Source organism: Archocentrus centrarchus, chromosome 3 (assembly GCF_007364275.1).
Source record: "Archocentrus centrarchus isolate MPI-CPG fArcCen1 chromosome 3, fArcCen1, whole genome shotgun sequence".
Lineage (NCBI taxonomy): Eukaryota > Metazoa > Chordata > Actinopteri > Cichliformes > Cichlidae > Archocentrus > Archocentrus centrarchus.
In genome coordinates, this window is record NC_044348.1 from 13669577 (window position 1) to 13733345 (window position 63769).

The 63769-nt window shown below is 39.0% G+C and overlaps 3 protein-coding genes across 4 annotated transcripts; 2 read left to right on the forward strand and 1 right to left on the reverse strand.

Moving 5' to 3' along the window:
- Positions 1 to 4437: 4437 nt before the first annotated feature.
- slc39a13 (solute carrier family 39 member 13) lies at positions 4438 to 21910 on the forward strand. 2 transcript variants are annotated; one of them, XM_030726422.1, is made up of 10 exons: positions 4438 to 4641; positions 7130 to 7511; positions 10192 to 10299; positions 10490 to 10632; positions 13310 to 13429; positions 15394 to 15483; positions 18646 to 18696; positions 18820 to 18952; positions 19054 to 19153; positions 20192 to 21910. In XM_030726422.1, exons 1-10 carry the CDS (start codon positions 4600 to 4602, stop codon positions 20268 to 20270), a joined length of 1248 nt encoding a protein of 415 aa, XP_030582282.1. In that variant the 5' UTR covers positions 4438 to 4599; the 3' UTR covers positions 20271 to 21910. The 2 variants fall into 2 exon arrangements, with proteins under 2 accessions (XP_030582282.1, XP_030582283.1); XM_030726423.1 differs by having other exon boundaries at positions 7146 to 7511.
- Positions 21911 to 23807: 1897 nt separating this feature from the next.
- On the forward strand, positions 23808 to 34315 carry tmem276b (transmembrane protein 276b). Its single transcript, XM_030726461.1, has 4 exons — positions 23808 to 24467; positions 27762 to 27875; positions 32630 to 32767; positions 33008 to 34315. The coding sequence occupies exons 1-4, from the start codon at positions 24071 to 24073 to the stop codon at positions 33256 to 33258; spliced, it is 900 nt and encodes a 299-aa protein (XP_030582321.1). The 5' UTR covers positions 23808 to 24070; the 3' UTR covers positions 33259 to 34315.
- Positions 34316 to 37581: 3266 nt separating this feature from the next.
- On the reverse strand, positions 37582 to 57219 carry gas2b (growth arrest-specific 2b). Its single transcript, XM_030726227.1, has 8 exons — positions 57106 to 57219; positions 52248 to 52488; positions 48352 to 48461; positions 47567 to 47708; positions 44952 to 45015; positions 43632 to 44202; positions 43428 to 43535; positions 37582 to 38137 (listed from the first exon to the last, which is right to left on the reverse strand). The coding sequence occupies exons 2-8, from the start codon at positions 52468 to 52470 to the stop codon at positions 37925 to 37927; spliced, it is 1431 nt and encodes a 476-aa protein (XP_030582087.1). The 5' UTR covers positions 52471 to 52488; positions 57106 to 57219; the 3' UTR covers positions 37582 to 37924.
- Positions 57220 to 63769: the final 6550 nt, after the last annotated feature.

The following is a 63769-nucleotide window of genomic DNA, read 5'->3' on the forward strand; positions in this document are numbered from 1 at the left end:
GCACAGCTTGATCTGAGCCCGCAGCCGACAAAATGTCTTCACCGAGTTACAAGCCATCCAACATTTACATGCAAGGTTTTATTAGTCTACAAAAAACTGGCTTCCAGTTTATGATTTGTGTCAACAAGTGGGTTGTGAAGTAAATGCATTCTGTTTCACTTGCAATTTTCTCAAGAATTGTGGAAAAACACACCTAATATTTCAGTTCTGTGGGTGGACACTCCACAAAGAAGGCCTACATTTCCTGGCTTACAGTCCCCGGAGGTTTCAGTGGCCATCATGTGTTTCACAATGACATGGAACGGTCGCTTGACAAGCGTGCAAGGGGACATCCAGGCCTCTCACTTCTTATTCCTGATTCCTCATTTTCTCTGGACTCCACAAGCTTCGACTATTAGACTTGGCTGTGGGTATTATTAGACAAGGGTGAATCACAAGGCAAGCAGACATGCGCAAACACATCCAGATGCACGCACGTAACTATCCACAGTGGAAAGTTACATTTTTCTGTTTCATTTTTTTTGTTATATGCCAAAGCAAGCCTACTCTGCCCTCTCAGTCTGTTCAACAACTTTTAAATTGAACTTCATTTCTTCATTTTAATACACATGCAGAAACACACATTTACCCATATATAACCATATAAGGCTTTGGTCCTCTATCCTACCAAAAACCGAGTTCCTCTTTCTTAATGTATTGCTCAAGACAGACAAGGATGACTCAGTGCGGACATTAATCATGTTTTTTTGTTATCTTCATATCTTCTAAGTCCGCTTGTCAGAGCCACAGTTATTTTTAAAAATCTGAGAACTTAAACTCTGGTTAGACATCAAATGTTAAAAACAACCTCAGAACAAGAACATGCCATCGATTTGACTTCAGCAATGTGCCGCTGACAGGAGCCAAGACTGTTTGTGTAGCTGTTTTATTTTATAGGTGACTATAAGGGCACGTACACCCCAAAGTGTAGATTGCTGTTCATTCTACAGCTTGTTCAAATTCTACCCTTAAAAATTTCAGTCTTAGTTTTTTATTCGTGATCCAAACACAAAATGGGGGAAACACTGGCAGATAAGCTGGCCTACTTAAGCTCTGAAAATGTTTTTACCTGCGCAAAACAAGTTTAAAATGTGTCCACATAAAAAAGAGTAGAAAAAAGGTAGAAGGTAGAAAAAGGTAGAAAAAATTTAAAGTATGTGTTTATGCTCAATATGTGTTTTATGGATTGTATGTCTCATAAGACTGATTTGTCATAAATCACTCGAGAGTGGCTCCTTTCACATTATAAGAACTGAGTATTAAGCAAGTAAACATTAAGCTTCATTGCAAAAAAATGCCAAAGGTGCCACCTTCTTGATTAAACTGAAGTTGATAGCGTACAATATGAAGTATGAACCATACAAGTATGTCACATAAACATTTACAGATGCTTCTTGCAGCTTTTTAAACTTCTTTTCCTTTCACAATAAGCCAGAAGTTCAAATCCTGTAGATTTATAATGGCCATTTTCTTGACTGTCAAAGCAAATGTCACACCATAATTTTAAAAAGTAAACTCCTGTCACATGCTCCACCTGGTGGCAGTTTATCAAGAGAACTTCTTGTACAGCTGGTGGTTAGGTGCTCAACTAAATGTAAGGTAGGGACAAGGAAGGGGTCTACACATGGAAGGAACCATTGTAATGTTGCTGAGATTGTGAGAGTGTACATTTAAAATAAAAAAAATTATAATTTACTTTAAAAGCACAAAGAAACTAAAACTCTAAGAGAAGTAACACCGTTAGACTGGTTATAATGTTTCTAAGCTGAATTTAGCTGTTTTAGCTGCTGATTAAGGTGCTTTGAGTTTTAACTATATATATAGTTACAGAGATTAGCTCAGTGGCTCCCAGTCTCAGGTCTGCACTCTTTTTTTAGTACATTCACTTTTCTTTGATCTTTGCTTTTTTTGTGAGATTTTGTATGGTCTAATTTTACCTGTTTAGTCCTCAAGCAATTAACTAAATCAACCATTATTTTAACATCACAGGGGAACTCCTGTCTTTGACTATTTAAAACATCTGTAACATGACTAGTTACAGTTTTTAAAGGGCCATAAGCAAAGAAGGTTCATAAGACAAAAAGGTTTTTTAACAAAATATTTTATTTTATTATCTTCTCAAACTGGTTTTCATTTTTAATAATATCCAGAAAAGTAAAAAGTTACTTATATTTTTGTGTTCCACCACAAATAAAAGACTTAGTTCCCCGTTAATTATAGTGGACAAAGGTCAAAATATAGGCTTACTGAGAGTAGCTGATTACCCAAAGCACCTATATGTATCCACAAACAAACAAAACAGGGACCCTCACATTAAAATGTTACTCTGTTGCATTAATAGATGCAGGAAATGCCACAGAAAACCTTTAATGGTGGTAATATAGTTTTGATTGTTGTATTAGCTTTGAGCTTATAGTAAAACATATAATGGACATAAAAGTTAACAGAAGATAGGGTTTAATTTTTTTGTTAACTGAATTGATCTATCAAGATAATATGCATGATATGCTGAATTCAAAGAGGAAACAGTGGCAGTTTTTAGTGTTAATATAAAAACAAATGGTTCCCACAGCAGAGCTTCAGTTATTTTGCTTCCTGTAAGTAGATAGACACTTTATTGATCCCACAAGGGAAATTATTGTGTTACAGCAGCAAGAAAATCATACAATCTACAATAAATAAACAACAAAGTGAGAGCAGATGCACCACAGGCACTGAGTGCAAAATTCTACCTATACAACAGTGATAAAAAAAGAAATAAATAAAATATAAAAATGTAGGTAAAGAAGAGTAATAGTAAGACTGACTGACATTGTGCAAGAGATGTAAGTAAGCACAACAAAAGCATCAAAATTAGTTGTAGATTTCACTCTCTCCCCCTTCTTTATATTACCTAACACTGTCTACAGTCTACATGCATTGTGTAATTATGCAGACAGCCATATTGTATCTAACGGCAACAGTGTACTATAAAAGGGACCTACAAGTATGATGCAATTAAATTCAATGTTATTTACAGTACCAGTCAAAAGCATGGGTGAGTGTGTCCAAGCTTTTGACACACTTAAAAGTTTGTATATAGCGCCAAAATGCAGCAACAGACGCCTCAAGGTGCTTTAAGGTAAAGACCCTTCAATGATACAGTGAAAACCCCAACAATCAAAAGAACCCCCTATGAGCAAGCAGTTGGTGACAGTGGGAAGGAAAAACTCCCTTTTAATAAGAGGAAACCTCTGGCAGAACAAGCCTCAGGGAGGGGCAGCCATGTGCTGCAACCTGTTGGGGGTGAGGGGAGGGAGACAGGATAAAAGACATGGTGTGGAAGAGAGCCAGAGATTAATAATAACTAATGATTAAATGCAGAGTGGTGTATAAACACAGAGAGAATGAAAAGAGGTGACTGATGAAGAAACATCATTGAAACACCCCAGCAGCCTAGGCCTTTAGCAAGTAGCTCAGGAGGGTTTCAGGGTCACCTGATCAGCAATAACTATGACATGTATTAAAAAAGGACATTTTAAGCGTTATCTTAAAAGTAGAGAGCTTTTCTGTTTTCTGTTCTCGGGAGTTTTAGTTTTATTAGATGGAAGGTTGTTTTGAAGTGAGGTGAGGCCAAAATCCCTCTGATGCAAAGAATATTCCCCGTGAAGACAGTAAGATAGTTAAATAAGGTTAATCTATAAATCTCCTTAGAATGTGCCTGTAACGAGTACACTGACAAAAAAGGATGTGGCATCTCTCCCAGCCTGCTTGTGGCTGATGGTGTCCTGCTCCCTCTGTTGTCTTTTGAATGCTCTGCTCTTGTGAGGTACTCCGAACTCTGGAAAACATTTTACACCTGGGATGGACTATACTGACGATATCCAAACTCCAAATGTGAAGCATACTTTCTTCTTCATAGATTAAGATTAGATAACATGAATTATCTGTTCTGATATAGGCTAATTAAAATGATTAAAATAAAATGGCCATATAGTATAAACAGTTAATACTACATGCACAGTAAAATGGGATATTTACTTTGTAGGACAAACAAATTTTTACATTTAGTTTACTGACTAATCGTTCACTCACTTCAGCTTTACATGGAAATCAGTTTCAAATAATCAAATCAATAATGACTTAAAATCTTTTTGGGTTGGGGTGATGGAGGTTCTCGTGAGTAATTTGATTTTGTGTGCTTGTGGTATGTAGCCAACATCCAGCTATTTCACTAAAATAATAATAATAGAAAATGTCCCAAGCAAGAAAAGTGTGCTGATATCTGTCCTTCATGTGGAGAACCTAAGGGTCCTGAGTGAAAACGGGGGGAATAAAGTTACTTCCTGAAGTCTTTTGGTGGGGCGGGATCCATGCTGTGACTCTCCCCTCTTGTTTATGTTTTCCCCTCCATGATCCTGATACGTGGCTGTCTGGAGCAGCGGATGGTCTGAAGACGGTTAGAGCCGCGGTGACCCACAGTCTCTGGTGCGCTGCAGCTAGCGGCTCCCTGCCTGCAGGAGCAGCCGCAGCAGCTGGAGTCTGGAGGAACCCTGCCTGCATCTTATCAAGCCGGCCTGGATGGCAGGGATACACTGGTGCAAAGATTGCCGAAATCACAAGGTATCAGAGATAAAATGCCACATGCAGACTGCCGTTTGTTCTGGTTTCCTGCCCGGTGACGGCAGCAGTAAGTTTGTTAAACTGATGCTAGCTTTAGCAGGGTAGCCGTTAGCTTTAATTTAAAGTGACTGCGTGTCAAAGAGGCTAATCTCTGCCGATGTGCCCGTCCGCACGTCGACAGGCTAACCTTAGCCTGTTAAACAGACCCAGGAGTAACACAACTTTGACAGAAACGCTAAGTTGCTGCACTATTTGCGACTTTTTCACCGCGGCGTTTTAATTTTCTCTACATATATCACAGCGCAACGGCGCGGGTTAAATGCTACTTAAACAAAATAAAACAAAAATCCTGCTATATTGCTGCTGAATGTTTAACAGTGGCTTCAGTCTGTCGCACCTTTTTATCTGCAGTGTGAATAATCGATAATAAGTTGAAGGCACTTCAACTTTTCTCAGTTACTCAGAGGCATCGACAAAAATATCAATAGGCTCCTGCCAGGAGGAAGTCTGGCAGCTATTTCTGGAAGTTTCTTCCTCTGACACTGTTGCACTTTTGTCACACACGCACCAAAGACCTTTTATTGGCTCAAATGTGTACCAAGAGTTTAAAAAATATCGTTTAATCGATAAAGGTTGAGTAAGAGACACTTCCACAGGGGTTTTAAATAGACCACTGTGTGTAGTATTGTTGCTGTTAGGTTCATAAATATATATTTGGACACAGCCTGTGTTTACAAAAACATATTTAAGCTACAGATTATAATAAATATAGACAAAGTGCATGCTCTTGGCTTATATCAGAGGGTATTCATAATACAAATTTGAGGAAAGGTTTATGAATTACAGCTCTATAATTTATGGCCTCCTGTTTTTTCAATGGACAAAAGCTGTAGACAGATTAAGGGTCTTAAGTTGATTTTAAGTGTTACACTTGCATTTGTGAAGCACTTTGAGCCACACTAGCATCTACAGATAAAGTCTGAATGATTCATTTAGAAGCTACTGAAGTGCTTAAAGCAGCTTGTGTTAATATTTTTTTAAATATCTATGGCAAGCTTATTTTTTTAAGTCTTATATGAGCCAATAAAAATCGAGGACTGTGTTTAAAAATGGCAGTTATACCTTTATAGTTAATGTGATAGTTTTCTTGAAACCCTTGAATTAAAGCTGAAAATCTGCACTTTAGTTTGTCTTGATCTTTCTAATTTCCGATCTATTGTGGTGGGGTACAGAGCCATTATGAAAACTGTCTGTGTGTGCTGGTTTACAGTGCTGTGCAACAGTCTTAAGTCAAAATTCATTTCTTACTATCTTGCTAGGAAAATGGGAAGTGAGTGCAGTGATTTATTGAAACACATGCAAACATAAATGGAATATAGGAGTAGTTCTCCGGGCTTCTTGAGGGACATTCAAACTCTTCTCTGGGTATTGACAGCCTTTTGTTCTGTTTTATGTCAAAATGATCACACACTGCTTCAGTGTTGTTGTGGTCTGGGCTCTCAGGAGCCTGTTGTGTTTTCTTGCTATGCAGGTTTGCTTTTACTGCATTGGCAGGGTGTTTGGGATCATTGTCAACTGAAGCTGTTGCCAAAGAGATGCTTTCCAGATGCATCAAAATCTGAATTCCATCAATTTTGACAAGATCTCCAACACCACTGGCTGAAATGCAGCCCCGAACTACGACAGAGCCTCCACCATGTTTTACAGATGGCTGGAGAAACTCAGTGTTGCCCCTCTCTCCTGATGACAAGTTGAACCAAAACTTTTAAATTTGGATTCATCACTCCATAAGACCTGTTGGCACTGATTTTCTGTCCAGTTCTTGTGCATTTTTGGCATACCCCCAGCCTTTCCTCTTTGTTTCCCTTCCTTAAAAATGGCTTCTTGACAGCCTGAGATCATTTCTAGTGAACAGTAGATGGATCATCTGAAGATGTATCTCTCAGGACTTTGCTGGAATTTTTTTTTCCTGTTTCTTAAAGATATTATTTCTTGGGTATAAGGGAGCGGCCTAGAGTAGATTCAGCTAAAGAAATTGAAACAACTTATCTGTTTTTGCAATAGGCTGTTAATGACAGATTGCCCTAAAGATAGAAAGCCAATGAAAAACTTTAAGACATTCAGAAACCCTGGAGAACTGTTGCTCAAGATATAAAGACTGAAGTCTTTTGTACAGTACTGTGTATGACTTATATGACACTAAATTGTTCCAGGAAATAATGGAGGTTCTTTAGAAGCATGCTTCCATCACAGTTTTGTGTCAGTTTCCATTTATTTATTTTTCAGCATTTTTATATATAAAATTGCAACAGAACCACCAATTCCAGCTTTTCTGCTACAATTCTTTTTTTGTCTTGCCTTATGTGAAGTAAAAAATACAAGCAATTTTAAGGCATCACTTTGGGCTTTGTAAAGGTTTTAATTTAATTAAATGCTTATTTCAAATAGTTTGTTCATAAGATGCATAGAAAACCTGTTTTTCTCAAAGTTTTCTCCCCCTATAGCATTACTGGTTGCAGGTATTTTTCGGACCGTGGAACGGATGAAAGGTGGACGTTACTGGAGGCCCAGCTGGGCTGTAGCTGCTCTGTTTATCCCGGTCGCCCTGCTGATGCTGACCTCCAGGGGGGCATCAAGCGGCCAGAAGATGACACAAACAGCTATGGCTCATGCAATGGCCACAGCTGCAGGACCAGGCCCCAGCCTGATGGATGACCTCCCAGGCCTCCGGGCAGTAGCAGACTTCTTAGCCAGTGAGCGTGCTCATGTTTGGCTCCTGTCTCTGGTGGGCTCTGTTGCTGTAGGCCTCAGTGGGATTTTCCCCCTGCTTGTCATTCCCATTGAAGCTGGAGCAGCCCTCAAAACAGAAGGTAAGAGAGACACTGTGTAACCTCTTGTATTACAATATCCAATATAGACATTTATTGTGCAAGAGAAATCAATCACACATATCTGTGTAGTTGAAACAGTGGACTTTAAATTGTAGTAGATTTCTTTAAAAACAGAAATCAGTCATGTAATCTATTTGTATCTGTGGCTGATTTTGTTTTCAAATTAGATTTAGTATTTAGTAAAGGTGTCGCATCAGGCTCATTTTAAAGGACCATAATTTTACTTTGGTGGCCTACTGGCATTAGTTTGTCTGTTAATCTTTAGAAAACACATTATACTTCTCATACTAAACTTTTCTGCAGCACCTCTTTTTACCATAAACACTGTTTCAGTTCACTTTAAACCTTCCAAATGGTCCAGTCAGCTGTGAGGGTCAGTTGGCATGACTATAGCAAAGCCATATTGGTTACATATGTAACTAGTGTAAAAGTGACAGCTAGTTTACATCTGTCTTAATGGGCTGCCTTTGTGTCACTATTTCATGTTCATGCTGTTATCTGAGAGTGAAAATAGAAAAAATGCGTAAGCAAGAAGAGTTATGGGGAATTTGACTGTATTAGAAAATAGTTAACATGCACACAGGAAGAAGAAAACAGATGGTAACAGATGGCATTGCCATTAATGTTGAAGTCATCTATTGGGTCTTTAGGTCCTCAGATGCCAGGAATGCATTAAAGATCTTTGTGTTTGGTCTTGCAGCAAACAAGAGAACATTCAGTTTGCTTGTAGCTGAGACATTTTATAGTTAGAATTGGCAGAAACAGCTCTAGACTGTGGACTGTAAGGCAGCTTGTATCCAGATCGATTTAAGACCTTTCTTTGTTTGATAGCTATTTGCTATGGCAGGTTTTATGCCATTGTGTTACTTAGTGATGTAAATAAGGAAGACCTCAGTCACACAGGTCTAGAGACTGGTTGGTGACCATCTGGCAACCACTGGTCACAAAGTAAATATGTATACTCCCATAACCCCTCACAACCGGTCAGGGAATTCCCTAGAGGATGTAGGTTGGCTTGGGGTTGCCCACTGGTCTCTGTGAGAACCTGGAATGCCAGTGAGGCATTTCAGCAGCAGGGTTTTTGTTTGTTTTATTTTTTTTCTGGGAGCGAATACCCCCATTTGTCATTAGACTTGTCCTTTTAGTTTTTCAAACCTTTTTATGTGCACAAAAAAAAAAAAATCCATTTAAATTACAGGATGGGTAAATTTCCCAATAGTAAAATAGTGGCACTTTCATGCAAACATGAACTGACATGACACTGTGTAAATGTCAAACTGCCATAAGCTGACTGTGTTTAAAGGAGAAGAGTTCAGACTTCAAATATCTGTAGTGAAACAAGGAACTATCTCATTAATACAACAGAGTGCATTACAAGATGTCTAACACTGATTCCCAAAGCTTTTTACAGCTACCAACTCCAGATTTCCAGCTGTTCCATCATAAATCCCAACCTTCAGTGTGATCAACAAGTAGTTCTGTTGGATCTTTGCCTCTCCTAAACCCAGCTGCACATTCCTCCCAGTTTAACATTTTAGAGTGTGTACAGCCTTAAGAGGGTACTCGAACGTTTTTGAAAGATATTGCTTCCTGGAAAACAGAATGCTGTCGGTGGTGACCTCATGATCGTTATTGCCCCCCCCCCCCCCCCCCCCCCCCCTACATGAACAGAAAGAATCTCAGACTGTCAGTCAGAAGGTAACCCAGTTCAGCACCAAATATGATCTGAAGTCAGAGAATGGTCACATTCACTATTTTCCTTCTTTTGAGCATGGCAGTGGAAAACTGCATTACCTTACCTGGAAGTGATGTACTCCTGCTAGACTTTTTAAGATATTACTCATTTCTGCCCTGACAGGAAAATACTTGTAGCAGCTGTGACAGTGAGCGTCGGTGAAGTGTAGACACATTTTTGAGTGTTTCATTCTGTTTTGTGTTCGTCATTAAAAGAAGGATCTCGGTACATGTGCTACATGGTGCTACTGCATGTGCGAGAGACAGTGGGCCTCACCAACAGCCTATGAGGGAAGTTTCTAGATTGGAAATGGTAAAATTGCATTACATCTTCCCCAGTACTGAGAGCAGAACTGATTACATCAGAGCTTATTAATTATTGAGTCATTCACCCCATTGCCTGTTTAGTACCAGGCTTTAGTACCCATCCCTGGAAGACAGTAATGTACCTTTACAAATGACTGTCTTTAATTTTAACCAGTTAACATATGCTTAAATAGCGAGATTATTACTGTTGAGCTTCAGTAAATGGACGTGTTATTGTAGGTCAGTCTGAGGCCTTTTCAAGTGCCCCACCCAAAGGAATGTGGCAGGCCAAATGTATTTTAGGCTGTGGGCTTTCAAGTACAGTCCTGAACAGAGGTTAGCTATTACCAAGGAAACTCCTTAAGAGTAAAAATGTGGTGCATGAGTAATATTAGTAGGGTTAGCCAGAGATTCTATTGTGCATTCATATGAATCATGTTTTGTGGCAAAAAGATTAGTTGATGAGTAGAAAATGGGAAAGATGTAAATGTGTTATCAGTTTGTGGCTGTAATTGTGAACCAAAAACATAGAAGTCACATAAAATTGCTTAAAACTTCATTGCCCATTATACTACAAAATAATTGTTACTTTGGTGTGTGTGTGTATTTGTTTTGTCAGCTGGATGCCATAAGCTAAAACAGCTCTTGAGCTTTGCTATTGGTGGTCTCCTGGGCGATGTATTCCTTCATCTCCTTCCTGAGGCTTGGGAGCTCTCTGGCTCTTCAGGTCGGTCTCCTATCCATCAGCACCATCACCACCTTTGTATTCAATTTGACCTATTCTTCTAATAATGTTTACTATCATAGAAATATTTATGGCACAGCTTACCTTTTAGCAGTCTGCTGCTCTTGAAGCATAGTATAAAAGTGTATTTGCTCTCACAGCCTTATTTACAATCTGTTTGCTGTCCTTCTAGCTGGTAAACAGAACCACTACATGACACAAGGCTTGTGGGTAATTATCGGTCTGCTAGCCTTCCTACTCCTGGAGAAAATGTTTCCAGACCAAGACAGCCCTGAGAATCCCGCTTCAGTCTCTGACCTGAATTTTAACTCTGCTGTAAGTATTTTTGCTGTAATGGTGTGTGTACAGAATATGCTCGGTGCTACTCGCACATGTCAATACAAGCCTTCACATATTTTTCTTTTCATTGGCATGCTTGGTGCACAGCGTGTTTGTGTTCAGTTAGCATATTTCTGCCAGTGGTGTTTTGATCACTGTAGCATCATAACGTTTTCACTGACAGCTTGACATTTTGGGAAATATGCACTGGCGTTCTTGTGCAGAGAGAGAGAGAGAGAGAGAGAAATATCCATCCATCCACTTTCTAAACAGCTTGACCAATTCAGGGACTGGGGGTAGGAGGGTTGACACATCTTTGACAGAGGCGACCATTCGTGCTCGCATTCACATCTACAGCCAATGTAGAATCATCAGTTAACCATAGAAGCTCTTTTGACTGTGGGAGGAAGCTGGAAGGAATGGAGAGAACCCACAAGGCATAGAAAGAGGACACAAAAACCACACAATGGCTCCAGACGGCCGGTAGATTCAAACCCAGAACCTTTTTGCTGTGAGGTAGCAGTGCTAACCACTGCATCACTGTGGTGCCAGAGATAGATAGATAAAGTTTGGATGGGATCATTGTTGTCAGCTTTCCAGCATTGCATTTAACACATTACCACAAAAACACTACTCATCTCCACACCACCATCAGCACAGAGAGGAGGACAGCTATGTGTTGTACAGCTGAGTAATGGGGTTATGACGACAGTCAAAGTAACTGTGGGCAGCTCGCCAGTCAAGGCGATCTTTTTTTAATGTCATTTCCAAATGATGTGTTTAAATTAATATTATGATTATTCTGAGATCCATGATAAATTACATCTGGTAAGACATCATTTCATGCCGCACCTTCACATATAACTTACACTTCCTGTGCAAATGTGTCACTTGTGTTTGCTAATTATGGTTGGCTAAATCAGTCAGTTTAAATCCGTGTGCAAACGCTTATTCATGCTGGAAGTGAGAAATAAACTCCTGGTGTGTGTTTCTCTTTCATCCGTGCACATTTTTAGTTGCACGTTTGGGCCACACATTGTTACAGAGGTTGGATAATTATGGATTATGGATGCCATAATGGTAGGCTCCTCTGCAGCCTGGCTGAGATGCTATAAGTCACTGGCGATGTCGCTGGGGGGTGAAAGGAGGAACCAAGTCACCCAACCCTACTGAGTAATCTCATCAGTGACGCTAGAGCCACTCTGCTAGACAAACTAAATTTATGTAATGATATGATCTGTAAGTTACCCTAAGTGTCTTTTTCTGCATTATGTTCCTTTAATAAGAAGAAAATCATATTGGCAAAAAGACAAAATATATGCCAGTGTATTCGGGGTCATAATTTTGGCCATCTGATATTTCAGTAAGGTTCTAATATGTGTATGAAAGCAATACGAGCATCTATTCTTTTTATGGGGAAAAGCTATATGTGTATTTAGCCCAACTCTTCTTTTACTCTCCGCTTTAGATAAAATATATGTGTTTTATCCATGAGCACCCTAGCCCACATGAAATATCTTTATGTGCACTGGATTAAAAACACCTATTTATAGGTATTATTTAAATACTATGTTAACTAGTACCAAAAATGTGATGGCTGTTATCACAGTGTTCTTTATATTAGGTTTATTGTTTAGAAGTTACAATATTAATAATGTAAAATAAAATATGAGTGACAAACACACTGGCTGATAGCAGTGTGTTTGTAAAGGCGACCTCATCCTCTTTCTTATCTTTCTAATGCTATTGAGGGAGAAGATTGGAATCCATGGCTCAGCTCCTCCACTGGTGTCTATTTATAGTGCGGGGATGTAGCAGCTGCTTTGGCCATTTCAGTGTCCAAAGGATAACACTCAACTTATAGACATAGCCAGCAATAGACAGGGAATTTTGGGGGGGTTATAAATGCTTTCTCTGAAATGTTGTGCATTTAGATAAATCTTTCCATAGGACACAAGAGCTATAACAAACTGAACCCATTTCCTTTAATTGGGTTGGCGTTTAAGAAGGGATTTTTATCACTTTCCTGCTTCTTAGGTTATTTAGAATTTCTCATTAGGCAAAACTCAGAGTATTTTGCACTGACATTTTAGCTCCAATCTATTGGTAGAGATTGATAGCCCCCGAAAATTCATTACACTTTATTACTTCCTCATGCTTCAATCATACACATGGAGCAAACATTTCCTTTCGGCGACCAGCAGACTGCAGCCTATTTCCCTCTAGCTTAATTTGACTATCAGTTTAAATGGCAACGTAAGTGGTTTCTGAGTGATGGCACAAGGAAGTTGGCTGTTGATGAGATGAATGGTTCTCTTTTTCTTTTTTAATATGGAAAATGTAAACATGATGGAACAGTAGTAGAATTTAAAGGGGATTTGGTTGTATCTGGGAAAACAAATGAAACGTACAAACGGCTGCTGATTACTGCAAATGTAGGAAGGTCAAAAAATAATGAGAACGTTTTACCAGCTGTTCTGCTGCCGGTGGGTGAACCGTTTGACACACGGCGGGAGCAGCAGTAACCTGCCTGTTTATTGCACCGTGGGATTCAGGCATTACCATTACATTACTGTTTTTATCATAACTGTATTATAAATTAGTTTAAAAAAAGGTACTTCTTCCAACGACATGTTCATTTTTGCCCCATTTTTCTTCTTTTTTTCCTCCACAGACACAGCCTAATTCAGTTTTCAGTGGAAAAGCAGTGGTATCACTCAGTAATGGGCACCATGCTGAGTCATGGAAATCCTCCAAGCAACAGAGTCTGCAGGAAAGATCAGAGAAAATCAAGGTAAGGCTGACAACCAAAACATATCCCAGTTAAGAAAAAGACAGAAAATGATGAAAGGGGGGGCATCACTGGGGGTAAGAATTTGACATGGTTTGCTTATGTAAGAAATGCATTTTTTAGTTCTTATTTCCTCCAGGCTGAGCAATAAATACCAAGTTGGTTCAGTAAAACCATATTTCTGTCCCTGTGTGGCAAAATGTTTAGTGAATCTGTTGCGCTGCCTTTTTCTCTGCACATTTTTTTGCACATATTTTAATTTAGGATATCTGCTCAGTTTTTAAATTGTCTCTGTTTTATGTTGACATGAATGGGGGCTCATTTAGGATCTTTTCAGAGGCTGAACCTGGGTGGATGAAAGCTGAATTTTCAATTCAATTCAATTTTATTCATATAGTGTCAGGTCACAACTATAGTTATCTCAAGGTGCTCTATTTTTTAAAGAACCGACAATATTAGAGGCACAACCCTGACAATATAATGATTCCATGTGAGCAAGCACTTGGTGACGGTGGGGAGGAAGAACTCCTTTTTAGGGATCTCCAGCAGAACCAGGCTCAGGGAGGGGCAGCCATCTTCCTCGGCCATCTAGGCAGTGAGAGGAAGGAGGTGACAGAAACAAAGGAGCATAGAGTCCGCAAACAACAAAATTCAGTCTATGGGAGAGATAAGACGCATGTTAGCATGCTGTAGTGGTGTATAAGCAGGGTCACGGTCACATCCAAAAGAAAAAAAAGCACCTGCTCATTATATTGGCCTGTTGGGCTGCCAGGCTTATCATATGCTGGTGGAAATCCTGATATATGTTAACACATTTGGTCAGATATTAAATTGGTGTCACTAACCTTTGGTTCACGCATATATGCCTTTAAAATCTTTCCTACATATATTACATATATGTCATGCAGCCAGCCCATTTTGTTTGGAAGTTTGAGATGAGAATGGCACCTTGTTGTTTTTGCATTTACACACGATTTGTGTGTATGTAAATAAATATTGAAATCCTTGAACAGGCAAAGGAGAGGCTTATTGAAAAAACAAAACAAAACAAAACTGGTCCACTTTCCCCACTTATCACACTTGGAGCATTCAGTTTTGTTTTGTTTTTTTTTTTAACTGGGAGCTATTTAACGACAGCACAATTAAACAGTTTATTTGGGAGACCGTAACAGGAAAATTGGCAGAGCAAGTCATAGTTAATCACCAAAACCTTTGTAAGTGTTATGGTTAGTTTCTTCTTTTTACGCTCAGACTCTTAAGTTTTTTCATTCACAGTTGCGTGGGTGTCAAACATATATTCCATAAGGCTCATGTTTGATGGGCCAGAACTGGGTGGGGTGGGGTGGGGATTATTTTTATATGTTGTTTTTACACCAGCAAAAATTGTGTTGCAAGAATAAATCACATCATGGAAAATTTTTATGTCTGGACATTTGGACATGACCCATGTCCTGTTTATACCCCACAGAAGTAAGATTTTCTTAGGCAAAGGAGTCATGCCAATGTGTTTATTTATGATAAGAACAGACTGACTAAATGTGGGGAAAAACCTGAGACACATTGTTAAAATTCCACTAATTATTCTGAAGAAGTCTCGGGCTTTTCATCAGATGTTTTTTTTCCAAAATAAATAAATGGATGATTTATTAATTGTGAACATTTTCAGAGTATTCTTTTTCAGGACAGGTTTTTTTGAGTTGTATGTGGTCCACAAAGTAAACTGATATTGACCCGCTGATTTACTACCTCCAAAATGTAAAGTAATTACTGCTTCAGAAAATGCAGTAATTACACTTAGAACCTCTGCACTATACATCATGGATGTAATGTTGAGGTAGAGTTCATCAAATTCAGCTGGGGTTGTTTTGTATCTTAATAAGAATGTTCTTACTGGATATTACATTCCTGTAGTTTTCTCTCGATAATGTGAGTAATAGTGGATATGTGTCATGCGTTGTGTGTCACAGATGAGTGGATACCTAAACTTACTTGCCAACTGCATTGACAACTTCACCCATGGACTGGCAGTATCTGGGAGTTTCCTGGTTAGCAAGAAGGTAAGATAAGGTGATAACTCCTTTGTAGTTTACACACTCAAGTCAACAGCTTGTCCTATATTTAAGGTGCTGTGCATGTATTATTAGCTGCTTTGCTTTGTCTAGCTCAGATGCCTGCTCTTCATTTTTCTCTTGGTTACAGATACAATTGACAATTTGGATTCACTCATAACTCAAGCTATAAGTGTTCTATGCCAGTTAATAAATGCAGCAATAAAGTTATGATGGTCTAAGAAATATGCTTTAAAACAGTGACAGCGCCTTGCTGTTATCTGTCTGGATAGTTTTGTGCTGTAAATGCAAAACTACACTGGTTTAGCAAAGTAGCTGTGAGAGTGTGATTATTCACTATTAGTTTCTAGCATGCACATCTATACAAAAACTCCTGGATTCATAATGTAATTGCTGGTATTCTCTGGAGTTGCAGCCACATACTGAGAGTCAATGATTATAAATACATTACATTAACTGATATTGGACTAGTTTATCGGAACCTTTCCAGATACTGTATGTGAATTGTAGTACTTTGAGTAGCAGCCTTCAGATTCTTTTTCTTGAAACAAATGCTGATTTACTCTAATCTAAGTAGAGACATTATAGTACTTTAAAAAAAGTATTTATTCCTTCCTGATTTTAGTTTTTTTGTTGCATTTACATGTCTAAGATCATCAAACAAATTTTAATATTAGTCAAAGATAACTCGGGTTAATACAAAATGTAGTTTTTAAATGATGATTTCATTTATTAAGGGAAAAAAGTTATCCAGACCTACCTGCCCTGTGTGAAAAAGTAATTGCTCCCTAAACCTAATGACTGGTTGTGCCACCCTTGGCAACAAGAACTACAATCAAGCATTTAAGCTGTTAAAGGTCATGTCAAAGCATCTCAATCGGATTTAAGTCCGGACTTTGACTAGGACACTCCAAAACCTTCAATTAGTATATATATATATTTTTTTTTAGCCTTTCAGAGGTGGACTTGCTGGTTTCAGATCGTTGTCCTTCTGCATAACCCAAGTGGCTTTGAGCTTCAGGGCACGAACTGATGGTCAGATATTCTCCTTCAGGATTTTCTGGTAGAGCGCAGAATTCATGGTTCCATCAGTTACAGCAAGTCGTCCTAAAGCAGCAAAGCAGCCCCGGACCATCAGACTACCACCACCATGTTTGACTGCTGGTCTGATGCTCTTTTTATGAAAAGTTGTGTTAGTTTTACTCCAGATATAACAAGATTCAAACCTTCCAAAAAGTTCAACTTTTGTCTCGTCAGTCCACAAAATATTTTCCCAAAAGTCTCGGGGGATCGTCAAGATGCTTTTTGGTAAATGTGAGACGAGCCTTTGTGTTCTTCTTGGTCTGCAGTGGTTTTCTCCTTGGAACTCTCCATGGATGCCATTTCTGCCCAGTTTCTTTCTGATTGTTGAATCATGAACTCTGAACTTAACTGAGGCAAATGAGGCCTGCAGTTCTTTAGATGTTGTTCTGGGTTCTTTTGTGATCTCCTGGATGAGTCGTCGATGCACTCTTGAAGTAATTTTGGTCGGCTGGCCACTCATGGGAAGGTTCATCACTGTTCCAAGTTTTCACCATTTGTGGATAATGGCTCTCACTGTGGTTCACTGAGTCCCAAAGCCTTCAAAATGACTTTGTAACCATTTTCCAACCAATAGACGTCATTGACTTTGTTTCTCAGCTGTTTCTTTAGATCGTGACATGATGCTTTGCTTTTTGAGAACAGGGTCTATTTAAGTAATTTTTTTTTTTTTAATTCAACAGTCTGGCAGTAATCAGCCCCCCCCCCCCCCCCCCCCCCCCCACACACACACACACACACACACAAATAAAAAATGTAGTTAATCACAGTTAATTCATGATTTAACAAGCTCTCAGCTTCTTTTCCCCTTTAGTAAATTAAATCATTATTTAAAAACTACATTTTGTATTTACTCAGGTTATCTTTGTCTAATATTAAAATTAGTTGTATCTGAAATATGTAAGTATGATGAATGTGAAAAAGAAAAACAAAAATTTGAAAGAGTGAAGGGGGCAAATAATTTTCCCACAGCATTATAAATACATTTAGAGCTGTGCTGGGTGTCAGCGGATGGTTACTGGAACCTCATAGGAGGCAACATCAGAGTGAATAACACAATGTCCACTGAGTGTGAGTAGGTGTGAATGCAAATTTGGTTCTTTGCACTTTAAAAGGTTGAATATTAAGTGCCTCAGGAGAGCAACAATATTTAATCATTCCAAAGGACAAAAATGTGGCTGAGATTTAAGAAATAGAAGTCCTGCCCTTGTGAGAGCAGCCTTTGGCTCGTAGAGAAAAGTCTTTGACTTTGACACATTATTTTGTTCTATGCATTACAGGCTTATTGAAAAATCTGCACTTTAAACTGCAGTAACATGAATTTGTATCGCTTCAGCAAGTTACTGTATATTTGTAGCAGTGGGATGGGAGTCCAGCTGGAGAGACATAAGGCTAGCAGCGTGAACTATGGATCAGTGTGCCAGAGAGGAAGTTAACTCGATGTCTCAAACATGCATATACAAGAGATCTCACCAGTGTCTTCTGTTTACTCGTTGTGCATTTAGCACAATGTGAAATTTGCAGCGTAAAATTGATCTATATCAGCGCAGCATTGATTAAACATTTATGATTTTGAGCTCAGTTCTTCATTAAGATTGGCTCATGAGCATGCTTTAAATTTAAATCTTTTTTTTTTCTTTTGAGAACTAAATCATCAGGATAATATAAATCCCTCAGGTCAATAAAGTCATGTTTTAAAGTCAGGTTGTTATTGCTGCTCTCAAATGAGCTTTTTAAAGCCTGAGCCATCTTGTTGAGTTACATGATGTGAAGACTAGATTTTTACTTTCATGAGCTTTTGAGGTTTCCTTTTCACTGGCAAAAAATCATTTAAACCCCATTCTTCCTTCTTTTATTTGAGACAAATGTGCTATAATTGTTTTCACATTTAAATAAAATGTCAATATTATAGTTTGCTAACTACAAGTATGGTGATATGCAGAGATTGTCTTCCCTAAATTATGCTGGAAAAAACAAAATAATAAATGATGGCTGTGTAGCTTTGCTCCTGACTCCATTCTGGTTTCTTCAGGCTTTTTGTGTAGGACACTAATGATAGATTTCTTGCAGGTTGGCTTCCTCACCACCTTCGCAATTCTGCTCCATGAAATCCCACACGAGGTGAGGATCAGAGTTCCTGCTGAATTGTACAGTTTACATTGCTGAAGGCATATAGGAAGAATGCGTTTGTACACACACTGAATGTTGACCCATTTCTTATGTGGGAAATATCATCGTCTGCAGGTGGGGGACTTTGCCATTCTGCTGAGGGCCGGGTTTGATCGATGGAGTGCTGCCCGCATGCAGGTGACGACAGCGCTGGTTGGGGTTTTGGGAGCTTTCTTTGCTCTGTGCACTCAGTCACCAAAAGGTGCAGGTAGGATGGGCCCAATAAACAGCACACAAGTAAACACATTATTAATAACTGGAATTTTACAGTTGCTGTACTCAGTAACAATGCTTTAATATTGCTTCTAGACAATGCCAGTAGCTGGATCTTGCCTTTCACTTCTGGAGGCTTTCTCTACATAGCCTTGGTGAATGTGGTACCTGACCTTCTGGAGGAATCCAGTTTTAGGTATGATGGATGCTTCTGAATACTTTAAAATCACACGTGTGTATTTCAACATGTGCATCTTTATGTTTTCTGTGGAAATAATATGAATCAAAGCTTTACCAGTACTTGTATAGCATGGTTGAGTACAGGGGTCAGCAGCATTTACCATCAAAACAGCCATTTCTGACTGATTTTTGACCAAAAACAAAAAAGAAATCTGTACAGAGCCACAAGACATACTTGAGCCTTTATAATAAAAGTCACACAGACTGTTATAACTGTGCTTTTGTTGCATTTATGAAATTATTGAACTGAAATAACAAATTGTTTATTATTTTTATTTATTTGTTATAAGTGTAAAAAATATTCATTAGCCTGTTTAGGGCCGCTTTGAAACAGAGAAACTATAAAACTCTGCAGGACAGTTTGAGTCCTGCCTGTGTTTGTGCAAAGGAATCCAAATTAAAAAAGCAAAGTAACCTATTTTGTTAATGAATAAAACATGCAGCAAACTGAACTGGAGAATGTAAAATAACAACTGCAGCAACAATACGTTTAAGGAAAAATGTAAACCACAATGTCAGTAGCTCACCCAGCTCCTGATCCGTCACAGTTCACAGGTTGTAAAACTGCAAATGTGACCTTTACCTTGAGCATAATTCAGGTGAAGAGCCGTTAAATGGCCGCTGATTAAATTCCGGCCAATACTGTGGGAGTAGTAGCGATTCTTGTGACAGACGGATGGCAGACACCATCGCATGAAGTCGTCTGTCCTTTGGCTGGATGAGCTTAAACAAATAAGCATTATTTATTTCTGTGTTCCATATTAATCTAGTTTTTTGTCGAGGCCACAGGGATCCACTGGAGATGGCCGAAAGAGCTGCATGTGGTTCGTGAAAAAAATACTGGTTTAGCAGAACTGAAACTAAATGAGGAATGTAAAACTGGTTCTGGTTCTGGTTCTGTGGTATGAAAATGGGCAGATGGCATGTTCCTTTTAATGTCCTTGGATCAGTCTGAATCTGTAACCTTTTATTATCTTCTTGTTTGCTTTTCCAGGCACTCCCTCATGCAGGTACTGCTCATTTTCTGTGGTGTGGCTGTCATGGCTCTGCTCTCTGCCATTCTTGACTGCTAATGGACGAAACACCCTTCTTGCCTTACTAAACACTAAAATTCAGCAGTGGAGAGACATCCTGTTTTCCCCAACCTCCTCATATCTGTTACCCCTCATTCATGGAAACAGGATCTTGATTAAGGAAGTTTTATCGTCACATTGCTCAAAAAAAAAAAAAAAAAAAAGTATGACAGAGGAACGGCACTTTATGGAGGGATGACTGTTGACGGGACATTTGTGTGGACGCTTTATAAATGTGCCGTACTTGGATTACTTGGTGTTCTGTTACCAAATTTTCTTCTGTTGATCAGACAATCATGTTTTGCACATGTATATTTACACAGGTACACCTGATGTACCTGGTCAGAACAGGTATTACTGGCCCTGTACAAGGACCTCCCTCTTTAGTGTATTCAGACCTAAATTGTTTAAATGTTGTGTGTTGTTACTGCTGCCCATCTTCTGTTTCTCATGTAGCTGCTGCATATTTATTGAAAATGAGAACACAGCTTTATCAGGCGTGCACCACCACCATGTTGTCATTTTTGCCTCGTTGAGAAATAAGTACCAAAAAGTCAGGATGGTCCGTCGCTTTAGTGTCGGCTCCGCACCAAAGTACACTCCATTTGCTTTTGTCTCCCTCACGCAATCAGTCTGCACCTTAGCTCTGCTTGTACTGCGTATGTCAGTTTGATACAGCTGAAATTTGTTGAAGAAGCTGATGATTGGTGTTGTTTGTTAATATTTTGTTCTCACTAACAATTTTGGGACTAGACAGATTTTTTTTAGAAAGTTAACCGTGCATATTTTTTATGTCATGTTACTATAAAGTTTCCACCAATGAATAAAATCAATAGTAAATTTCTAGCATCTCTGTATAAACACAGGAGTTTATTTTTAACTTTAGTCTCCACGCATTAGCAGAGAAGAGGAAGCACTGGGACACGTGATTCAGTGGATTTGGGATATTTGGACTGATAGAGTTGTATAAGGGTGCTGAGGCGTCCCAGTGCGTTGAACTGACCTCACCACCATGAGCATAATTTTACTGCAAAAGGTCCTTTGCCTAAAATGTCATATGGGAGTGGGGGGAGGAGGGTATTGATTGTGTGTTCACACTTGTCCAATTTCAACACAGTCTATTTGGCAAGCTTCTGTTGCCATAACGACTCCGCCACGGGTTGCCTTCCTTAGTCATCAGCCTGTGAGCAGCTTATTGTCTGTGGGAGCCTTCCTAAGTCACAGCACAGAAGGACAACCAACAACCACTATTTACTCTGTAGTGGAAGACATTCACTGGCAAATGGTACAAACAAATCTTTCATTCTTATTCCCATTCCTATGTAGTTTAGTCCAAGCGTTTATTTCCTGGAATCGGTGCTGAAATATGTCGCAGATGGATGTTAATCATAATATTTTGCTGATGTTTACACACTCCTCTGAGAATTTCACATTTAGTATTCAAAAAAACAAAACAAAAAACAAAGTCCTGCAAAAGCTTTTGTGTTTCATGATTTTATACACCACTGCTGACAATGTGTCTGACATAGGCCAACCTTAACCATATAGTCGATACACACACACACATTAAATCATGAGTCATTTACAGTTTTAAGTATGGATTTGCAAATATTGAAATAAAAGTTTGTGGAAGAATTTAATTCAGTCATTTTTTTTATATATATCCACTCACCAGCCACTTTGTAAAGTACACCTGTTCTACTTAGTATCTAATTAGCAAACCACATGACAGCAGCTCAGGTCATTTAGGCACGTAGACCATGTCTACCTGCTGAAGTTCCAACCAACCATCAGAAAAGTGATTGAAGTGACTGAATGTAGCATGATTGTGGGTGCCACATGGGCTGGTCTGAGTACTTCAGAAACTGCTGATCTACTGAGATTTTCCTGCACAGCCATCTCCAGGGTTCACAGAGACTGGTCTGAAAAAAAGAAAATATTCAGTGAGCAGCAGTTCACTGAAGATGCCCTGTTGATATCAGAGGAGAACAGACTGCTTTGTGCTGATGGAAAGGAAACAGTAACCACTCCTTACAACTAGCATATGCAGAAGAGCATCTCTGAATGCATAACACGTTAAACCTTGAAGCAGATGCGCTGTGGCAGCAGAAGACCGTGCCAGATGCCACTCCTGTTAGCTAAGAGGAGGAAGTTTGCACAGGCCTGCCAAACTGGACAACATATTATTGGAAAAATCTGGTGGTGTAATGGTGTGGGGGATATTTCCTTGACACCCTTTGGGCCCCTTAGAACCAACTGAGCATCGTTTGAACACCACACCCTACCTGAGTACAGTTGCTAATCGTGTCCATCCCTTTATGACCACAGTGTACCCATCTTTTGATGGCTGCTTCCAGCAGGATGACGCACCATATCATTAAACTCAAATTATCTCAAACTAGCTTCTTGAACATGAAAATGAGTCCACAGTCACCAGGTCTCACTCCAGTAGAGCACCTTTGGGATGAGGTGGAACACAAGATTCACATCATGGAAGTGCAGCCGACTAAACTGCAGAAACATACTGTTATGTCAATATGGACCAAAATCTCTGAGGAATGTTTCAGCTCCTTTTTGAATCTGCACCATGAAGAATTGAGGCAGTTTGAAGGCAAAATGGGATCCAATCTGGTACCAGCAAGATGTAACTAATGAAGTGAGTGATCAACATCTGCTCTTTGTATAGCATATACAGCCTACTTTATTTTTACTTATAATGTCAAATACAACATTAAAGGTAGTTATGTAGTTGTGTAATAGAAACTATTGTAAAGTGACTGCAACATGCTATGTCTCTGCTTATTACACACTATAATGTAGCTATATGCAGAGAGACAAAAATTATCCTTAAATATATTTAGTCATAAAGTCTTATGTGCATAATTCCAAAGTAAAAACTCACAATGTCATCAGGACTGTCTTTTTCTGAGGTGCCCAGATTAAAATATGTGCTTGCCCTCTAAAGTACTGCTTTGACTCTAACAACAAAAGATTGGCCAAGCACAGAGTAAATGTATCTTTAACAGATGTACTCTGACATGACCATTATCTAAAATATATATGCAGTATATATATTTGTATATGTCTCTATTTTTACCTCATTAAAACAAATATAATAATATATAAGAATTGACTTTTGAAATATAAACGTGAGTGTGTATAAGCTGGCAGCCATCTCATGAACATTAACGGGATGGTGGAGTTATTAAGTCCAGTATCAAACAAATATCATTAATAGCGGGTCAAATAATTTTGACACTGTGCTTTGCTGCTGTTTGAAAATGCAGTTTGCTATTTCTGAAGGAAATAAATAGTAATAAATACAAATATATAATAGACGATTCTTGATCTTAAAGATCAGATACATATGGTTCAGTTGTCCCTCCACTACACTCGTGTTATACATGTTTACCTTGCGCAAAAGGTGAGCATTCGAGCATTAAAAATTACCACTCCCCCATAATAGAGCTGATTTCTGTCTGCTCCCCCATCCCGCAGCAACCTGGAGGAGAGAGAGCGCAACTACATCACTGCCCCTGCCTCCTCCTCACAGCGTTGGTCGCCATCCATCCCCTCTCCTCCTGTACCATAACAGATGGTGGGAACAACATTGCATTCACCGGGTACCACAACAATAGACCGCAGCATCCAGTCCGGACATCACTGGCCTTTCAGCACCATGCTCCCAGAGCAGGACTGCGCGAGGTTGTGAGTGCCGTCGTGATTTATTTCACGCGGTATCACCACGGCCACGGAGGAACCTTCTTGCGACTGTTTGGGCTCTCCATCGAGTGGGGAAGATGGCCGCTATGAAAATATTAACGGGCACGGGGCTCTTCTTGGCTCTCTGTGCGCTGGGGCTGCTCGCCATGGCGATTTGCACCGATTATTGGTACGAGACCGACGCGAGGAGACATCGAGAGAGGTGTAAAAACTATGCCAACAAGCGAAACGACCCGGGTTACATCTACATTTCAAGCCACAACCTCCCCCTCCAGATGCCTCCAAAGAGCCTGGAGAGGGAAGGTAACGGCCCAGATGCTGCTCCTCTCTTCAGGAGGAAGCGGCACTTTCTGGCCGCCGCGTCTGCCATGGAGTCTCACTGCAGCCGACAGTTTAACTCCACCATCTCCGGTCTTTGGAGGAAATGTCACCGGGAAGGATTCGACCTGGAGACCGAGGACCTCATTTATAAAGGTAAACACGAGCAGTCTGAAGCCAGGCTTTTCTTGTGCGCACCACCAGGCCGTGATGCTCAGCGATGAGCTCACCTACACTGAAACAAACACAATCATCCAGAGGCCTCTCACACAAACCTGTCTCAGCTTTCACATTTTATCAAACAAAAGGATGACCTTTTAGAATCTTTAATGTTTTTTATTTATGGGTTAATTTCGCTGTCCATGGTGCTGAGTCTCTCTCTCTCTCTGGGAGGGCAGTCTTGTCTATAAGAGCCTAAACAACATCTTGTAATAGTCAATATGATGGATGAAACTAATTCACTGTGCATCAGGAGCCGAATCAGCGATATACAGGCTTTAAATATTGGGCTACACTAGGAACAACTCCGTGCACAGCTCTCCTCCAGTGAACAACAATGAGAAGCTTTATTTCAGACCTGATCCGATACCTGGAACACAGTAAGGTCCTAAAACTGAGGATGTGCTCAAAAAGGTGTCACTCTGTAGAAAAAGTGGCCGACAAAACTTGTTTTTGTGTTTGCTGTTGTTTTGATTAAAGTAGGTCATAGATTAGCATGCTTTAAACAGAGCAATTAATAAGATTAATTTTCTCTTTCAAAAACTGACACAGGACATTGTCAGCTATTCCACTATATAATAGTTCCCACATTATTGGTCAAATTTGACTGCTGCCACTCATGTGACAGTTAAAAAGCATTTAATTGCATGAATAAAACAAGATTTAAGGCTGTCTAATGAAATAATTTACAGTGCACACTCATTTCTGCTTTCCAGAAATCATCATATACATACAACACATACATCACTACAATGCTCTGTTACTGTTTAACTGATCCTATCATGCTCCTACAGAAGCTGACTACATGGCATAAACACACTAGTCCAGTGCAATACCTGCAGCACAAGTAACTCATATAAAGCTTATTCAGATTGTCTCTGAATGGTTCTGATTCAGGCTTCTGGTTATTTCACCCTGTGCTTTGTATCATTTAACTGGACTGCAGACCTTTAAAACACATTTGAGATTTAAACAAGTGCTACTATTTTAATTATGAACTGTATTCATGATACTATGTCCACATCTTGAACTGTGCATGTTAACAGACTACTACACATTTAACTTCTATTAAAAGTTCTTGCTGCTGCAAGCCTCTCTGCCTCTGGGATATTTACCATACTGAGCTCTTATCAGCGAGCACGGCGGTGCAGATTAGAATTGGCTCAATTTCAAGGATAATAGAACCTACAGTATTTACAGTATTTATTTTAAGTGCCCCCAGAAGTAAATACTATATGCAGTCTAAGTAAATACGTTTTATTGCTCATTTCAGAAAGCCCTGTCTGAGTCTTCAGATCATCTTTAACTCAGTTTCATAACTTGCTTCTGATTCATTTATCATGTTTTGTACAAAGAGTGGTTCAGATGGCACAGAGGGAAACCTATTAGTTATAATGGTTACTGGATATAAAGCACCAGTATTATATAGAGGCTAATAACATTTAAAAGCAAACTATAGCTTTCTTGACTGCAGCAGCTCTGCCATGTTTGCTACAATAAAGATTTACATCAGAAGCATTACACAGATTAGTACACTGTTATTACATTTAGATCTTACGAATGTATGTTAATTGAACATCATAATTGCACTGTAACGTTGTTACTTTCTGCTCAAGCAGCTGAAATGTGATTACTGTGCAATCAGACGTCAACCAGTCTGTCAGATTTAAAGTGACCTTAATTAAACTCTGTCAGCACGCTTGTAGGCAAACAATAACTGATAATAACACAAATTTTAAGTGATACAATTTACAGAACCACACTTGGAATCAGATAAAAGAAAGATCAAAGCTGCAAGACGTTTTTACAGTTGAATGTGTCTCATCAGAGAGATTATTTTCTTAATTAATGCAAACAGTTTTGAATGCATTTCCACATCTATCCCAAGTGTTCGGAGTTCAAAGTGCTGATTTATTTGCTTAGTTTTTCAGCATATGTGAAATACAGTGTACCACTATGGATGTTTGGACTTAAACTCTGCCAATCAGTGACACTTTCAAAGGTTCCTTTGCTTGTTTTATCAGATTAAAACTGGGCAGCGATATGCTTACAAGTAATTATCAAACTCATTGTACCGTAGCTGTGAGAAATGTCTGATTTGTCCCATTTGAACAGTCACAACAAAGCAAACAGGAGACTCGGGGAGATGTCAGTCAAGCATAGTATGTCAGTTCATCGTGAACAGTTCCAGTTATAAAACTGAATTAATTTATGCTTATCTTCTATAGGTGTGTGGGACATTTTGTGGTTTGCCAGGTATCCACGATTTTCCTGTATTTACATTTTCCTTAATATGAGATTTAAAATTGAAGCTGCATGCAAAGCGGGTCAGTATGGGAAGCCAAAATCCCAATGAGAGCTAGCTAGATGCAGCTTTGCATAAGTTTTTGGCTTTGGAGTATTGTAGCCTGTTGTGAGAACATGGACTGAACTAGACCCCCGATGCAAAAACAATTCTCTTCAGTGGCAGCTTTGGATGTGATTAACAAAGAGCACTGCTATCAAAGCCTTACAGATCACAAACATAAACAAAGGCGCTTTAAAATCTTCCAAAATGTAGCAGAGTTTGAGGCCGTGACTCAGAAGTTGTGAGAATTTTCTTTGATTATGTTATCTAATTTATGAGACTTAATGATACACTAAAGCATTATCACCAGAGACAATGCTTTAATGATACACTAAAGCATTATCACCAGAGACAATGCTTTAATGATACACTAAAGCATTGTCTCTGGTTATAAATGGTAACTGCAGCAGACTGTTTTATAGAAATCAGCTGGTCCTTCCCTAAATTACATAAAGCGATGGCCTGCTAGGAGACTGATATGAAAAGCAGGAGCTGGATTACAGACTTGGGTTCCAAAATCCAAATGCAAAAATCGAAATAGATTCACTTTAAAGTCAGAGCAGTTAAGCTCTCTACGTAGCTGTCAGTGGAATAATCCATATTCCATATTGTTTCCCTAATCCCCCCCCTTAATAACAATGTAGGAGTGGTTGGGAAAACAAGGTTAATAAGGCCAGCTCAGAAAATTAAAACGCAGTGAGGGTGGAAAATAAATAAGAAGCTTTTCTACCATGTGTATACACACATTATCTTACAATCCCAGAAGTAGGGCGAAGGTTCAGAATGCAATTCTTCCTTAATTTTCTTCCTTGTTACCTCTCTTATCGACTTGAATTAAAGGAATTTGTACTGCAGTTACTATTGTTTCCATTTTCTCCTGCCAGGGATAATTCAAAGATGTACCCCAGTCAAGTATCACTATTCTTCGTCCATCTTACCACGAAATTTACCCATCAACATCACAAAGACTATACGGCAGGATGAGTGGCATGCACTCCGTAAGTATTTAAGTATTTGTCTGTATGGAGCTGGTGTTGACTGTGTTGGCTTGTTGATAATTTCATGATTATCTTCTCTTTGCAGTTATTCATTAATAAACATGTATTTTTTCTGGTTTTATTGCATTCAGTTATGGCTCAGTCACACTAGAGTTAAAAATAGAACAGCAACCTCTTTGCAACTAGGAAAAATCAGTGGTTGCCTGGTGATTGCATTTTTCTGCAAGTAGTTGCAGTGACCAACTATTTAAGGTTGAGGGTGTTGCACCCTCAGCCTCTGGCTGACCGCCTTTGACTGCAAGGCAATTAAACAGGCTGCCTGGTGGGAGGGAACCTGTGTCCAAATAATTGTGGTCCGACCGGCAAGAGTTTTGTGAAGGTTTGCAGATAACTGCTGTCTGGGTTATGCAGACAGATTGCCAAAACATTGCAATGGAACTGACTCAGTCTGCATTGATAAGTGCAACTCGTCTGTGACGTGTCTCTTAGCAAGGAGGCTCGACTCATCTGGTTGTCATCTGGTGGTATTCTGGTTATATTTTTATATAAAAGCATGGTTGCTGAGTGCCTATGTCGCTGCAGCAACTATGTCACTGATTGTGGAGGAATTTCTGTTTCAAATCTATGAGGTTCTTGCTGTACTCTGAATGTAAGTAGATAATGTGAATTTCCATGTATATAGACAGCAACAGCTTTTCAATTTTTACTGATTTATCATAACCAATTGCTGCATTATCACCCACGGATTGCATATAATTGCCAACTTGACCCCATTCAATTGCAAACTGATAAACAGGCTGAATCCATCATACTGCTGTTTCATGACCATCATGATGTACCAAAGTCACTCTGAAGATAGCAACTGACTGCAAGTGCTTGCACACCCAGTCCCCATCTTTGAAGCAACTATTTCAAAAGCACCTGTATTCGCTAATGTGACTGTAGCATTAACGGACTAATTGAATGATTACTGAAAGAATAAAAACAGAAAATTGAGCATCTCAGTTCAATAACAATCATTTCTTGCAGTAATGGGTTTTGTTTTTTGTGTAAAAATGGTGTGCAGCAAGGCATTGAATTGGGTTCTCTCTCTCTCTCTTTCTTTCTTTCTTTTTTTCATCATTTCATTGTCTCTATTATCACCAAATTAAAGCAGCAGCACATTGCTGGGCAAAAAAACAAAACAAAAAAAAACCTGCTGTCAGTCTCTCATTTAGTCTGTTTTTTCTCCCTTATTAAAGCACATTTGCTGCTGTTTGGTGTACATTAACTCTCAACATGATGTATAGTGGGAGTGAAGTGGTGTTATATCTATACTGCAGGATTGCTTGAATCTTACTACTAATGCTCTGAATTCGTCATACAGCCTTAATTAGCATCAAAAACCTTACATGCAAGCTTCTTAAATAAGCAATCCAAAAAAACAGCTCAAACAGGCAAAATTAACTACAAAGTCCTTAAACTGTTGTAACTATTGGCCAGTGAACCTCAAATGAAACATGAAAGCTGTATGAAAAAGTACAATAACAAAAAGACAAACAATGGCAAGCCTACTTACACTAACCCCACTTTAGTTATTAAAGTTACCCCCATTTTAAGTCAGTGTTTTGCTGTTTGAATCAACAGACATTTCCTATCTGATTCAGTCTCACTGTTTTCAGAGAAAGAGAAACTCACAATGCACTTACTTGCACAGCACTGAACAGCAGGCAAAAACACGAACAAGCAATGAACAAAGCGCAACATTTAGCACCTAATCAGACAGCTATTTCCTTCTGGATGTGGAGGAGACCAAAACCAGAGATAAAAATCTATACAAACTTTTAAAATGTATTTATTATTTTATTTTACTGTATTGACAGAGTGTTTTAATTGTCATTTGTTCTGTTTGTTAAACTGAAACTGATCCACTGGATGAATGATGCCATGTGGCGATTCACTTACCAGCTTTTTTGTCATTCATTTCTTGAGTCTTTTTGGTCAGCCTGGAACTGTCATGAGCTATTTTTAATCTGAGAAGCAGTGACAAAATTAAGCAGCTTTAAGAAATGGAGGAAAATGTAAGCAGTTCCAGAGACTAAAGCAAAGTTATTTATTAAATAATTTCTTATTTTATTCAAGAAAATGATGTGAAAACTCACTTGCCAGCAAATGCAACTACATATGTTTGTGTCTATCAACAAATTTTAGTATTCTATTTATTTGTTTTCAAGGTATCATTAAATTAAAAAAAAAACTCTTATTATTGTATTACTATATTATTACTATATTTTATTTTGCAGTGCTTAGTCAGTCCTAATACTCTATAAATGCTGTTTAAAATATAGCAAAAATGTACAGTTGTGTATAACACTGAAATCAAAATACTGTTCTTTTACTTTCCAGTACAAATATTATATTTGTGGAAATATTAAAAACAAATAAGTGTTTTTGTCTTTTTCCCCCCACTATTTCAAATGCATTTATAAAATCCGAGCCTGTTTCAGTCAAACTAGGAAATATTTTTGTGAAATCATCTCTTTGTGCTGTCATTCCCTGTAATCTTTCAAAAACCTGAGCCTTACCATAATGCTTGCCTCATCACACTCGATAAGTACTCATTTCTGAATAATTAGAATACCTATATTTACCACTTACTGTATGCCACACAGTTGCCCATCACCAGTGAACCTCATGCTGACCTTATGGTTATCAGTGTTATTAACACAGGGGCTTCTTCTTTTTAACTCTGTCTGTTAAACCCTTGGATAGACCCGTACTTCTTGATATCTTTGTATTGTGGTGCTGTGAAAGCACATCCACACACAAGCATGCAGAAAAAATAACATCATATTCAATTTCTGTACTTCGTGACAGCTGAGAGCACCTTTGGGTTAACATGAGATAGTGAATTGCATGACCTTAGACTGCGTCAGTAGTGATTTTCAGTATCATGTTCCACTACTTTTATCTTATTGCCTGTAGGTGTGTTGTTTTATATTCACCACGGGTGTTACGGTGTGTTGATAATACAGTGATGTTCAGTGCAGATCTGTTAAAAATACATCCTTGCATAAAAATGATCTTCTTGTGATTATTCTATGATATGCCTTCTTTAAGTAAGCTATGCATTAACATTATCTCGTTTTTATTCCAGTTATTTTTATTCCTCTATATTTTCACTTTTTAAAAATTCTTTTTATATTTTGTTGCATGTGTATCAAATGCACACATTTGACATACACATTAATTTCCCCTCTGTGGGACAATAAAGGCTGTTTCTTCTTCTTCTTCTTCTTCTTCTTTTCTGTAATAGTGACGTTGTAATTACAATTTTCTGTTTTCTCACGGAGGTTATTTAATTATCTAATTATTGTAAATAATAGATTTATTTATACATTTGGATCCTCGTTAGCTTCCACTGTGTGGTTGTTAGGCTCCCTGGGGTCTACCAACAAGATAATATTTTTAAAAAACAAACAAAAACATTATTTCTGTAATAAGTTTCAGGAAGTTTCCTAGAATGAACTAAGTAATGAAACTATGTAATGAAATATTAGCACGGTTCCTCTTCTTTTTAGTAAGAGCAGAGCAGGTTGGCTGAACATAACAAAACAGTAGTTAGTCTAAAAGCAGAGATACAGTTCAGCACAAATAACATTCAGTTAGAACTTTTCGTTCATTGAGTCCTAATTCTTGAACTTTTGGAATATTATGTTGATATTACCGTATTAAATTTAAATGTATTATCATAAGTTAAAGCCTTGATATAAAGGTGAATGTAAGGCAGCATACTGCAGTACTAGTTCCTCTGAGAGATGAAACTCTTTTCTGCTTGATTAAAATGGCCGCTCCCAGCCAGCTTTGTGATACAATTAGAATAATAAGTATATTTCTAAGTTTATTTCTAAGTTAGCATAGTTTATGTAAAATTGTTGATTGTTATAAATAGGACTCTGGTTGGACGCTAGCCCCACTTTTAAGACTGATGTGGAATACCTATCAAGAAAAGTAAAGGCAAAAATTAAATTTTTGTATCTCCCGGTAAGATCATTGTACAGTCATCAGTTTTGTCTGCACTCAGTTATGGTGATATTGTTTCTATGCATGCCTCTCGAAGCCTCTTAACTTTGTGTATCACAGTAGAGTTGTGATTTATCACAGCTGATTCTTTTCTTACTCACCACTGTATCATGTATGAAGTGCAAGATACAGTGTGACGATCCTCCCTAGCGAACCAAATAGAGCGGCATTGAATGATGTTTATTTACAAGGCTCTACTACACAATGTCTGATCACAGGACATTTTAATATTAGCTGTACTTCTTATTCACACAGTTTGGAAAAACTGGATTTAAAGAGTTTGTCACCCACAAATGGAACAACCCCCCCCCCCCCCCCCCCCAAAAAAAAACAAAAAAAAAACAAACAAACAAAAAACCAAACAAACTATAAAGCAATGCTCTCTGATTTCATTGGAAGATTTTAAAATGTTATATGTCTGCATCTACCCAAGCAAAAGTCATAATTTATGACCATGTATGATGTCTCTTTGTGTTAGGTGTCTGTCTAGCAGTCTGCCTACACTTACACTGTGTGTTTTTTGCACCATGATGTCTCTTGAAAAAGAGAACTTGATCTCAATGAGGCAACCAGTTTACATAAGGGATTTAATAATAATAGTAATAATAATAATAATAGTACATCTTTCAGTTTTAATATTCTGTGTCTGTAAGTTACAGTTCCCTTGGTGAAGTTTTCATCTGTGCTTGCAGATCTAAGAAGAATGACGGCTGGCTTTGTGGGCATGGCTGTGTCCATCATTCTTTTCGGCTGGATCATTGGAGTGCTGGGATGCTGCCAGCAGCATGACCTCATGCAATATGTAGCTGGGCTACTCTTTCTCATGGGAGGTACTGTGAGAGCACATATGCCCGCATCCACACACAAGCATGCATGCAAAATCCAATTTTATTCACTTTCTGTATTTATTTGATGACAGCTGAAAGCACCTTTGTGTTAACATGAGAGAGCAGATCAATGTCCCACAGTAATATGATTAACGTCCTGCAGTAAGATGCACAGTACATGTAGAAATTCAATAATCGATTCAGAGCCATTTAAACCTGTCCTGTTCTCTTCCACTCACACAGGAACATGCTGCATCATCTCCTTGTGCACATGTGTGGCAGGAATCAACTTTGAGTTATCCCGCTATCCCCGCTACATGTATGGCCTCCCTGAAGACATTAGCCATGGCTATGGCTGGTCCATGTTTTGTGCCTGGGGGGGCCTCGGTCTCACATTGCTGGCTGGCTTCCTCTGCACCTTGGCTCCCTCCCTGAGTACGCCTACCGCTCGCACAACCATCCACAAGCCGAGGCAGGAGAACGGAACCGTGTGACAGGGGCCTTGTGAAGCGATTGAACCACCGAACGCACATACACACCCTTCCAATCTTGATGTTTAACTCTGAAACAGTTTTTGTCTGATCACCATCTCACAACACCCTTGGCATTGCCATCCCCCTTCAGTGTTCAGTGTGCCTGAGTTGTGACAGAAGGAGCAAAGCAAAGGCAAATTTCACACACCTAATCTTGAAAATCCTCGCGGGACCTCCGGAAAGGCCGAGAGTGACACCTGAGTGACACCTGCAGTAACATTTGACTGGGGCATGGCTCTAATAGCACAAATAAGACTTTTTTTTTTTCTTTTGTTTTTGATTTTTGAAATGCTGACTTTACGGTGATCTAATGGTGACTGTTTTCTCTGAAGAGAAATTGTCTTAAAATGGTGCTCTCTTAAATACATAAAGCCACACACACTCCCACACAGGAGACACATGCAAACACACATGCACAGACACACACGCACACACACCAGCCTTTCCACACATGCTCAATTACTCTGGATGAATCACGAGAGAAATCCAGCAAAAGGAACAAACATCAGGCCAGAACATCCTGTCAGCATTCCTCTTTCAGTCAAGTGAAGTGTGCTGTGTTATTGTTTGTAATGGAAAAAAAAAAGAAAAAGAAAAAAAATCCGGCACTGACTGCCCATTGCCTATCTTTAGTATAGCACACTAACTGATATCAAACATGAGCCCCAGGGTAGATGTCTACAGCCTATACTGGGTCTAGCAGTGTGGTCAGTATCATAAAATACACAGAAATCATTTTGCCTCGAAAAGCAAATTGTTTGACGCTTCTTTGACGATTCTATATGTACAAATGCATCTCACTGTAGATCCAGATCATCGTTTGTGTAAAGTAGATTTTGAATGTTTGTTTTCTGTTTGTTCAGAGGCAGTGATGGCTGGCAGAGTTCAGTCAATTACTAAGTAAAAGTAACCTAAGTAAGTAGGTAAAAATCTAAGTAAAAGAAAGCATTAAAACACAGCAGCTGCTGTGCTGTTGTGGATCTGATAGACCCATGTGTTTGCTGAAGGCTGAATCATAACCTGACAGCAAAAAAAAAAAGAAAAAAAAAAAAAGAAACCAAACTGTGGAGGGAGTGTTTGATTGCTCCATTGTTTACTCTCATATCGGTCAGCCTTTTTTTGTATAATTCTCTGAGTAGAAGTGAGTTAAGCAATTTTAGAAGAAAAATAAATGCAACTTCATTGATCCCACTAAAAATACAAGCACAATCTGCACACAAAGTCTGTACTAAGTACAGTAACAAACAACATCAAACATTGGTGCAGGGCCAAACCATCATCATTTAATATCCTCTGGATATAGGGAGAGGACCACAATAAGATCATTTGTGTGATGGACCTCTTTGTCCTGCAGTCAAACGCATATTGTGAATTTAGGAGCTGTTTACTGATTTTTCTTTCATATGGATATTAATATTTGGGGGAAACAACAAAAGTTCAAGTAAAAATGAAGGAAAAACAAAAAAAAAAGAAATGTTTGAAATTCACACAATGATCATTTCAGTAAATATATATTTTGTACCAGTAAAATGCCAATGTACTGTGTACTAGCCTACAAAAAAGTACACTGTACACGATGTAGTATGTGAGAGGAACAGAGCAAAGTCTTCATTTTGTCTTACACCTCCAAAACTGAGGTCGAAGCAAAACACCTACAGCAACATATGCTTAGACATATGTCTCGAGCTGTATTGCAAATATACGCCACTTACTCATTTAGCATTTTAGTTGTTTGAGTTCACACATGGAAAAGAACAAAATTGAGAAAACTTAAAATGACAAGCATCCACATGTTAATGGATTCTACTGTCCAACAGTTGTTTTTGATTTGAAATTGAAAGTTCCTTTTTTCAAAATGACACAAATCAGTAAATACACCAGGTTTTTTTTTTTTTTTTGCACCAGATTGCGAAATTATGTATTTCAGAGTGTGCAATATTGGGTGGACAATGTAAAAATGTCTTAAAACGAAGTGTCAGACTTAAAGCTGTTAAATAGAAAAGGAAAAAAAAACAAAAAAACAATCACCCTGTTAACACTTGTGGGTGAGAATAACCCACAACCCTTTTTTTTTTTTTTAAACCAGTGTAATTTTTTTTGTCCCCCAGTCACTAGAGGTAATATATTTTAAAATTATAAAATCCACCACCTCCATGATCCATGACTACATGATACAAGAATATTACAGCCATGTTTGATGACGGTTTTTATAAGTGTTGATTGCCTGAGATGAATCATGAGATATTCAGCTATGTCAGCTATGTCAATTAACTCTCTTAGAAAAAAAAAAAGTGTTATCGTGTGTTAACGACACTACTGTGTGTGATGTTTAGTCATTTCACCATCACCATCAATGAGGAAATTAACTGAGGCATGATCGAAAGCTGTATCTCCAGTGTCTTGTTGAATCTTTGCACTTTGCTGCGTTTCATATTGCATAAGTTAGTGAACCTGAAGTCGGAAGCAGGCGGCACTATATTTGTTTCCGAGGTCGCATAAGGGAGCAACAGATGATCAGAGCATGTAACAAAGCACCCTGTTGTGAGTCTGGGTTTATACAGTGTTGTGAGGTCAGGGTCAATCGGCCGAGGCTCTTAATGTGAAAATATTTCTACCAGAAAGTAGAACATACTATAAATATGGAAATTTTTATATCTACAGTATGCTCAGTACACTGGTAATTGACAGAATGCAGTGTGTGGTGTTTTGGTTTTTATGAAGTTTTAAGTTTACACTCAAAGTGAAACACAGTAATATGAACATTACTGTAAGCAGTCAAGCATAATGTACATGTAGATGGTGCAATGTGTTGCTCTGACTGAAGCACAGCTGCACACAACTCTTTTTTTTTTTTTTTTTTTTTGCGTGTTATAACAAGGTGTGGAGGGGAGGATTTGACTTTTGCCACCACTGCACATGTGCAGTCAAAACATATTACAAGTGAAATTTTAAAAGCACGCAGTTACACTCCCCCGTATCTCAAATAGTAAATTTTCCTGAACACCAACACGAAGCAGTGTCTGTGTTTTGACGCTGAAGTTTTGTCATTGACTCAAAACAGGAGTACAGTAGCACACAGTAGCAAGATTTACAAAGCATTAAAAAAAAAAAAAGTTACAGGATGAGTGAGCACAGTGTAACAAGATACAGAAAATTGTTGTATAATCCAACTTTCATGAGGAACTTAGAGAAGTACTCTGTGCAATGAGAGATGCCCCGTGAAAATGCCACCATTAAGAGTGGCTCTCATTTCAGTAGCACAGCTATTATTTTCTACAAGTCATTTATACTGGTTCCATCCACTGCAGATGTTATGTGGGGATAAAAAAAAAAAAAAAAAGACATTACAGCCTTGCATGATCTCATTACAGTTAGTTTCTTTCAATATATGAAAAAAGTGTGTCCATTTTTAATTTGTTTATTTTACTGAAATAAAACATGTAATTATTAACGTGTTGCTGTTTTCTGTCTCTGTATTTGTGCCAGGATTCTGCAGTTCTGTCCTCCAAAGTCGCAGAGTTGTCTGTGAATCACTCTGATGTTCCCTTTCTCAAAAAGCACTTTTAGCTTGAAAAATTTAGTATGTGACCATCCTCATCTGGCTGAGGCAGCAGGATGTTTTGTACTGTCGAATCTGAGGGGAAAAGGCGGTTTGTGGAGCTGAACTGAAAACAGATTGGCTGTCCGACTAAGAGATGACTGTCCAGGAGAGGTAGGACACAATCATAGCAGCAGTGTTGACAGCACCACTTTTCCAAGTAAGCACAAAGGCGGGGGCTGGCCTTTTGTCACTTAGGACATGGTGCCACCTAGAGGGAGGACTTGACATTTCGTGTCTTTGCTTTTTTTTTTTTAAAGGCTGAAGTTATCAAGTCTTTGCTGAAGGCCTGCAACATACAAATAATATGAGAAACAAGACAAAGTGTGGCAGAACATTAAGGCACCTCTTGTTTAGTCTTTACAACAGCAATCAAGTTAATATTTTTTAAACAATTACATTTATTTTAAACATTAAAAAAGGTTTAATTACAGGCAAACATGCAATGAAATTCACTGTACATGGATGTTTCAGGCCACTGCTGTTAAGGGCATCTAAAATAAAGAAGCTCGAACAAACTGCAGCACTGTGACACATAAACACATAGTGAGTCAAATCTTTAGTGACATTGTTGCATAAAGTACAATACAAAGCTTTTCCCGAAAGAATATTTCACAATGAAGAATACATGAAAGTAATGATATACATACAAAAGCTGGTCCTCTGAAAAAAATTATTTCCACTGCAGTTTCTTAACATTTACCAGAATTAGGCTACTAAAGCTCACACTGAAGCAGCAGGAAGCAGCAGAAGTGACTGAAATGATAAAGCAGTTGTTAAAATCGATGCCAGTTATTTGCCCTCTGATGGACTGTGGCATACATGTAGTCAAGTAAGCTTGCAATTATAGTCAGTTGCATACTTCATGCAGATATCAGGTAAGAACAGTCATATCTGTGCATGAAGAGAAAAGATTGGCTTGTATTTTAACTTGTGGTAAAATAGATTTCAGCTGTGTTAAATCACTGACCTTGAACAGTTTGCACTGATTAAGTGAGAGTTCACGCTGCTGCCTGAAGCCAGAGGCAGTTACTTCTTACCACGGTAATGGGCTCCAACCACCATGTAACTGTCAGGTGAGATGTTCAAGCTGGGTGGCTTTGGTTTGTCCTCACCGAGCCTGACCTCAGATCTGCCTGCCAGCCCTCCTCCTCCTCTGCAGGGGTCGTGTTTCTTCAGGTAACTCATAAAGGTCTCCCATCCTCCCCCCACGCGTACCATCACGTGACGCTCATTCAGCATCTGCAAAGGTGACACGAGACAGCATGGGGAGGGAATGCTGGGAAATAAAGTTCGCATATATTTTCTGGCTGAAGCACTGCTGGGATGTTTTCAAATTCTCAATTACATGCTAAGCAGTGCCTCCATCCACACACACGCACTCATACATGTGCGCGTGTGTAGCTCTGGCTATGAAAGGCAAATGATGTCTTGGATAGCTTTGTCAAAATCTCATTAAACCAAATTAAACAGCACCTCGTGGAGCCAGCTGAGCACACACTAATCCACATAAGAGCATGCATACACACACAGTGACGCACAAAGGCGCACCCACACAGATCTGCAACACAAGCGCCCTAACAGAACTATTTTAAATGATAATAATTACAGCACTGCCAGTCTGTCTGTTAACAGTAGTTACAGTGAGGTCAGTCGTATCTGAATCAACAAATCGTGCACAGACAGCCGTCCTTACATCTGAAAACCAACTGCTGCCATGGCAACTACTGCCACAATATAGAGCCTTGAAAAAAAAATGGAAGGAGAAATTGAGATGAGTTCAGCCCAGTCCCTCAACTCCCAGCAGACATTAACATTCCCAAGAGGCCTTGCAAAACCATCCGTTGTTCTGTCAGCACCAGCCTACCCCCTCCTGTCTTATCAGCAATAAAGCCTTCATTACAGGGCCATTAAGGAAGTGATAATACAAGCAGATCTCCTTGTTTTATGTATGGAAGTGTGTGTGTGTGTGTGTGTGTGTGTGTCACGTGTATGGGATAAAAAATAAATCAATCAATGGTACAAGCAGAGACACACGCACACAGACAGCTTTAGAGGAAACTCCAGACGTGGTGCGTCTCAGCTGTTATCCTGCAGATTAAAATGTTGAGGTTGACAGGGGTCAAGTCTGACATCCTGAATAAACCACTTTCCTGTCAGGCTCAGAGGGAATATCATTCTGACTGGAGTTCATTCTCAAAAAGTCAGTCGCCATTCAAAATTTGTTTTGCAGAGTAATCAGTTTTTTCTCACTAGTACTCCTCGTGTCACAGTTAAGATGCTTCAAGCGTGTCTTAGCCATGGACTCTCTTACCTTAAATGCATTCAATTAAAAGTAACAAATAAACTTATTATTTGAAATATGATTTTTATTTTTCTATAAATAGCTTCTGAGCTGTGTTATTTTCCAGAGCATTTTCAAACAGGGACATATGTTGCCAAACAAACAAAACAAAAAAACAAAAAACAAAAGCAAGTCAGCATCTTTCTGAAGCAAAATAATCTACCCAAGCCCTCTTTGTCATTTCAGGCTCCTTTATTTCTGTCTCTGTAATCCCCTCCCTCTCTCTAAGCGTGCTATGTCTGCAGCCCCATAAACCAGTGTCTGGATTCCCTAGTGTCCTCCATTGATTCCACTGATCTCTCCTCCTGAAAGATGCATCAGTATACTCAGGGAAGAGGAGTCCTCTGCACACATGCCAGTAGGAGGCAGGCTTAAGTCACAAGCACTGCTTTTGATGCTGTGAGCACGCTCAGTTCTTAAATTTTACAGTAAACAAACTGAGGTTATAATATGACAGATCTGTTCCTCCGGTTTCTCTTGCACTGGCAATCTTAATATTAGTGAGACTTCCGTATTAAATAATGTGTAGGCACATGCAGTATAATAAGACAGCACGCTGAATGGTACTAAAACGCACGTGAAGCCAAATTTAGATTTCTGGCTAAAACTGACTCCGATTTTGTAAGATAGGTGGACAAAATTTACATTCTCATTCCCCAGAAGATGAAGTTCTGTGACTTTTGCAATCCTGAACTTTTCCTGTTGTGAAATATGCACTGTATTAAAGATTTCCATCAGATTTGGCACATACATTCATGATTTGTCATGGCACTGAGATGATAAAGCTTAATGATTTTAGATAATCTTAAGTTGACCTCTGTAGTTCTCAGTGTCAGTGACTGTCTTCAAATTAGCTTGAAAAATAAATAAAATAACTGCAAAATATCTATAAAACTAATGACACTTGCATCAGCCTCAGCTAAATTGTAATGACTGTAAAATTTTAGCATGCTGACAAGCGAAACTAAGACAACAAAGATGTAAGATTTTTGTGCAAAATAAAGTTGAATCTGAGTACAGATTCCATAAAATGATGTAAATTTTGTAATAATTATTTTGTACACTCCTTGATGATCATTTCTTCGTGTTTCACTCTTAGGTCAAAGGTCAGGTACAGAGCAAAGACCATGGAGCTTCTATTGAGTCAATTTCTTCCTCAAGGGCACTCGAGAAAGGAAGATGATGAAGTATTTTCTGTTAAAATGCCAGCCTGAAGGCTGAGCAAATACATTTTATCATCTTAATTTAGATGAGTTTTGATAATTAATCTTTAAAAAAAAGATTGCTTTTTAGCAATTACCATGAATTTAGCATGATGCATCTTAATATATTGAGACGCGTTAAGTGTAAGAAGTGTCTTTTCCTTCCATCAATGCAGTCAGACAGGGTGCCTGCTACAAAGCTGAACGAGAGCCTAATTGGGCAGAGAGAAGAAAGAAAAGCCTCCCTCTTTTTTAACACCAAAGAATGGCAAAGCACTCCAGGTCCAGCGTGATTGAATAAGCCTCCAGAGGGAATGGGGGATGTGGGGGGATAGAAAGTTTACACGTGAGGAGGGGTGGTCATGCTCAGCCGCTCATTAACAAGCTGTCTGATTAAACCCATCGCTAATGACTTTGTCCTTGTAATCAATAGTATCTGCTCTTTAAAAAGGTCTTTACACTGAAAGGGACGCTCTCCTAGGAGCAGCACGGGGGTTATCTTGGCATATGGTAATTGAGGTTTATGGTGTGTTCCCTGGCACACATGTAGGCAGCTGTGAGCTTCAAGGTAATGGATGGCTCTAGTGTCGCTCTATTCAAACAGCTGAGGTGTGTCTGCTTTTCAGCAGCCAGTAACAAAAAGGGAAGCGGGCAGTGCAAGTTGTCTATGAACTAATAATTAAGGATAAAACTGTGAGGCAGATTTAGGGTGAGACGTTACATCTGAAAGACTGCAAAGAGAATGTGAGCACATAGGGCCAACACTTTTGATAGTATAGAAAAGCAGTTCCTTCAGTTATTTAAAATTAAAAATAAATAAAGGTATTGGCTTTAATCTTGCTTGTGGGTATACATTTAGCTGAACCATGATTTGGTTATTGTGTGTCTTTATTTCCTCGGGTTTCTTTGAAGTGATGTGCTCATGTGTTACTGATAGGTCTGCTGTGGGGAAACAGGTGTGCTGTGAGCCAAAGGGGAACATCATTCTCTGCAAGGGGAGTAAAAGAAATATGCTATCTGTCACTAATGTCAAAATGTAGCTGCTCTGACAGAATTGATACATTTAGTAGATTTGACTTTCTGATCAACAATGCACCACTTGTGTGGGACCATATTTAGATTTCGAGTTACAGATTTCCAGTGATTATTTTCTACGTTAAAACAATGTACTGTGCTAAGTCAAAGTGGTCAGAACATACAGTAAAAATCAATGCTGCATTTTCTCTTTGTGTAGATGGATGGATGTACAAGACACTGAAGTAAATGTATGTATTCAAAACTCTACCCACATACATGTTCTCCTGAGTGGGCTGCTATTTGAAATGCATTCCAGGGTCATCTCTTTGCAGAATCGCCCTGAAAGAAACATGTTTATTTTTCCTCCCAGATTTGAACTCTTCACTGAAGGTCTATGCACTGAATACAATCATTGTAAGCCCATTCGTATCCTGACCATTGGTTACCAAGCAACCCTGCCTCCTCATCCTTGAGCCTTCATGCAGATGCAAACAACTGGAGAATGTCTCAGGGAGGCTGAAAGGCATCAGTGTCTCCATCCCAAGTGACTGCACTTGTTGACACATTGTACTTGTTGCTGACTCAACTGTTGATTAAAAAGGGGCATTCACACACCTCATATTTGATTATGTGTTATGTGTGACAAATGTTCACATTAGGTTTGGTTTATAATTGAAATGTTATGGCACCACACATCCTCATGTCATCCTTATGTAATCTATTTTAATACTTTACAAATACAACAAATCAAAAGCATAATCATCTATGTGAACCAATCTTGTATTAAAAATCATTTACATACTGCTAATTTGTTTATTATGTGTTCATACATTCAACAGCTACTATATGAGGTACAGCTGTTCAATTTCTCATTAACCCAAATATCTAATCACATGGCAGCAACTCAATGCATTTAAGCATGCAGACATGGTCAGGATGACCTGCTGTTCAAACTGAGCATCAGAGAGGTGACTGAAGTGACTTTGACCAACAACTTGCATGGTTGTTGGTGCTGGTCTAGGTTATTTCAGTACATGCTGATCTACTGGTATTTTCCCACACAACCATCTGTAGGCTTTACAGGGAATGGACTGAAAAAGAGAAAGAAAAAAAATCCAGCGAGCAGCAGTTCACTGGGTGAAAATGTCTTGTTGATGTCAAAGGTCAGGTAAGAATGGTCAGACTTCTTTGAGCTGACAGGAAGGAAACAGTAACTGTCCTGTCAACTAGGAAGAGGAATCTGAGGCTACTCACATGAACTCACTAAAACTAGATAATAGAAGATTGGAACAATGCTGCCTGGTCTGATGAATCTCAATTTCTGCTACATTCGGATGTTCGGGTAGGAATTTGGCATAAGCAACATGAAAGCCTGGATCCATCCCGCCTTGTAGGCTGGTGCTGGTGCTGGTGGTGTAATGGTGTGGGGGATATTTTCCTGGCACATTTTGGGCGCCTTAGTACCAACTGACCAGTGTTTAAATGCCACAGCCTACCTGAGTATTGTTACTTCCCATGTCCATCCCTTTAAAACCACCATCTTCTGATGGTTGCTTCCAGCAAAGTCATGCACCTTGTCAGAAAGCTCAAATGATCTCAAACTGGTTTCTTGAACATGACACTGAGCTCACCATACTCAAACGGCCTCCACAGTCACCAGATCTCAGTCTAATAGAGCACCTTTGGGATGTGGTGGATGTTCTACCACATCCACCACATGTGTGATGCAATCATGTCAATATGGACGAAAATCTCTGAGGAATGTTTTCAGCACCTTGTTGAATCTATGCCACAAAGCAAGGTGTACCTAATAAAGTGATCAGTGACTGTATCATGTTGGCAGTGTTTCTGTGTTGTATGGAGGAGCTCAAAGTTGATGTTGGCAAGTTCTGCATTGTGTCTGTGGTTTATTAGTGAGATAGTGAGATTTTTTTTTAGGAGATAACAGGGATAACAGAAACATACTTACTCGTATATAGAGAACTTTATCCCCAACACGGTAACAGCCCTTAGGTTGTTTCTCAACAAGGAACCTGGCGGGACAGCTGCAGGGTGGATTTTCAATAATGTTTCTCACCTGGTGCAGTTTACACAGAAAAAGTTAACTCAGAAAAAGAACATATTCTAAGCAAAGTACAAGTAAGGATAATTTCACTGGAAACAAAATACGCACAATATCATCCAAAATGCTGGTGCAGGAGCTCCTCCGGCTGGTTGATTTGTTTGATGAACGAGGAGTTGGGGCTGCAGATGGGGAGTTAGCAGGTGGTGTAGCTGTGGGAGTGTGGTTGTTTATTGTGGTAAGGCAGACTTTGGTGGTGGATTCCAGGGTTTGGCCTGGTGACGGTGCTGACAGCGGAGTTGAGACAGATGTGTTAGTGATGCAGGATGAAGGGAACAAAGGTGTCTGTGTCGAGACTGTGGTTGTATAAGGATTACGGGCTGAGAGGGAGGACTGAGGAGGGAATGAACACACAGGTACTGGGTTTGCTGTGGCTGATGGAAGATCAAAGGCGAGGGAGGCAGCGAGGGGTTCAGACAGACTGGTTGTGCTTGGAGTGAGGGGAGCAGGTGGAGGAGAAGGAGAAGGAGGAGGAGGAGAAGGGGCTGGGGGCAGGGATGGCTGTGATGGTGAATACAATGATGGAGGAGTAAAAAGGGAAAGAGGGGATGATGGAGATAAGCTCCTCGCTTCCTCTATCTCTCTCTCCAACTTAACCAGCCCTGGTGGCTCCAATCCGTACCTGAAAGTGAGATTTAAAAAACTATATATCAGCCTTTGCACAGATAAATCAACACAAGAGGCAGAATAATGATTTCAGACTGAGGTGCTTGAACCCTGAGAGATATTTGAGCAGTTACCACTTTTACTTTTTTTCAAGTGAACATATCTAAAAGTAATAAATGAAGAGTTGCAACAGTAGTGAAACATAAAAGATAAATGAAAAAAGAAAAATACGATAAAATAAAATAGTTAAAAGGAAACTGAAAACTAAAGTGAAATGACAGGTAAAATTATGATTTTCTTAAAATGAATAGCTAAAATAGATCTCCAGTTTAAAATGAAGACTGTAGGATAAATCTTTGAAACATAAAGCTATTGGTAGTGGAATGAAAACTAATGTAAAAATGAAAAAAAATCATTTCATTTAATTAACAGTATTTGAAAACAAAAGGAAAAAACAGTATAAAAATAACAATATTTAAAAAACAATATAAATGTAATAATATATAAAAATGCCATTCAGATCAAAAATGAATAAAGACCTGATGAGAGGCCTTACTGAAGAAAACATCTGTAACCACTGGAGCAGAAAACTGCTGTCTGTCTAGCATGGCTATTGAATTAAAACCCCCCTCTGCATCTTTGTCAGCAAATAAAAAAATAATAATACATTTTAAAATATCACAGCAGCTTTCAGCTGAGTCTAATGCAATTGCGGTTCTATTTTGGAGCTGTGCTATGGGTGAACAGTTGGTTATTTCTAGTTACCTGGCTGCAATCCTTCCCAGCTCCATCAGACACAGGCACACCTCCCGAGGTTGCTTGTGGAGGACTTCAGGCAGCACACGCAATGATGTACAGACAAAGAGGATGCAGGGGTACAAATGAAAAAGGTCACTTATCAGAAAGGAAAGATCTTTCCAGAGATAAATTTCTGTTTTTGTCACAAGAAAGCAGGACCTGCGGCCTGAACGTAGAGGATATGTTGCAGGAGGTATTCTGTTTCTATTGTGCACCTCTGCCTTTGAAGCTGAGCAGGAATTCCTCAGGGCCCTGAACGTGCTGCTGAGGGCATGAGGGCATGAAGGCATCAACAAGTAAACCTCTCTCTAGTCCATTCTGTTTAATTTAAAAAAGGAGTCTATACTCAGTTTGGGTCAGAAAAAAGTTATTATTGATTTATTATTTGTCAAGATAACAAATGGTTGAGCCCAAGAGCATTACAACATCCACAACATTCACTATTGGCACAAACAAAAAGACAAGAAACTAAATAAAACAGCTCAGTTTCTATTGATTCATCTGTTTGGACAAAAGAAAGAAGATCGTATCATCCGTCCTTTTGTGCCACTGAGACAGTAAACTTAAGTCTTTCAAGGTCTAGTAAGTGTTTTGTTTCCCCCCCATCACTCAATTAATCAAGTGAAGTGGGTAACTTTGCCTGCAGGGGGGGGACTCATTGTTGCTGGTGGGGATTAACCTGCACATTATCCTTCTCACGCATCTGCCTCCTTGCAGAGACATGCCCATCTAAGAAGCGTACACACTGTAAATACAAAAAATGTTCTTACTTAGATTTAATTACTGCATTTAACTTGATTAAAACTGGTACTTCAGTTGCTCTCAGTTGTATGTATACTTCATTTTTCTGAGTAGCAAACAATTTTTCACTAAGGATTCATTGAACTGTTAATATTTCTTTCCATCTATTTGCGTATGCTTATCCAGTTCAGGGTCATAGGGGGGCTGGAGCCTATCCCAGCTGCCATAGGGCAAGAAGCAGGGTACACCCAAGACAGGTTGCCAGCCTGTCGCAGGGCTAAAACACAGGGACAGACAATCATTTGCACTCACATTTACACCAAATGGCAATTTAGACTCACCAATTAACCTAACCCTACTAAGCGCATGTCTTTGGTAGGAGGAAGCTAGAGTATCCAGAGAGAACATGCAAACTACACACAGAAAGAGCCCAACCAAATGATAGATTTGAACCCAGGACCTTCTTGCTGTAAGGCAACAGTGCTAACCACAATGCCACTGTACGGCCCCTGCTAATGTTTCATTTAAAAAAATTGTTTAGTAGTTTTGCAACTGTTAGTATAGTTCTGTGCAAAAGTTTAAAGCCACCCCTCTTTTCTTTCATAGCCAATATTAGTTATGACCACCTTTATTCTACAAAACACAGCCTGAACTCTCTGAGGCAGCTTTCTTGTCATTTCTTTAAGTAGTCTTCAGGAATTGTTCTCCAGGCTTCTTGAAGGACATTCAAAGCTCTTCTTTTGATGTTGGCTGCCTTTTGTTCTGTTCTCTTTAGAGATGATGCCACACTGCTTCAATAATGTTGAGGTCCGGGCTCTGGGGAGGTCAAACCATGACTGATAGTGTTCCACTGTGTGTTTTTCTATCCAGGTATGATTTTACTGCATTGGCAGTGTGCTTGGGATCATTGTCATGCAGAAAAATAAAGCCATTGCCAGTGAGACACTTTCCCAAACATTTGATTTGACAATTTTGGAAAAATCTCCAACACCACTGGCTGAAATACACCCCCAAAGCATGCCAGAACTTCCACCATGTTTTACAGATGGCTGTAGACACTCCCTGTTGTACCTCTCTCCTGACCTTCTCTGTACATATTGATGACAATTGGAAGCAAAAATTTCAAATGTGGATCCATCATTCCATAAGACCTCCTGCCACTGGTGTTCATTCCAGTTTTTGTATAATTTGCCACACCTCAAGCTTTTCTCCCCTCCTATCATGACCTGAGACTGATGTAGAGGTTAATGACAGCGGACTCATCCCTATTCAGTACAATCGTTTTAAGGGACAATTTCAGATTTCAATTAAAGAATTACTTCAGAGAGACTACTCTATAAAGGAAACCTTTTATTGATATTTTACTGAGACTATCTAGAAATAAAATTGCCCCCCCCAAAAAATAGAACCAGTTCAGTACCCATACTGAAATTCTCCTGCACTTAAGAAACCATTTTTCTTTCACCCCAGACGGCAGGTTTACAGCACATTTGCATGTACTGCAACTTAAAAGGGCACTTATTTGAGTTTGGGAAATAAAAGGTGTATTCAGCAATAGCCAGAACAGCAGAAAGTGACAGTGACAAGGAGCACTGGAAAGTTTAAAGAATAAATAGGCTCATGATGTTCCCACACAATGAATGGACTACAGTTGAAGGCAGATAAAAACAAATATGAAGACCTAGAATGAGCTCTAAATCTAAATGTCTTTAACCTTAATCAGTAATGTGCTGTAAGTGCTGTATGGCATGAGGCAATTGAGCCATGTATTGTTAAAAGAAACAAAGGCCTGAGTTCCTTGACTCCATTAATGTAAGGCTCAATCTCCGGTTTGAACTCACCCAAATCCTCAGACTCAAAGAGGTAAGCCTCATCAACCCCAATCTTTCGACACCAGTAGAGGAAATTGGCCGTGTTGTCTCTGGCGAAAAATGATCCAGAAGTTGCATCCGCTCTCCAGTGGATCACTCTTCTTACAAAGGCCTGTGATTGATTGTTTTCAGCACGCACATACACAAAGAGGCAGTGGAAACATGAGCTCTCACTTCTACAGTAACACATTCAATGGCTTAATGCTGGATCAGTGTTTCAGGGTACACACTGGATCCTGTACAATGATAAACAATAGATATTTCTTTGAACATGAACACACTGACAGACAGAGACAACTTCCCTCCCCCTTACGTTATGCCAGGGTTTCGTGCGCAAGGAGGACATAACAGGGATAAGATCGTCTCAAAACATAACTGTAACAAGGTGAGACTTACTAAAAGAAAGCATGAACAGACATCTAGCGAAAGCAGTGCCAGATATTATCACTGCCAGCGTCACACATGACCTGCTTTCTACCTGAGTTCTAAAGTTTCAAAACAGAAGCCTTCACCCTACATCCATCATTAAAACTGGGCAGAAACAGGCATGTGATAACCTAGTATTTCTATTAAGTTAAATATGACATGTCAGCCTTATTATGACTGTTGTTGTAGAGTTACAGCTCCAAAGGTTTATAAATTAGTGTTAATTTGTTTGGTTTGATTAAGAGTTTTTGTTGCTATGTGTTTTTGCATTATTCTTATCTTCGCTTCTTTTGCATAATTGTGTGCATGACTTTGTGCTGTCGCATCACCTTGCCATTGTTGGTATGAATCATCTTTTCCTGCAGCAGCTGCGCCAGCTCACAGAGCAGAGCGCCATTATCCAACCTCTCCATCAGATTATCTGCTGTGAGGTCCACTCCTGAGGAGAACGTGCATACGTGACACGCAGTAATGTACAATTATTACTCAATATTGCTCGTTTTGCCAAAAATAATTTGTGAACTTAAAAAATATATATAAAAACAATCATAATAAGCACTTTTAGTTTATAAACAGAATCATGTTCTATAACACCCAGTTTTATGAGTTTAAAATGAGAATATCCATTTAAGCAAATCTGTACAAATTCTAAACATGTACATAACATAATCTTCATGACTACTGAAACCCTTAATCATCATAATAATATGACCAGGAGCACTTTATTTAAAACTCTGTTTGATTCTCAGATTTAGAAAATAACAAACATAACCACTGGAATGTTTCATGTTAAAAAAGTTGAAGTTTGTAGTGTTGAACAACATAGAACCAGTTTTAGTCCTCACACTTTATCTGTGCTAATAATATCTTCTTCTTCTTCTTACCCACAATGTTCTCTGAAATAACTTGAAACTGACAAAAGTAATAATAAATCAAAATTTAAGGAAAATTAACTAATGAAAATCAGACATTGCTTCTGAATAATGGTTCAACAGAATCATTTAAAGCAAACAAACTAATGCAAAAGATGCAAAAGATTGAAAACAAGTTGACCACAGGGATGCGTTAAACTAAGGTTTGTCCTATAATTGGCATCACAGTCTTCTAACTTGTAATCAGTCAGTCTGCCTTTTTAAAGGGTGAAAAGTAGTCACTGTGCTGTTTGGTATCACGATGTGTACCACACTGAACATGGACCACAGAAAGCTAAGGAGAGCCATGTCTCAGGAGATAGACAATTATTGACAAGCATTTTAAAGGTAACGGCTACGAGTCCATCTCTAAGCAGCCTGACGTGCCTCTGACTACAATTGCACATATTATTCTGAAGTTTAAAGTCCACAAGACTGTCGCCAACCTCCCTACATGTTGCCCCAAGAGGAAAATTGATGACCAATTGAAGAGACGGATAATACGAATGGTAACCAAAGAGCCCAGAACAACTTCCAAAGAGATCAGACGTGAACTCCAAGGTCAAGGTCAGAAAGCACCATCCGTCACTGTATGAGCCAAAGTGGACTTAATGGAATCCGACCAAGGAGGACGCCACTGTTGAAAGCAAATCATAAAAAACAGAGACTGTAATTTTCCAAAATGCATATTGGCGAGCCATGACGCTTCTGGGAGAATGTCCTTTGGATAGATGAGACAAAACTGAAGCTTTCTGGCAAATCACATCTCATCAAGGGATTCTGGAGCAAAATGTGCTGCCCAGTGTCAGAAAGCTTTGTCTTAGTTGCAGGTCATGGGTCCTCCAACAGGATAATGACCCTAAACACAGCTAAAAACACCCAGGAATGGCTAAGAACAAAACATTGGACTATTCTGAAGTGGCCTTCTATGAGCCCTGATCTAAATCCTATTGAACATCTGTGGAAGGCACTGAAGCATGCTGTCTGAAGAAGGCAGCCTTCAAACCTCAGACAGAGCAGTTTGCTAACAAAGAATGGGCCAAAATACCTGTGGACAGGTGCAGAAGGCTCACTAAGAGATACAGAAATCACTTGATTGCAGTAATTGCCTCAAAAGGCTGTGCAACAAAATATTAACTTATGAGTATGATTGTTTATGTCCAGGCCAGTTTCATTAGTTTGTTTTTTAAATGATTCTGTTGAACAACAATTCAAAAGCAATGTCTGATTTTCATTAGTTAATTATCAGTAAATTTTTATTTATTATTTTTGCCAGTTTCAAGTTATTTCAGTGACCATTGTGAGTTTTTCTTACGTTAACAGAAGGGTACCAGTAATTTTGTCCACGTCTGGATGTTTACACACACTCATCATGGGCATGAATGTCATGATAATTTTAGTCTGTTGATGATTTCTTTGAACTGTTCTTTTTGCAGGATGGAATGATTGTCCAGCATACATCTTTAATGATTTTAAAAAAACAAGAATTGGGTGCACAAGGTTGAATTTATTTTGGAATTGAATCCACACAGGGCCAACAGTATTCGTACAGGCTAAAATATATACATACAATCATTTAAACATTTTAATACATGGTGCTGAAGGCCTGTTAACTTCCCATTAGTGGTCATGATTGACTACAACTGGTAGTGTCTCTTTGACAGCATAGAAAGTTTGTATTTTTGACAGCACTCTTTGGATTGACCAATCGTCACAACAATGGGAAGGTGCAAGGAACTCACTGAAGATCTAAGAAGGAGAACTGTAGATTTAAACAAGTTGGGAAGGTCTTTTGGAGCCATCTCTAAACAACTGTTGATTCCTAGATCATCAGTTCAAACAATGGTATGTAAGTACAAGTTATTCTGATGTGTCACCACTTTGCCAAGGTCTGGAAGAAGACCCAAACTGTCACCCTCAGATGAGATGAAGTTGGTTAAGATGTTCAGGAACAACGCAGGAACCACCAAGGCTCGAGCCTGCCATGAACTGAAACTGCTGGAACACCATTGTCACTGTCAACAGTGAAATGAGTTTGGACTGAGAGGGTACTGACCAAGAAAGAAGCCCCTGCTACAAAATTACCCCTTCAAGCTCAACTGAAACTTGTGCCTTCCCACATGGACAGGTCAAATACTTTCTGGCTAAAGGTTTTATGGTCAGATGAGACAAAGATTGGGCTAGTTGGCAACAATGATAAGAGCTAAGCTTGGAGGAGTAAAGGTGAGGCTTTCACACCTAAGAACACTGTACCAACTGTCAAGCATGCTGGTGGTAGCATCATGTTCTAGGGCTGTTTTGCTGCCAGTGGTACTGCTACATTACACAGAGTGGTTGGAATAATGAAGAAGGAGGACTACTTCCAAATTCTTCAACTTCACCTCAAATCAACAGCTAGATGGTTGAAACTTGGACACATTGGAAATTCCAGCAGGACAATCATCCCAAACACACATCAAAAGTGGATTTGGAATGGACAAAGCAAGCTGACATTAAACTTCTGGAAAGGCCTTCCCAAAGCCCCAACCTCAACCCTACTAAAAATTTGCTGACTATGCTTAAAAGCCAGATCCATGCCAGAAAACCAGGAAATTTAAATGAACTCTATCGATTTTTCCCAGAAGAGTGGTCAAATATCCAACCAGAATTATGCCAGAAACTTGTTCATGGCTATAAAAAGTATCTGATTAGAGAGAAATTTAACCAAATATTAGTGGGGTTGTATGTAAACATTCAATTCTATAAGTATACTTTGAACCGATGTGGATTAGAGAAAATCCAAAATAAATTCAAACTTATGCACCCAATTCTTGTTTTTTAAAATCATTAAAGATGTATCAGTCATTCCACCCTGGAAAAAAGAACAATTGAGAGAAGTCATTTTCATACTTTTCAGACTTCTTCCAGCAGGTTTCAGCATGTGCGGGCGCCTAATGTTTTTTTCTCACCATCCAAAGTTTGAAGAAACATGTTTTCCATGGAATCTTACTCTCTGTACACACCCACTGTACTTTGTGGGTCATACATGACTACAAAATTTTTTAAAGCTTTTCTTCAAAATAAAAGCCCCAATCGCAAACTCAGAGTCACCAAACATTCTTCATCTGTTCATTTATAGCTAAACTGAGAGTCCCAGCAAGCTCTAGAGAAGCTTATTCAATGCCTTGTCATTTGTGGATGACTGTGAGAAGAGGAACATGATTTAAACTGAAGTTACGAACTGACATCTTCTCTTACATTGCAGGTGCAACATATCTGATTCTTAGTTTAAGTTTTATAAATCTGACAGATTTAATACAAAAAAGCTGTCTCACCCATCATGGTGTTGAGCCAGAAGGCCAGGTCTTCTTTCATGGGCAGAAGGCTGGCATCGTGGCGATAAGGGAGCCACTGGTGGTACTCCTGGGGACTGGTGAGGCCTGGCCCAGAGTTTCTGTACCTTTGTGATGGAAAGCCATTCATCCCCAATCCAGTCAACTGCCTCGGGCTCAGGGGACTGCCAAGGCTGACTTTCATTGCTCCAACTTCACTGTCCATGCTTCAGCACCAAATCATCTAGACCAAAAAATAGATAAAAGAGAAAAAAAAGATGGGGATAGATTTCAGACCTGAAAATGAAGACAATGCTAAAGTGCCTCCATCATGTTCATCTCTTAATGCTTTTTAACACTTTTAGAAATCAAATTGTTCAATTTGTTCATTACAATAATAATAAATAATAATAATAAAGGTTTAGAGTCAGTCAACATGAAAACTATCAACAGCTCGCACACCGCAGACCTCCAGTTTTTATCCATTTATTGCATCTCGGTAGCTGGTCATTTCAAGCACACCTGCTCTCTTAAATTACAGCATGACCACAGCTGCCCTCCTAACTTCCTCAATCAATGCCTGATATATCCACTATGCCTCCTCTAACTGCCCAGCTTAATTTTGTATATGCAACCCAAAAAAAGGTAAAACAGGTTAGATATCAAACATTATAAATAGCAGTTAAAACAGCATAACAGCATGCAAATGTAACTAATGTGTAATAAGCTGTGTTAATACAAATAAAAGCAAAAATAAAACTCAAACAAATATATAAATCTAAACAGGGAGTTCCAAAAAAATAAAAGACATCATTTGAGATCTGAATATCTGAGTAACTTCAAGTCCTAGGCAAGCAAAATTAAATAGGCTTCATGTTTAACAATGCAAGATTTATTTATCAAATATTGAACAAGAAATTCAGAGGGGAGCAGATTTTCTAAATGATTTCACAAAGTTTCACAAATGTTCAGTAATGTTTCTGTAACACGACACACATCAAGTGAGTTTCAGCTCCTGCCAAGCACACTGTAGTGAGCCTTCCTCTTTGAATTTTTTGTGCCATGTCCAAATCTGCTTTCCAGTTGGTGTATTTTCATTGAATTGAATGTTACACACTCTTGTTTGATTGTGTTCAAACATATTCTAACAATATTTTTCATTTCTAGTGAAAGCCAGTCTTCAACCTGAAAAAAACCCATTAAAAATAAAACACATTTTGCTAACATTTGAAATTATTTAAGATATTTTATTAAACTATAAACGTATATCCAATTTTTTGGTGACAACCTGTATGTTTTCTTAATGCCAGGAAGGTATAAACATCTAATTAGATTATGATCTGGTCTTCTATGCTTAGGCTGCCGCCCCCATGACCTGGCCCAGGATAAGTGGAAGAAAATGGATAGATGGATAGATCTAAAGCCAAATACATAACTAAAATTTAATGGTTTTTCAAGGGTAATGTTTGTCAGATCACTTTCAAGTGAATGTACAAAAATAATAATACATGTTGAAACCTTCTCCAAAGGCTGCTACACTGGTTTTCATGTGCAAACCTTACATTCACAACCAAACAATCCACACAATCATTAATCACAGGGATTAAACTGACTGACTGCAGGGAACTTGTGTTTAATAAGGTGTACAGCTACAGCCCTGAGCCAGTCTCCTGGTGCTGCTGCATGGCTCATTTGTCCCGTTCCCAGAGCAGTCACGATTGTAAAGCTCAGCACCACGCAGAGGCTTGCTCTCACTAATCGGCTAGAATTAAGATGACAGCATATGCAGTTGGTCAGTGGGTGTGCTGACTGACATACAGTAGAAACGTGGTCACTTTGAGCCAGTTGACTGACTTTAAAATTTCCCTGTAAAGTAACAAGGCAGAGTCGACATTCAGGCTGAAAACAGTTGTGTGTTACAACACAACACGGCACAGTGACGGCGGGGGTGTTTTCTAAGCTTCTATGAGATGGAAAATAAGATCCGGGATGTCCAGTTTAAGAAAGAAATCAATTAATTACAAGGCTTCTCAGATATCACAGCATAGAGGAAAGTTATTATGGTGGCAATAAGGATTTGCTTTTGATAGCTTTTTGAGCCCTCACAGAACCTGGCATATTGCCATGCATTAAAAACTGAGACAGGTTAAACCATTTTTGCTATATAACCATGTAGCCCATGTTGCTGCTTGAACTGCACCAACAAACTAGCCTCATTCATGCTTATATAAGGGCTCTCTGAGTATGGCCTAAAAGTCTTGACAAAGCAGCAACATCCAGGACTGAAAAATTAAGCAAGCGCTGAAGTACCAAAAATTGCAGCTCCTATTGGCAGCGGTTCCAAAGTTGGTTCCAAAAGCAAGTTAATCCCTTTAGGCCTCTATATTAAAATAATTTTACAGGATTAAAACCCAGAAACAAAAAATTGTTTTAGCGCCTGTGGATAACATCCGCCTTCATAACAGCTGTAGGGTGAGGGAATATTTTTACAACTCACCCATTTGAACAGAGTCCTGAACTGTGTGTTGACACAGCTGTGAGTTGTCTGCTAGGCTTCACCTCCAGTAAAACCAGTCACTGGACCTCCCAACTGGTATTTTTGTTGTTAGATCTTTTTTGGAATTTTTAAAAAATGTAATTATCTTACAAATATATGACTTGCTCTGTGGTACGGGCCATCCAAGACATTTGTGCCCGTGTTTGTGATGAGTAAAATTCTAGCATTTAGTCTGTTACTTGGCACTATTAGGCAGACTTTTGTATTTGTGTGTTGCACCTAAATAACAAAGTACCAAAGTTTGCTAGCATTTTGAGAATTTAGCACAACACACTCTTGTCCACATATTGTATCTTCAGTAACACTTAAGATTCAAAATGTAGAGTTCAAAACCAGTGAGCCAGTAGGTAATGCCACAGTGGCTATGTCCATCTTTTATATACAGTCTGTGGTCTTGAGATACACCTAAATGCTATGGTAAACATCTACTTGGTAGATTTAAAAATCTTTATAACAGACAAAAACAAAACATAAAAAATCTTCAATAAAAAAATAACCATTTTAAGACATAACATTGCCATACTTTGAGCCATGCTGCTAACATAACTGATAAAAATCTTGTCTTTAGGAAACCCTGCTATTATCTTTTGTAGAATCATGAAGTAAATGCACACCTGGAGGGTGGATGTAGGGGACCCAGACTGACAGGATCTCAGCTGGCTTTTGATGCCACCTGTGTTTTCTTTATCTAAGTACTTGTAGTTCGGAGTTGCAGATAAGCATTACAAGTTCAGGTGTAGTTTGTCATAAAGCTGACTTAGCTTGGCAGAAAGCTCCTTTGCACCATGCTCACAGAGGAATTGAGGCAAAGTTGGCTTCGGGTTATGCGAGATGAATGCAGGGATGTTGTAAAAATACAGCTCTGGCCGGACATAGTGAAAAAGGTCTTTTGTAAACATTTCATGCAAATGTGGGACGGAGGCAAGGTATATGGGAAGGGCACAGCCTGCCTGGTCTGAAACTGGTTTACAGATTGACCAGCAGGGCATGAGAGCCAACATCCAGGTGCAATATTCACACCTCTGCTACAGGAAGGCAGAGGTCACCCACTGGTCCCGCTCTCAGACACTGGAAGCCTTTATATTCCTGCAGAGCTGAGTGTAAAGGCTGTAAAACACACACACACACTAGTGCAGAATAAGCAAACACACAGGTCCATGCATGTATCTTTGATTTACACCTTGTTTACTTTAACCAAACTTTAATGCTTCCAAAGAAAGATGTGCTTCACTGCCATCCCACACCCTTTAATTGTGTTTTCAAAATAAAAGCCAGCATCTTCACAGCTGAACTGACTATTAGGGGAAAACAGCAAAAACACCAAACCAAACAACCTGAAATACAGCTGACCTGAGCCAAAGCATTCCTTTAAACACCCGAACATGTGAACGTGTATATTAAGTAAGATGGCAAAGTGATTTATGGATGGGACACATGTGACTTGCAGCTCAGCGCTGATAGAAAATGAAACCAAAGCTCATGTTTGGTAAACAAATATATTCCCTTCCTACATGGCCGGCACAGCTTTGGTGTTTACTTTGGAATTAAAAGAAGTGGAAATCTTGTCACAGAAAGAATGATCTCTTTATCTTCCAACAAAACTTTCTGTTTTCTCTGTTTCAACTGCTTGAAATTACTATTCATAAAATACTGGACTCCAATAGCGCTGCTGGCAGCAGTAGCTTACACCATCAGCGCTGAGTCTGTCTCATGTAACTTGTTTGATAGTAGAAAAGGGAATGTAAAACTACTGAATGAAACATCAGTTTCAGCTCTCACTCCACAAACTGTCTTCTGCTTCTAGACTAAATAAACTCAAAATCAACACAGGATGGAAAAATCGCCTGCTGCTCCTCTTTACGCTCCTTCAACAATGCACATGTGCTCCTGCTCCAGTAAAACCCAGTCAAATAAAGTTTTTTAGTTTTTTTTTAAATCTTCCACTGGTTCTCTTTAGGTAAACCAAATAAACAACGGGCACCTCAGAACAGTCTGTTCATTGAGTAAGTTCAGACTCAATAGAGATGCTGGAGAAATCATTTTTGCATTGATATACTCTACTAAGTGATCATGTCAAGACAAGTTTGCAAAGTTCACATTTAAAGACACATTTTCTTCTGACAGCAAAAGTAAAGTTATGGTAAAATTCAATCCAAATGTAAAATACTTGGGGAACACTGTCTTAGTCAATGTTGATACAAAAATTAAAATTAATGTTATGGCTCAATAATAATAATAATAATAATAATAATAATAATAATAATAATAATAATAATACCACAAAGATGAAAATGTCGTACTTACGTATTTACAAAACGTAAGTGCAGGATTTTTCCAGCCTTCTTCTTATCTGTGTTTTTCCTCTCATACACACATCACTCACAGCCAGATGTTCATCGCCTTCAGGTCTGCCACATGTGAGCACACTAAAGTATACAAAGGGGGCCGTCACTTTTAAATACCTCTAACTTTGTGGTGTCAGCTTACAACCGCTGAAGACAGGTTAGACTGTGGGGGGAAAAGTGGAAACCTAGTGGAAGCAATGGGGACATACAGACAGTATAAAATATGCATGTGGCTGAAGCTTCCAGGTCTGAAAAGTGGTGCCAGCTTGGAAGTGCCTTAAATCTGCAATCTTTTTAATGTCCACCTGTTGTTGCAAAAAAGACTTCCAGTCCTATAGAAGTCTGTGGGAAAACAGCTTTCTGTCTTAATCTCAGTGAAAACTTTCCTGCTCAGTCACTCATTTTGGGTCATATTCAAAAAAAAAATTGGATCAATTTTGTAAAACCTGGTCATATTATGTTTCAGAAAGGAGGATTATCCAGAGTATGCCCATTGGCTAACAACATGCCAATCACAAAGCATACTTCAAATAAAATGTTAGGCATGGGGTCAGTTAGATATTTTTAAAAATATATTTTATAATCTCCCAAATTAAAGAAATGTTCTGTAATTGTTGAATTACAGAACATTTCTTTAATTTAACAATTACAGAACATTTCTGTAATTGTTAAATTAAAGAAATGTTCTGCAATTGTTGAATTATTTTAGTTTGCAAATATTTTCTGACACAAAGTGAAGAGCAATTAAGTCCTCATGGGGCATCCACACAGAGCAGTGTGGTGACCGGAGACCATGAAATGTCAATGATGTTCAGCAGCTTCAGTTGACATGCATTGATAGTGACTCCTATCAAGAGGCATGACGAATGCAGCTGTTTGACATATGAGGCTAAATAATGTTATTGCCCATCTAACCACTTTGCTAGCAATCAACTGTCAGCTACAGATTGATGAGTGATGAGTGTATCGCTTTCAAGGAGCCTCTGGAGCTTAAACATGAAGCCAAAATGAAAGTGGAAAAAACTGCAAGTCTTCTAGGTTCCCCTTCAGGGAGTCAGTCAGCATTACAGCAGTAAACAGCATTTCCACAACCTGGCCTCAATGAATAGTTTCTTCATCATACAAATTGAGGTGAATGTATGAGATTAATCTTTTTTTTTTAATAGCTTATCCACCTGGATTCAGTCAAGGGTGTGGCCACAATGATTGACAGCTGTCTTGGCACAATCAGCTGTAGCTTACTGGGCTTCATCCATTACTTCCAGTTGTCAGAATGGACCTCTTAACTGAGTGGGTGCTGTTGAAGCTTTTCTAATGGATTATCTGACTAACATTGTGTCTCACTCTCTCACATAGATCGTATAAGAACTTTCTGCTTCAGTTTTGGTGAATAAACTTAGCTTATATGTGTGTCTTTCCAGTGCAGTCTGCACCCATAAAATTAAGAAAAATGCATCTTGCTAACCATGGGAGCTAGCATTAGCTGGTAAATTCCACCCTTTCATCCAAATGTAGCAACTTCTAGCTCCAAAATGCAAAATGGTTCAGGTTGAAGCTTCAAAATGCAGAGTCAAAAACTATTATGTGATGTCATGTTGGCTACAGCCAACTTTGATACTTCTATGATTGCTTGAAATGTTGACAGGACTTAAGTTTAAAAAAAAAGAGAGAGAGAGGGAGCAAAGGGTGAATTTAGATGTGTATGGCACTGTGCAAATAATGTCTCTTGTTTTTTTATATTTTGCTTCCAAGGAGTTAGACTTTCTTGTAATCTTTTAAAATGGTCTTGCTGTAGTTCTCCAGGCTTTCTGAAGGTCTGTCAAAGTTTTTCTTTGGACATTGGCTGCTTTTTCACACATTTTCAGTCCGGTCCTTTTGTCTGACTATATTCAGAGGAATGTTTTTTGTTTTTTGTTTGTTTGTTAAGCCACTTAACACTGATCCTTGAATCACTGAAACATAAAAAAGAGACTTAACTCAGGAGATGAAGCAGTGTTGTGTCTCCAGGCATTTATTTACTAGCAGCTTGTGGCAAAAACATAGAATTCATTCCCATTTCTTTAGTTGAATCTATGAACATGCCAAAGATGAAACAGTTTGACACGCATAAAATAGTATTTATGTACGAACAAGGTGATTTTCAAAACTTGACATATCTCAGCATGGTGTGCAGCACGGTGTGCAGTGTGTGCTGAGGTATGCCAAATTACACAGGAACTGGAATGAAAATAAGTGGCAACAGCTCTTATGGAGTGATGAATCCAAATGTGACATTTTTGGTTCAAATTGTTGTCAGTGTGCACAGAGGAGGTCAGGAGAGAGGTACGACAGTGAGTGTCTACAGCCGTCTGTAAAGCACGGTGGAGGCTCTGTCATGGTTTGGGGCTGCATTTCAGCCAGTGGTGTTGAAGATCTTCTCTAAAATTGGTGAAGAAGCTTTCAGTGAAGCTACTTGCTACAGTGAAAGCTGCTTCAGTGGCTTAACAATGCTGAAAGGCACCAAAAGTAACAAATGTTCACATCCTACACACAGGGGCTTTACAGGATATAATATTCATGGTCATTCTGGCATATTCTGCATGCAGTTTGATGCATTTATGACACTTCTTTATACACAACATACACAACTGCTTATTTTACCATTTTCTCACCTGGGTTACCAACTTGAACTTCATCAAGCATTTCAGCTGAGGACTCTAGCATTAAAACATGTTTTTGCTCATTATAATATTTTAATTACAGCTGCCAAAACAGCATGGGTGTTAATTACACTTCCTCACATGATGATGTTTTGTTTTAATAGTCGTAGCTTCAGGGCCTCAATCAATCAGGTAGGTGGTGGAGGTAGCTACAAGCTAAGCCCACCGTGTGTGTGGTTGTGTGTGTCTGTGTCCCAGGTGTGGCTGCTGGTTCATTTGCAGCCTCCCCCAGGGGACAACCCCCTCATGTCGCTACGTCTATCAGACACTCCCCTTTCCCTCCATGAGTACACCTCCCTGCTGCCCTCTTGCTCATTTGCACTGGTTAGCATTCACTGACCTTTCCTGTAGTGAATTTTAATGAGTGTATGTGTGCATTAGTCTCACTTCATGCTAAATCCGCATAAGATTAGATATAAAAACCTTTTGCAATGTTTACAGCAGCCAACAGTTGTTTTCAGAGGAGGCCGTGTGAATCTGTGAATTACAGAGGCTGGTATAGTATAGCGGACATACTGATGATGCTTTAAAGACCTGTTAAACCAATTTAACAATGACTCAGATGCACCCACAGAGTTAATAAATAGTCCCTCGATCAGCATCTGGAGCACAGCCTGGATTGTTAAACAAAGCCAGACAACATAGCTACTCACAGCACGTTTTTATTTCCTCTCTTAAGCCCCCCTGACTGAAAGCATAGCCTGGTTGTTATTCCGTATATTTCTTTGTTTTCTTGGCTGGTTGTTGGATTGGTGTTTTTAAAGCTTCACATTTATTTCCATGCAGACCTTTTCTTTTAACTCCACCCTAGTTAAATACATGCTGACATGAGTCTGCCTGGCAATGAAAAAAGAAAAAAAGAAAGATTGAATTAAAACAATGTCTCAGCTACATGATGTGGATCAGCACACACATGACAGATGGCATCTTAGGTTGCCAAGACAACTGAACCCTAATCCTGCTCCCTTTTGGTGGTGGTGCTAGTGGTGGAGGTGGGGGTCGATAATTCAGCCCAGCACCATGTGCTGTGTACCACTCAAATTGGTCCCCTGGGTCAAAAGGACCCAAGGTCCATCAGATGGGGACACACTTATTAGAGACTCACAAGTGTTTTATCATTGTGTCAGATTAAAGCAGATCTCATTTTAAGGTGGAATGAGGTTCCTTCATATAACTCAATATATCTGTGTATGTGCTGCAGATGTGTTTGTGTGTGGCTTTCTTCTGTTCTGATTTTGAAAGAGTACACTGACATCTCTTCATGATGACTTTTTATTCACTTCAGATATGTACATTACACTGTTTTCCTCCCACTTGTAAATTCCCATTATTATCTGGTTATATCTTCATAGCCTATTTAAATTCATAGAAAGTACAATTCCTCAGATTTATACATAAAGGTCAGGATACTCGTGGTGGTGATTGTCTCAGCCACTGAAAGCATTTGCATGTCTTGTGTGCTTTTCCACTGCATCATGTTTTTTTTTGTGGGGGGGTTTTGTGTCTCTCAGCTTTATGAAAGTGAAGTCTTTTGCTTTCACTTGATAGCAATCATATAAACTGATAGCTGAGGTTTGGATTGCAATTTAGAAGTCTTAACATTCCCCTAAAAAAGAACCTAAAAATCTTCTGAAACTAAAATGGCTTTTAAATCACACATAAGTTTTTATTGTTGTCTTATTGTTTTGGTTTTTTTTTTAATTTTTAAAACCCTCATTTGCTGTCCTTTAGGTCATAAAGTGCTTTAGGCCTGACAAAATGCACACTGAATTTTGCAAAATAAACAAGAAAATGTAGCTTTTTTAAAATTACTGTGCACATTTTATCTAATAACGTCATAATGTTAAGTTTTATGAAGAAAATCTGTCAATCGGGTTTCCCTCTCAGTGGGATCTGTTCTGATTTAAATCATGTCAATCGCCTTCATACTTATAATTCAATGCATAAAAACCGCTTCAGTGTCACAGCCTCTCGGTGGATGTGTGGCTGTGAGGCATTCATATAAAGGACTAATAAAAAATATGTCAGCCAGTCCTGCAGATGACAGATGAATGCTGGTTAACTCAGCTCAGGCTGGCAGTCCAGGCGGTCAATAGCTGCAGGGCAGACCTTTACTTTAATTAAGCTACCTGTCACACTGAGCACCTAAATGTGGAGCAGGTCTATAACAGGGCTGCGAAATTACTGTAGTTTGTCTTCGAGTCTACAGCAGGGAATAAAGAAACCTAAAAATCGCATATTTTTACACACCTCTACTCCATATGAAGCAAACATACACACTGAAGTGGTGCCAGTGGAGTGTTAACACATGGACACCAGAGGGCAGCATAGCAACTCAATCACAAGCCCTTAATGCTACACTGAAAAGGAAGCCATGTTTAGTTTTAATGGCATGGTCTGTGGCCATTGTGTAGGGAATCCATGTGTCTGCATTTAGGAGAAAACAAAAAATAATCTGCAGGTCCATACTTATTAAAAAACAGTGCAAATTAGCAAACGGAGACATTTTTAATGGATGGACTAAAAGAGACTGCCTTTGCTTTTCAATATCTGTATGCCTATACAGCTCCATGGTTACCTGACAAAGGCTTAATGCACTTCAAAACCCTTTAGTCAGACACTGAGAGAGCTTGGCTCTCTCTATGGCGGCTGACTCCCTGTCATTCGTCTCTGTCACAGCGATTCCAATCACGGGGATTTCTACAAGATTACCGGGAGCGAGTGGAAGCAATGGAGTACCAGTGTAATGTAATTATCAAGTGATGGAGTGCCTGAAACGTCTGTATTATCACTGGCGAGTCGCTTAACCCCTGTCAGCACGTGAAAGATCAGATTGTCACTCACATACAGGGGCGTATGAGGAGGGATGTTGATTCATTATCATTTGCACATTTATGCATTTATGCCTTTGTGTTTTTGAAACATAATGAGTCAAAGAGAATTGAGTAAGCAGAAGAAAAAAGAGGCTCTTTCAGCCTCAGTTTGAATGCTCTTCAAGTGTCTCCTGACAACTACATTTCGCTCTTTTGCCCCTTCCTTTTTACACATGTATCCTGGTCACCATAGCAACTCATCTCAGTTTTAGAAACATGGACAAAAGAAACGGAAAAAAATCAAAATAGGCAAGGACATACAGATATAATACAGGTCGACACACGTTCATCAATACACCCTGGGAACAGAAATGCAGAGATGCTTTTCACCACAGGATGATGTTCAGGTCTTGAGATACTAACAAAACACAAAACAAACAAAGAAATGTTTCACAGCATGTTGTCAGTTTTTTGTTGTTGTTGTTGTTGTTTTTTGTTAATTTATTTAGTCACCAGTGGATATATTCTCAGTGTCAGCAAGGCCTGTTTGTCATGAAGACTCCAGTCTCAAAAAGCTTTGACAAAAATGAATTTGCTTCTATTGTTGTAAACACACCCTGAGTCATTTCAGTAGCTCCGCAGATCTTTTTCATAAATTCTGTGAATGCATCCAGGTTGCGTCACTTCATCCATTCCCTTTCTGTGATCAACTTAACTCTGTCTCTTTCGGACGTTTTTTGATCGTGTGGTCCCATTTGATCAGATATACATGCGATGAATAAATGTGAACTATTAAGACTATTGCTTCAATGTTAAGTCTATACCTTCAGATATGAAACAACATTAACCCTCAGACAATAGTAAAAACTACAACAATTGCTATATTACTTACAGTATGATCTTTTGGACCCATGCAGTCGTGTTCAACTCAACCTCCAACAGGTCGGAAGCTGTGGATGCTAACAGATGTTAATCTAGCCTCAAGCAAAAGTGAAGCGTGAGCTACAAAAGTCTGGCAAACAATGAGCTTGTGATCTTGTTGCCTTTGGTGCAGACTGACTCAGACTGATTGCAATGAGTTTCCAGTCTGTCTGAGAGTGATTGCAGTCAG

Coding starts and splice junctions, on each gene's coding strand:
- slc39a13 (XM_030726422.1), top strand. CDS start 4,600: ATGGCAGGGATACACTGGTGCAAAGATTGCCGAAATCACAAG. Junction 4,642..7,129: donor AAGATTGCCGAAATCACAAG/GTATCAGAGATA, acceptor TTTTTCTCAAAG/TTTTCTCCCCCTATAGCATT. Junction 7,512..10,191: donor AGCAGCCCTCAAAACAGAAG/GTAAGAGAGACA, acceptor TTGTTTTGTCAG/CTGGATGCCATAAGCTAAAA.
- tmem276b (XM_030726461.1), top strand. CDS start 24,071: ATGGCCGCTATGAAAATATTAACGGGCACGGGGCTCTTCTTGGCTCTC. Junction 27,876..32,629: donor GGATGAGTGGCATGCACTCC/GTAAGTATTTAA, acceptor CTGTGCTTGCAG/ATCTAAGAAGAATGACGGCT. Junction 32,768..33,007: donor GCTACTCTTTCTCATGGGAG/GTACTGTGAGAG, acceptor CCACTCACACAG/GAACATGCTGCATCATCTCC.
- gas2b (XM_030726227.1), bottom strand. CDS start 52,470: ATGGACAGTGAAGTTGGAGCAATGAAAGTCAGCCTTGGCAGTCCCCTG. Junction 47,709..48,351: donor TTCATACCAACAATGGCAAG/GTGATGCGACAG, acceptor AATCAATCACAG/GCCTTTGTAAGAAGAGTGAT. Junction 38,138..43,427: donor ATAAAGTTCTCTATATACGA/GTAAGTATGTTT, acceptor TCACCTTTGCAG/ATGCTGAATGAGCGTCACGT.